The sequence below is a fragment of the Marmota monax genome, unplaced genomic scaffold (genome assembly GCF_021218885.2).
Source record: "Marmota monax isolate L192 unplaced genomic scaffold, Marmota_monax_Labrador192_F-V1.1 WCK01_AAM20220418_F8-fsc00120, whole genome shotgun sequence".
In the NCBI taxonomy this organism is placed as follows: Eukaryota; Metazoa; Chordata; class Mammalia; order Rodentia; family Sciuridae; genus Marmota; species Marmota monax.
In genome coordinates, this window is record NW_026694424.1 from 4,337,432 (window position 1) to 4,409,520 (window position 72,089).

The following is a 72,089-nucleotide window of genomic DNA, read 5'->3' on the forward strand; positions in this document are numbered from 1 at the left end:
ATTCTATAAATATTTTCTATGGTAATGTTTAACCATAAATAATTTCAGGGGGTATTAGAATAATGCTTTTATTTTTACTAAAATAATGGTCATTATTATGACTTTTATTTCCAACTACATATCAAAACACATTTCTAGATGGAAGCTCTAAGCTTTCCTACAGAATACCCTTACTCTTTGAAGAAAATGCCAGTACACTCATCCAAACTCTTTTTTTTTTCATGATTGACTGAATCAAACATTTTTATTTATTTATTTATTTTTAATAATCATAAATCTAAAAAATTTCTGATTTATTTATCACAAAGAAATGATATAACATTAGTTCTTCTAATCAAGGCTGAATTCACAATGTTTTTGGATAAATATTTTTGAAAATATTCCTTTATAAAGCATCTAGAAGGGGGGTTGGGATTTTATCTCAATGATAGAGTATTTGAGTAGCATGTATGAGGCCCTGGGTTCAGTCATCCAAACTCTTAAGGATCAAAATGAAGTGGAAGCTTTTCCATCTACGAAAATGGCTCCTTCCAGTAAATGGCTCCATTATTTGTGACAGGCCATGATTCTCTCTACCTGTGGTAAGAAGCATCAATGTTCTCTGCGAAAGCCTTCCAAATATCTCACTTCTAATAATAACACATTCTCTAGAGATTAAAAAGTAAAATAAAAGCCATACTGAAAATTAAATTGATTTATACTGAATGTGGTAAGCATAGTAGTTTGATAGTCAATGGGTTGTTCATCATTGTCCCAGCTCCCCCTTCTGGGAACATGTAGAACTGCACCAACTCAGGAATCTGGAAACCTGAGCAGGTGAACTAATGGCTTCACCATTTCCCTCCTGCCCTCAGCCATGACCACCTCCAAGTGCACCTGGGTTGCCCAGGAAGGACAATGACCAGGTGGGGCCAGAAGCCCCCGACAGCCCTCAAGGGGGCAGGAAATGAACCTTTGTTGCTTTAAGTCACTGAGATACAGGGGTGGCTTTTCTGTCTCAGCACAATCTGAAAATATCTCTTGTTTCTCTCCAGATCCTCAAATAAATTTTCTCTTTTTTTCTGAAGTGTTGGAAGCCATAAGAATTTAATCCAGGAGCTTTAAGAATAATTTCACTTAGACCATCCCAAAATGCCCAGGAACTCTCTTGAATAGGACTTATCTCTCTTACCATCCAGTTGCCACTGAGAAAGAAAATGCTACAGGACACTTCATTTGTGTGTCATAAATCAAGACTTTGCAATTCTTTGGCCACCAGGCCAACCACCTTTTAGCAGCCCAGCACCGAGGAAGAAAGCTTAGATCAATGTGATCGCCTTGGGCAGTCTAGTCGTTTCTGAGCCTCACCCACTGATCAGCCATGAGATGCCAGAGTGAACCCACACTTTGCGTTTCTGATCAGGCAACAATGGATTGCTTGTTAGGAGTTCCACCAAATTAACAATGTATATGCTATATGATAATCAAAGAAGGGTTTTTTAATGCGTTCTTTAAATGGTTCCACTCCAAACCAAATATCATCTTGCAAGCAAAGTTTACAGAGCTAGAGCAACTGCTAAGTACCACCACATTAAAAGTTTCATTTAGGAGAATGATCTCATCCTAATGTTAGAACATGTAATCAGCATTTTCCCTCTCTCTCTAGGGAAGAAACTACTCTCTAGATTCAAAGATAATAAAATCTCTAATGATTAACCTGTGTATGCTGGACAAGTCTTCCCACCAACTCAAAGATACTAAGAATGCTATAAAAATGTGATTATTTCCATAAGTGGTTGGGTACACTTGATAGTAACAAAATGCTATTTATCTAATTAATCTATCATTTGGGTTGGCCATTCTTCTCATTTCTTAATTTAAGGCATATTATCACAGTCAAAGCTGAGCCACTGTATGATTCAGCCACATTAACTCCAAATTCATCTCAATACCTTACAGGTATCCTACTGAGTAAAATATAAATTCAGGATCAAAGAGGTGGTACAGGGCCCCTGGGCAAACAGAACACTTGATACACATTTTCACTTCAAGACAGAAAAGTGTAAATGGTGTAACAATGCACACATCATCTAAACTGGTGACACACGTCACCTGTACATACTAAAAGTTACAATTTACATACTAAAATCTTTATGTAATCTTTACATACTAAAAGTCACAATTTTATTATGCTTATAACATCAAAGATTAAGCCCTATCATCTTTGAGATAAAAGGCAATGAGTGTGTCTGTTAATGTCTTCATAAAAGGGAAGCACATTATCTTTATTATAAATCATGTCACACACCTTGGTCTCTACAAAGCTGGTACAACCTGTATGGAATATTGCAAGCGGCATATACCACGCATCCTTTGTAATTGTGAGGAGCTCACTCTGAATTGGAGAACCTGGTCGGATCTGAAGATACAGAAAACCATCTCAATGCCTTTCTGGGGATCTTGGCTCCCACAAAACCTCAAGTGCAATTGTCCAACCACTTTCACCCTTAACTTTTAAGCTCATGTGTATTTTAAGGGAAATTCAATCCGTATGTTTTTGAATCATGGACACTGAAGCCATTAAGATTTTTGTTTGGTAAGAGCTTTCTAAATCCTAAGATGACTTATGGGACTTTTTATAGCCTGTTTACTTTGAAGCAAAGTAGTCACGTTTTGTTGAAAGTAAACAAGATTTAAAAGTAAGAAACTTTGAGGCTTGGAGAAAACTAGAGTTCAAGAAAGTTTATGCACATTGAACCTATGCGAAACTCATTAGTTGGTTTCTCCAATTTACTTCATCCAAAGCAGAAATAATGGCACCTTGAGCTAATAAATAGATACTTTTATAAACACACTCCACACTACTTAGAATAGCATAGTTCTTTAACTTGAGGCAATAGTTAGTCATTTAATGGTATTGCATATTTATTCCTTTTTCATGGAAACATTTTCAAAAGTGAGTGTGGCTGATTTTGAGTTATGGTGTGTGACTTGCATGTATGTAAACTCTGAAGTGCTCTTGGCAAAATCCTCATTGAATCACATGCTGTTATTTTGGAATTTATGATTTGGAGCAAAGTTTACTCATAACTATGAAAAAGGGTTTGGAAACAAATGTACACAATAAGCAAGAGTCAGTAAAAATTTGATTATTCATTATTTCCCCATTTATGATGATAAATTTATTTCAAGTTATTTACTGAGTACCCCTTCTCATGTAAACAATATACCCTCTTTATAAATATTGCTTGTATTGAAGAAAGTCACTAAAGTTCTTTAGTTGTCAAATTTTAATATACATTCATATAGTAGTTGGGTACACTTGACAGAAACAAAATGTAATTTATTTAATTAATCTATCATTTGGGTTGACCCTTTCTTTCATTACCGACGTGTGCTTCCTACTGTTGGAAATTTCTGAATTTAAGACAAATTATCATAGTCCAAGCTGTGCCACGGTGTGATTTAGCCACATTAACTACAGCATACTCTGGTTTAGGATTCCTTAACACACTTCCTGAAAGCCTTTTCAATCATAATTTTTTCCATATGATTTTGAAAATATTAATGGCATGCAAACCTTATTAATTTAAATGTTCTGAAATAAATCAGTAAGTGATTAAAATAAATGAGCTTTAGGTACCTGTTACATAAAAAGCACTGCTTCAGTCAGCTTTGTGTTCCTATGACCAAAAGACCTGACAAAATCAGTTTAGAGGGGGAAAAGTTTATTTTGAGGTTCAGCCCACCTATTGGTCAACTCCACACCTCTGGGCCTCAGAGCCAGCAAAACATCATGGCAGAGGGAAGCAGCTCAGGGTATGGCAACCAGGAAGAAAGGAGAGCGCTCCAATCAGCAGGAACAAAATATATGCTCCAAAAGCATGCCCCAGTGATGTACCTCCTCCAGTCACAACCTACTGCCCCCAGTTACCACCCAGTTAATCTGTATCAGTGGATTAATGCATTAATTACAGTTCTCATGATATGATCATTTCACCTCTGAACATTCTTGAGTTGTTTTACATGCGAATTTAGGAGGGGCATCTCATATTCAAACCCTAACAGGCACCACAGTAAACATTAGGGAACTAACAACATCAATAAAAGACTTTTTTGTTGGAGAAATGGACACATATGTAATAAATCCAAACACATGTGAAGGGGGAAATGTTTTAGAAATGCACTAAAATATGCTGGAGCAGAACTGGGAAAAAGACCCTGGAGAAGCGTCTAAGAACGTGACAGATGGGGCTGGGGTTGTGGCTCAGCAGTAGAGCACTCGCCCACCAAGGGCAAGGCCCTGGGTTCGATCCTCAGCACCACATAAAATTAAATAAAAATATTGTGTCCAACTACAACTAAAAAATAAATATTTTAAAAAAAGAATGTAACAGAAGAAAGAATCTACCTGTGGGGGAAGTGGAATCAGGGTTGGTGCTTCTCAGTAAAGAAGTTTCGTCTTTTTACAATTGTAGAAAAGATGGGAAATCAGAACAGTGTCTACCATTTGATAAGTTTGAACATATGCATACATCAGTGGAACCATCCTCATAATCAAGTAATGATCTTATCCATCACCTCCAAGTTCTTGAATACCTGTTGTTGGTGGTGGTGGTAGTGGTGGTATTTTGTGGTAAATACGCACAACATGAGATATCTAAATTTTCGTTGTTGTTGTTGTTTTTCTCCCATGTTAGAGATCAAGTCCAGGCCTCATGCATTGCTAGGCAAGCACTCTACCTCTGAGCTAAACCCCCAGGTCCAAGATCCAATCTTTTAACCAAAATTTTAAGGGCATAATACAATGTCATTAACCTTAGGAACAATATTGCGCAGCACATCTCTATAACTTGTTCATTTTGCACAACTGAAAATTTATTCCCATTGATCAGCTTTGCATTTCCCCATCCCCAGTACCTATTCCTTCTGTTATCTGCTTTATCTGCTTCTGTGAGTGACCATTGTGGATGCCTCACTTGAGTGGGTTTGTGCTACATTTGCCATTGTGCCACTGTATTCTTTCATTCAATGTATCATCCTCCAGGTTCACTCATCCTGTTGCAAATACTAGTACTTCTTTCTCTTTTAAGGCTAAATAATATTCTGGCTTTTGTGTATGCCACATTTTTCCACTGTCAGCCAAGGATGCTTGGGTTATTTCCATACAATGACTTTTATGAAAAAGGAGAGCAGATATTTCTTCAAATCCTGATTTCCACTGCTGGTGGGACTGCAAATTGGTGCAGCCAATATGGAAAGCAGTATAGAGATTTCTTGGAAAATTGGGAATGGAACCACCATTTGACCCAGCTGTCCCTCTTCTTGGTCTATACCCAAAGAACTTAAAAACAGCATACTACAGGGACACAGCCACATCAATGTTTATAGCAGCACAATTCACAATAGCTAAACTGTGGAGCCAACCTAGATGGCCTTCAACAGATGAATGGATAAAAAAAAGTGGCATATATACACAATGCAATATTACTCAGCAATAAAAGAGAATAAAATCATGCCATTTACAGGTAAATGGATGGCATTGGAGAAGATAATGCTAAGTGAAGTTAGCCAACCCCCCAAAACCAAATGCCAAATGTTTTCTCTGATATAAGGAGGCTGATTCATATTGAGATAGGAAGGGGGAGTAAAGGAAGAATAGACAAAGACTAGATAGGGCAGAGGGGTGGGAGGGGAAAGGAGGGGGCAGGGGGTAATTAATGATGGTGGAATGTGATGATCATTACTAACCAAAGTACATGTGTGAAGATACGAATTGGTGTGAATATACTATGTATACAACCAAAATATGAAAAAATGTGCTCTATATATGTAATAAGAATTGTAATGCATTCTGCTGTCATAAATAAATTTTTAAAATTTACATTAAAAAATATCCTGATTTCAAGAATCTCAGAATTAATTTTTCATGAAATACCATACTGTCTTTTATAGCAGCTATGCCCCTGTGCTTTCCCACCAACAATATATGAGGTGGGAATTTCTCCACATCCTCACCAAGATGTGCTATCTTTTGGTTTTTGGTAATAGTCACCTTAAGCATGTGAAGAAATGTTATGATCTGGGTCTTAAATGCCCCCCTAAAAGCCCATGTCTTAGTCAATGCAGGAGTGTTCAGAGATGAAATGATTAGATTATAAGAGCCAAAAGTCTATCTGTAGATTGATCAATTTCATGGATTTGAATGGACTACTGGGTGGTAACTGTAGTCAGATGGGGAGTGGCTGGAGGAAGTGGGTCACTGGGGATGAGGCCAGTACTGTATCTGTCGATGACCCCTTCTGCTCTCTCTGCTTCCTGGTTGCTGTGAGCTGATGTTCTACCTCACCTCAGGCCCAGAACAATGGAGCTAGCCAACCGTGGATGAACCTCGAAAACTATGAGCCTAAAATAAACTTCTTCTCCTCTAAGTTATTCTTACAGGGATTTCAGATGAAGTAATGAAAAGCTCTATAACAGAGACTATCTCATTGTGGTTATGATTTGCATTTCCGGTCAATTAGTCACATTATGCACCTTTCACCTAATTGGTGGTTTCTGTGTGTCTTGGAGACATACCTATTCAAGTCCTTTCCCCATTTTTAATCAACTTATCAGAGGGGGGCTGTTATTGAATTGTGTGAGTTCCCTATATTTTTGATAGATGAATGGTTTACATCCATTTTCTCCCATGCTGGTTAATTTGTAAACTGCTTCCTATGCTGTGTAGAAGATTTTAGTATGAGGTAATCCCATTTGTCTAATTTCACTATTATTGTCTGAGCTTTTGGTGTTAAATTCAAGAAGTCATTGCCAGGAAAATATCTGGAAGACGAGGCTTATATAAAACAATTTATAGCTATTGATGTCATGCATTACACCTGTTTTAGGGAATATGTGTTCTGTCCATACCCATAGTTGTTTTGATACATTTGTCTTTTAGCTCTCGAACTAGAGTTAAGAGTGATTCACACACCACCTGCACATCATTAAAGTAGTCTATATTTTACTATCTATTTACCTTCATCAGTAAAATCTTTTAAGTAAATGGGTTCATATTATAGGAACCTATAGCACCTTCCTTTGTGAATGGCTTCTGGATTGTAGCCTAGGAATACAGAAACTTTCCGCATGGAACATTTCATGTTTATGTAACATTTCAGTTATACGTATGATCTCAATGTCATTTCAGAGATAATAAACAGAGGAGAATAAAACTTTTGTTTTCTTTTTTATAACACGTGTGATGAGAAAGCACTCTTTTTTTAATTTTTTATTGTTGGTTGTTCAAAACATTACATAGTTCTTGATATATCATATTTCACACTTTGATTCAAGTGGGTTATGAACTCCCATTTTTACCCCATATACAGAATCACATCAGTTACACATCCATTGATTTACATATTGCCATACTAGTGTCTGTTGTGTTCTGCTGCCTTTCCTATCCTCTACTATCCCCCCTCCCCTCCCCACTTCTCTCTCTACCCCCTCTACTGTCATTCATTTCTCCCCCTTGTATTATTTTTCCCTTTCCCCTCACTTCCTCTTGTATGTACTTTTGTATAACCCTGAGGGTCTCCTTCCATTTCCATGAAATTTCCCTTCTCTCTCCCTTTCCCTCCCACCTCTCATCCCTGTTTAATGTTAATCTTCTTCTCATGCTCTTCGTCCCTACTCTGATCTTAGTTACTCTCCTTATATCAAAGAAGACATTTGGCATTTGTTTTTTAGGGATTGGCTAGCTTCACTTAGCATAATCTGCTCTAATGCCATCCATTTCCCTGCAAATTCTATGATTTTGTCATTTTTTAATGCAGAGTAATACTCCATTGTGTATAAATGCCACATTTTTTTTATCCATTCGTCTATTGAAGGGCATCTGGGTTGGTTCCACAGTCTTGCTATTGTGAATTGTGCTGCTATGAACATCGATGTAGCAGTGTCCCTGTAGCATGCTCTTTTTAGGTCTTTAGGGAATAGACCAAGAAGGGGAATAGCTGGGTCAAATGATGGCTCCATTCCCAGCTTTCCAAGAAATCTCCATACTGCTTTCCAAATTGGCTGCACCAATTTGCAGTCCCACCAGCAATGTACAAGTGTACCCTTTTCCCCACATCCTCGCCAGCACTTGTTGTTGTTTGACTTCATGATGGCTGCCAATCTTACTGGAGTGAGATGGTATCTTAGGGTGGTTTTGATTTGCATTTCTCTGACAGCTAGAGATGTTGAGCATTTTTTCATGTACTTGTTGATTGACTGTATGTCCTCCTCTGAGAAGTGTCTGTTCAGGTCCTTGGCCCATTTGTTGATTGGGTTGTTTGTTCTCTTATTGTCTAATTTTTGGAGTTCTTTGTATACTCTGGATATTAGGGCTCTATCTGAAGTGTGAGGAGTAAAGATTTGTTCCCAGGATGTAGGCTCCCTATTTACCTCTCTTATTGTTTCTTTTGCTGAGAAAAACTTTTAAGTTTGAGTAAGTCCCATTTATTGATTCTAGTTATTAACTTTTGTGCTATGGGTGTCCTATTGAGGAATTTGGAGCCCGACCCCACAGAATGTAGAAAGCACTCTTTATTGGAATCCATACCCTCTATGTACATTTCAGTTCAAAATGCTAAATGGAGGAATGTGTTTTCCTTAAAGCAATGGAAGAACCAAACATTGACATTATTCAAAAGTTAGTTTCTGCCAGAGATTTAAAGTTGACAAAATAATCTGTCTTATCTCCTTTGTTTAGATCAATGACACATTAATTTGATATTTTATTCTCTTAATCTCCACATCAAAGATATTTCTTATAAAATAATGTTATGTGGACGACTGGAATTCTTTGTAAGAAATATTCTTTTTGTTTTCCTTGCTCCCTCTCTTTCCCTTTTCTGTTTCCTCTCCCCCCCTCCTTTATTTTGGGGTATGTGTGGGGTACTGGAGACTGAACCCAGGGGTCTCCACCTCTGGGCTCTATTCCTAGCCCTCTTTATTTTCTGTTTTGACACAGGGTCTCACTAAGCTGCCCAGGCTGGTCTCAAACTTGGGATCCTCTAGCCTCAGCCTCCTGAGTAGCGGGGATTACAGGTGTGCACTACCATGTCTGCTGCTTCTTCTTTTCTTAATCTCCCATGATTGGAGCAAGAATACTAATCTCATATGTACCCTATCCAGAAGATTTACCTCTCATTAGAATTCTCACCCTTCTCTTTACTTTTATTCTTTAACAGAAAAAAGAATAACATCAGTAAGATGGTGGAAGAGGAAGTCCCAGCTCTTGTGTCTCCACAGCAACTTTATTTAACAAAGATACATAGTCTTGAAATACCTTTATGAGAAGCTAATAATTCCAGTGAAGAAGTTGCAATTCCCTAGATGAGCAAAAAACTGAGAACAACCACATAGAAAATGGTAACAACAGCTCAATGGGACACCCTCCCTGAGTCCAGCAGAGCTCTGAGACTTTACCTGCAGGAGAGAGTGGGGCATGCACCCTGTGTCCAGGGTCTTCAGAACACTGCTGGAGGCACCAGTTTCTCTCGTGTTTCACCCAGAGCCTTAAGGGAATTGGCCTAGTTTGAATGGATAAGGGCTGCAGAGAACAAAGAAAGGGAGTGGGAAGTTTGTGGGAGGTGGCAGTGCTCTGAAAGCTTTGAAGAAATCGCACAACCCTGAGACTCTTCCTCTGGGAGGGAGGGAGAGAACAGAGCACACTCAACCTGGCATTTCAGTGCACTGCTCTCGAGAAAAGAGGTAGGTGGCTTACTGCAGGTAGCACAGTTCTGCAAAACAGAGAAGGCTTACACCCTGAGAATCCTCCTCACAAGGGACGGAGAAGAGTGGAACACGTGCATCCAAAGAAAAGATCTGAGAAACTCCTCCAAATTTCTCTCCAGCTGCTAGTGAAGGTTTCCCTGTCAAAGCTAGTCTGCAAAGACTGGGAGGAGTGACTGCTCTTCAAATGCACAGACATCTAAACAAAGCTGCAAGGAACATGAAGAATAATGGAACCATGATGCTACCAGAGGAACAGAACAACTTTCCAGTGACCAGCCTAGAGAAATGGAGATCTGTGAGCCGCCTCCAGAGAACTCAAAAATGGAGAAGCAGAGGCTTCTCAACTTACAATGGGGTTACCTCTTGATAAACCCATTGTGAGTCAAAAAGGAGTGTAAAAAAGAGTGTACCCCAAGAAAACCATTGGAAAGACAAACAATGGTAAGTTGAACAATCACAAGTTGAGGACTTTCTATTATCAAAATATCACATTGTACCCAGTAAATATTAAATATGTACAATTAATACATGCCAAATAAAACTAAAAAAAAATACTAAGAATATTTTCCTAGTTCTTTTTAACCATTTTATGAAGTAACTCTCTGGCTGGCTGGACTCTGTCTCTCCTCTGCTTCTTCCCACTTGCCCTCTGTTATTAAAAACAGTAAAAATTTAGAAGGTAAAAGGGGGAGGGGAGACCAAAGCTGTCAAAAGGATCCTCAGAGTGAACTATCCTGAAACCAGCAAAGAGGGTGTGTGTGATATTAATGTCCCTGGGGAACAGCAACATCTACAGAAGTTCTTTTTCTACAGTTTTTATTGCATCGTGTGCATTGCACCTAAGTATATAGTTCCATGAATTTTCATGGAAGGAATGCAGCCCTATAACCAGCACCCAGGACAGAGAATGTACTATGCTCCCTGCTGGTCACTCACTACACTCAAGGGAACCACTGTGCAGCTAATGGTTTTGTCTGTGTGGTACTTCATGTATTTTTGTGTCTGGATTCTTTTATTCAACAGGGCCCTTGTGAACTCATCCGTACTCCCCATGTGTTTATATATTACTTGCTCTTGTTATGCAGTATTCCATTCTGTGACTATGCCACAGTTCATTCAGTCTGCAGTGGAAAGGCCTTCTGGTAGCGCCTACCTACTTGGAATCATGCTGCTATGAATTCTCTTGGACATAACTGGTAAATGTATTTACGCCTATTCATTGAGGGTATGCAAATGTTGGATTTCATAGATGTTGACAAACTGCTTTCCAAGGTCTTGTCACCCCTGGATTAGCCAACACTTGACATTTTTATTCTTCGTTCATTTGAGGTGCTTCTGTATGTCATAGGATCCCGCTGTGATTTTATTTTGCATTTCCCCAGTGACTGAGGAGGCTAAACTCTTTTCATAACCATTCAGAGATCCTTTTGTGTGAAGTCTGCTCTGGTCTCCTATCCATTTTTCTACCAAGTGTTTTTGTTTTTATTACTTCTTATTTGCTTTTATATGTTCAGGTACTGTGGTCTGTGTGTTTGTCCCCTGGAATTCATATGTTGGAAACTTGTTTCCGATGCACTGTCTTGGGAGGAGCCTCTAGGTGTCCTGTCAGGGTTGGAGCCTCCTGAATAGGTGAATGTCCTTACCATGGGGTGGCTTAGCTACCTGGAGAGTGGGTGCTTGCAGAACATGTCTGCCACTTGAGCTTTGTGTCTTCCACACACACTGGCTCTTCACTTTTCTGCCCTAAGACACAGGATCTGGAACTTTCTGAATATATGCACTGTGAATATGTTTTCCCAGATACGGGTTAAATACCCTCTCTTTCAATTATGACCTTTATAATCTGAAGTTTCTGGTTTTAATGTGGTCCAATTTATCAATTTTTTAAAAGTACATATTTGGATTTTTTTTTCTGAAGGTATGTATACCTATGCCAAATCATGACAACTTTTCCTTTTTTCCTTTGAAAGATACCATTTTTATCTTTCACACCTAGATCTACAATCCATTCAGAACTTACCTTTTTCACGGTGCAAGGCAGGACGCCAGCACATACTTTTCCTTGTGGACATCCAGGGGACTCTCCTTTCCTTGCTGGACTTGAGGTTACCTTGGCCACACAGGGTCTAACAAGAATACCACAGCTCTAAGTAGCATGGTCTAGGTTAAGTACTCCAGATTTGCTTTTGTTCCTCAAAATTGTCTTGTGTATTCTTGTTCTTCTGTAGTTCCAAATAACTTTTGCAATCATTTTGTTAACTTCTTCAAAAAAAAAACTGTACTTGGTTTGAAATAGGATTGCATTAATTTAAGAATCAATTTGGGGATAATTAGTGTCTTAGTAATACTGAGTCTTTCGGACCATTAAATTGATATGCCCTTCCATTTACAAAGTCTTCTTTAATTTTTTCTGTAATGCTTTGTAATTTTCAATGAAGAGATCTTGGACAAGTTTTCTCAGATTTTATCCAGTTCCTTGTTGGTTCAGATGCTGTTTTAATGGCATGTTTTATTATAAATTGAATTTTCTGTTTTTTTTTTCTGCTGACATATAGAAATATAATTTATTTTTGTGCACACACTGCATTCAATCAGCTTGTGAATTCACTTATGAGTAACTATAGTTTGTGCATTTGGGTGATTTTCTGCAAAAATAATCATATCTGGGAATAACAGGAGCTTTTCTTCCTTCCTTCCAATCCCAGAATTAGAATAAATAAGAAGTAAAGACAATGGGAAAAAATATAACCAGTAACAGAAAATTACAGACATATTCAAAAGAAAAATGTCTTCGTGTTCCTTATAGTGCTAGCTTCCTGGGGTGACTGACAGTGTCCTGCTTCCTGAAAGCAAAGTGCTCTTCTTGACTGGTCAAGCTTCACCCATGTCAGGATTCCAGGGTTCCCCTCATATTGTTGTAGCTTCCTGCAAGGGCATAGGTTTGAGATAGTGGGATTTAGCTTAGAAACTGTTGCTGTTAGCCAATCTGCAGTGAATATGGTCAGTAGACCAAGAAGTGAGTTTAAGCAAAGCCATGAATATCTGCCCAGGGAGAGCTGAGGAGCAGCCACAGGTATGCATTGGGTGAGCACATCACAGCCTTGGAGAGGTCTCTCCCGCATCTGAACATGCTCCTGTGCTATCCCTCATTGAGGGAAATGTCCTTCCACATGGCAAACACCAATCCTAAGCAAGTAGGGAGCTGAAAAGTGGAGAATTTGAACAAGGTGATACAACTTCCTTAACAAGTAGACTGCTTTAGTTTTTTGAAAAATATCTTTCTTTGAATATGCAATATCCATTTCTCTTTCATTGTCTTTTTACTTCCCTTTAAAAAACAAATCTGACCTACAACAAAAGCCCAAGGGCATAGATAATTTGATTTCTATGGATTTCAGCGATAATAAAATAAGAATCGGAAGGAAAAAATAGAATTATTTCCTTTGTATTTCCTCCATAGTGCACACAGAATTTCAGAAGGTGGCCTTTGAGAATATGAACAAACACTTTAGGCTTGTTTTTGCTCATCACAGCCTTGTGTTTATGCCTCTGCTGTGCATGGAGAAGTCTCCCATTGACACCCTGGTACATTCAAACCCCCAGGGTGCAAGGTTAGAGACACCAGCAGGCAGACAGAGTGGGACTAGAAGAGGCTGAGTACAAAGGATTCTTAAGTCGGGATCCTCTCAAAGCAGAATCTGAGAAATGTATCTTGAAGACCACAATTTATCTGGAAGGTAATCATGGGAAGTACAGAGGAAGCAGAGAGGGAGGCACTGCGGAAGGAAAGCCAGTGAGAGGTGTAATAGCAAGGGGGTGACCACAGCAGGCAATAGATGGTGCAGCCTTACTGGGGACCCTCTGGGAGGCTGTGTATGTGCACTGTCCAGCCTGGAAGCCTCTAGCCACATGTGGCTGTTGAAATTTGAATTTAACTAAAATTTAAAATGTCATGTCTCATTTACATTAGCCGCATTTCAAGTTCTCCATAGCTACATGTGGCCAGTGGCTACCATATTGGACTGGGAATATGATAAAGCATTTTCACTATTACGGAAAGTTCTACTGAACTGTGCTGATATCTATCCTGGTTCTGAATTGTTCCACCTGAGGGGCAAGACAGCTGGGGTGATTATCCAGTGACCAAAAGGGGCCTTGCCTTTTGGCTTGCTCCCTCTGCCAGAGGCCTCCTTCAGAGAATGAGAAGCACAGAGCCAAGTATACAGGTATTTCCAGCAGGTGGCCTCTGAAATGGTTTCAGGGGTATGTATGAGGCACCAAGCATCCACTAGAGTTGCAAGCAGAGCCTAAATCATGAGAGACACAAAGAAGTTTAGAAAAGAAAACCGACTAATTGGAGAAGGCGGGAGAGAAGCCAGAAAGCAAGCAACCATCTCAGACAACAGTCACGTGCACAACACACTGCCTGGCCAGAACAACAGGAACTATCCCAACACCAAAGAAAGATGCTTGGTAAACATCTGCTTTACATAATTTTCCTGCTGGGAAACCCAATCCTGCACCCACACATCCCAGCCTGTTCCTCTGTCAAATGGAAAGCTGACCTCACTTAGACCTAGCCCCAGGCCATGGCTTACTACTTTTTTTAAAAGGAGAATTAAAAATGGGATAGGAGGCCCAGAGAAGAACTCTGCTTAGAAGAGAAGCAGCAGATTAACTAGAATTGTGTAAAAATTCTGGAAAGAGAACCCAGTTCTCCCGACTTCTCTGCTCTCTCCCTGAGCCTGCCTCACAGCCCAGCAAAAGGTTAAACCCTTGCCAAGCTGCCTGTCTTACTTCTCAATGGCTGAAATAACTTCCACAATCCCATCAGTAGAGATAGGATGGTACTATGGTTTGAATGTGTCCCCCAGAACCCATGTGTTGGAGACAACCCCAATGCAACTGTTTGGGGAGTTTAAGAGATCACCTTTAAGAGAGGTGATTAACCCATGACTGCTCTGACTTCATAAACAAGTTAATGCCATATCATAGGAATGGGTTAGTTATTGCAAGAGTGGCTTCCTGATAGAAGGATGAGCTTGGCTCCCTTTCTTCTCTCCTCTCAGGGAGCTCTCTTGCCCTTCTGCCTTCCACCATGGAAGGCGCAGCAAGAATGCCCTCACCATATGCAGGTCCATCAACCTTGGACTTCCAGCCTCCAGAACTGTAAGAAATAAATTTGTGTTCATTATAAATTACCCAGTCTCAGTTATTCTGTTACAGGAGCACGGAATGGATGAGACAGCTGGGGATCTAAATATCTCTGGAGAAAACAATGTTGAAATGCTTTCTTGGTTGTATATAGTTCTCTCAAAAATTTTCCTGATACGGGTGGACCAATGGTACAGAATAGAGGACACAGAAACCAATCCACAAAACTACAACTATCTTATATTTGATAAAGGGGCTAAAAGCATGCAATGGAGGAAGGATAGCATCTTCAACAAACGGTGCTGGGAAAACTGGAAATCCATATGCAACAAAATGAAACTGAATCCCTTTCTCTTGCCATGCACAAAAGTGAGTTCAAAATGGATCAAGGAGCTTGATATCAAATCAGAGACACGCCGTCTGATAGAAGAAAAAGTTGGCTACGATCTACATTCGGTGGGGTCGGGCTCCAAATTCCTCAATAGGACACCCATAGCACAAAAGTTAATAACTAGAATCAACAAATGGGACTTACTCAAACTAAAAAGTTTTTTCTCAGCAAAAGAAACAATAAGAGAGGTAAATAGGGAGCCTACACCCTGGGAACAAATCTTTACTCCTCACACTTCAGATAGAGCCCTAATATCCAGAGTATACAAAGAACTCCAAAAGTTAGACAATAAGAGAACAAACAACCCAATCAACAAATGGGCCAAGGACCTGAACAGACACTTCTCAGAGGAGGACATACAGTCAATCAACAAGTACATGAAAAAATGCTCAACATCTCTAGCAGTCAGAGAAATGCAAATCAAAACCACCCTAAGATACCATCTCACTCCAGTAAGATTGGCAGCCATTATGAAGTCAAACAACAACAAGTGCTGGCGAGGATGTGGGGAAAAGGGTACACTTGTACATTGCTGGTGGGACTGCAGATTGGTGCAGCCAATTTGGAAAGCAGTATGGAGATTTCTTGGAAAGCTGGGAATGGAGCCACCATTTGACCCAGCTATTCCCCTTCTTGGTCTATTCCCTAAAGACCTAAAAAGAGCATGCTACAGGGACACTGCTACATCGATGTTCATAGCAGCACAATTCACAAGAGCAAGACTGTGGAACCAACCTAGATGCCCTTCAATAGACGAATGGATAAAAAAAAATGTGGCATTTATACACAATGGAGTATTACTCTGCATTAAAAAATGACAAAATCATAGAATTTGCAGGGAAATGGATGGCATTAGAGCAGATTATGCTAAGTGAAGCTAGCCAATCCCTAAAAAACAAATGCCAAATGTCTTCTTTGATATAAGGAGAGTAACTAAGATCAGAGTAGGGACGAAGAGCAGGAGAAGAAGATTAACATTTAACAGGGATGAGAGGTGGGAGGGAAAGGGAGAGAGAAGGGAAATTGCATGGTAATGGAAGGAGACCCTCAGGGTTATACAGTGGAGGGGGTAGAGAGAGAGGAGGGGAGGGGAGGGGAGAGGTGGGGAGGGGGGAGGGTGGAGGATGGGAAAGGCAGCGGAGCACAACAGACACTAGTATGGCAATATGTAAATCAATGGATGTGTAACTGAGGTGATTCTGCAATCTGTGTATGGGGTGAAGGTGGGAGTTCATAACCCACTTGAATCAAAGTGTGGAATATGATATGTCAAGAAATTTGTAATGTTTTGAACAACCAACAATAAAAAATTAAAAAAAAAATTTTCCTGATAGACTTACATTAAAGGTGAGAAAGAAGATCATTCTCCACACTAAATAAGAAGAACGGGGCCAAGGCATGGAGAGGGGCTGTAGGGAGCAAAGATTTAAAACGGAAGGCAGATACAGGCTTAAGCAATAGGGCAAGGTGGCCCTCCAATGCTGAGTAGAGTTGGGGTTAGTCACCCTGTCAGAGGCAATATTCAGGGCACCTCTTCTTTGTCATATTCCTCTCAACATTCATGATCCTCATCTAACCACTAAAAAGAGCATCACAAACACCCAAGTTGACAGACAGCTGACAGAATCCCCGGATGCACAAGGCCATGATAAACAAGGAAAATCCCTGAAACTGGCCAGAGACAAAAGAAACTAAGGAGGGATAAAAACTAAATGCAGCGGGGTCCCCTGGATGGGATCCTGGAAAAGAAAAGAGAAGTTCGTGGAAAACCAGTAAAACCCCAATCAAGCATGGGCTTGGGTTATAGTAATGAACCAATGTCCGTATCCTAGTTGCAATAAATGTACCACAATTATGCCAAATGTTAACAGTAGGAAAAATTGGGTGAAGGGTATGTGGGAAGTCTCCACCACTGTTCTGTAAATCTAAAATAAAATCCCAAAATGAAAAGGCTTATTTTTAAAAAGAAAAAGACTGAATTACAAAAGACCAATTGCATAGTTCTGCTCCAGGCTAGTCCTGCAATAAGAGACAGTGAGGAAAACAAAATGAAAATTATGATACTTAAATGTTAGAGACACATTTCAGTGGGTGTCTAACAAGAATACGCAAAGAAAGGAAGTCCTTCATGTTTGCTTACCTTAAACATCCCAAACTACTAAACATTGCAAGGTAAAGGGATTGTTTGTTGTTGTTGATGTTGTTTTGGTTTGGGGTTTTCTTTTTTGGCCAGAAGGAGGAGAAGTTAATATACTGGAATAAGTTTAACTTGACAAATTGTAATATAAACAGTTGCATTCATATGAGTGATGGGGACATTAACTGTGCTCTATGTGCCCGAGCCAAATAGAATGGTCTAAACTCCAGTGGTAACAGATGGCGTGCAGAAATTAAGTCCAGCCCAAAGCTTTTCAGATAAGTCGGTTAAAATTAAAGGAAACAAAAATGTTGAAATGTATATGTTTCTAATGGGCAAGTAGTGAACACTGCTGGCCCACTGACAGAACAACAAATTGCAGTATTATTTAGCTTCAACCAACAGAGATTCTAATTCAGGGAATTTCTTTGTAATTATTTTAATTCACTCTCATTGCACACCACACACACACACACACACACACACACACACCCTATTTCTATGACAAATAACTGAATAGTCAACAGTTCCAAGACTCAACAACTTCCACAAGCGTTCTATAAATGGAAAAAATGCTCCAAACCCACTAACAATATAACTGGAACTTTGGAAAAGTTTACCAAGTTTACAAAAAGAAATCCCTGAATCATAGGAACTAAACAAAGAACCCAAACTGCTGACTTAGCACCAGAGGGTGAAGACCAAGACATGGTAGGAAAAGGAATTAAGGGAAGATGGAGAAAAAGAAGGGCCAGCGAGACTCAACATGAGAAATAAGCTGAAACTAAGACCCCCACGTGTGCCGGGGGTGGCATCAGAGACAGAGCCTGCCAGTCGTCCACGTCTGAGGTTCCCCACCTCGTCTTTTCCTTCATGTTCCTCCATTTCCTGTTTCAGCATTTCATTGCCTTATGGTGCATATACAAGGAAGAGCCTGCTGAAGGGTGTGGCTTTTCTGGGTCTCAGCAGAGGCTCAGGCACATTTCATAGGTGCCATCCGTTCTAAGTCCTCCATCAATGCCTCTGAATTTTAATATGAATAAGAATCAGTATTTGATCTGGTTACAACAATGTTTGCATAACTAACAAGCTGGAGAGGTGAAGCCTGCACTCGAGATCCAAGGACTACACTTCAAAAAGCAAGCGCCTGGAGAGACCAGCCTAGAGACAGTGAACTAGCTCTGCAGGGGTGGCCACTTCACCTCCCTCCAGCCTGAAGAGCAGCCAGCAGGTGTCCCTGGGATTTTGAAGAGTCCAGTCCAGAGGGTCCCCTTTGCAGACTGCACTCTGAGTTGCTCCTGTCGTTTTCGCTTTCCTGGAAGCCGGTTGAAGCAGGTGCAGAGAGAACTCCCTGGGTAGCCTGGAAGATTCAGAGACAAGAGAACAATGCATGTAGGTGTCTTAGGTGATTGTCTAAAGGTGATTGTCTAAAAGACTCGATTATTTGGGTAATGACCTGAACTTCCAGAGCCTGCAGGGATAAGACACATGTGACAAAAGGAAGAACCAACATTTGGAAATTATCACACCAGATGGAACCAGATTAGAACTGTAGAAAGAAAGTGAGAGCGTCCCCACCTTTCCTTCCACTCCCTCTTTTCCTAACAGCAGCCAGTGAGTCAGGAGAGAGGAACTGTTCCTCTCACAGGGAGAGAAACCGCCAGTGACAATGACGGCCTTTTCTCCTGCCACATGGCTATGACTGGAGGCTGGCCTGAGCCAGAGAGGAGGACAGGCTCTGAGAGTAGAGTTGACTATATGACAGCATGTGATTTTCCAGCCAGAGTGGACTTCTGATTACCTAGAAGAGATCAGACCTGGTGGGCAGCTCAAGGCTTCATCCAGAGTTGGAAAGAGCCATCCACAGATTTTGTTTAAGAGAGAGCAGTGGCAAAGAAAAAAGATGCTTTCTCGCCAGGTGCTGTAGTGCACACCTGTAATCCCAGTGGCTGAGGCAGGAGGATTGCGAATTCAAAGCCAGCCTCAGCAAAAGTGAGGCACTAAGCAACTCAGTGAGATCCTGTCTCTAAATAAAATACGAAATAGGACTGAGGATGTGGCTCAGTGGTCAAGTGCCCCTGAGTTCAATCCCTGGTACTAAAAAAAAAAAAAGATACTTTCTCTTTGCAGTTTAGAAACCTAGTTGGTTCCATGTTTGAGATTTTCCAACATGCTTTTTAAAGGATCTAATAGATCACAGATACATGTACACGGAGGTTGTTGCACATGCCTTATAATAAACCAATAGGTTAAAGACCAAGGACATTGTATCCAGAGGAACGATCCTTTATCGAATATCTGAATGCTGATCTGCTGATTTGTCAGAAAACACAGTTGCTTTTTGGTGGCAGACCCAGGCCTGGAAGCCATGCGCCATGACTCCCAAGGCAGCGTTCGAGTTCATAAGCCATGAGAATGTGCAGATAATTTTAAAGAAGCATTTAAAATTATTAACCAATGACTAAAAGAGTCATTGGTTGATAGCTACTTATAGCCAGAAAAAGTGATTATTTCAGTGGGAAAATACCTCAGGCAAATAGGGCAGAAAAAAAAACATCATGATATAAACACCGTTAATTTAATATAAATATGTTGCATTAATGATAAGGTGAAATAATCTTTAAAAAGAATAAAGTTGGAGGTTTCACATTTCCTGATTTCAAAACTTAATATAAAACTACAGTAATCAAAACAGTGTGGTACTGATATAAGGCAGACACATAGGCCAATGGAAACAAACATAGAGCCCAGATTTAAACCGCCACATTTCTGATTAATTGCTTTTTGACAAGAATATCAAGACTATTCAATGATGAAAGGACAGTCTTTTCAGTAAACAGTGCTAGGAAAACTGATGTCTACATGCAAAATAAGCTGGACCTTACTTTATACCATATACGAAAATTAACTCAAAATTTATTGAGAACTTAGATATTAAGAATTAAAACAGGGGCTGGGGTTATGGCTCAGTGGTAGAGCACTCGCCTATCATGTGCAAGGCCCTGGGTTCAACCCTCAGTGCCACATAAAACTAAAATAAAGATATTGTGTCCAACTACAACTGAAAAATATATACATATTTAAAAAAACTATTAAAAAAGAATTAAAACTATTTCTTGACTTTTAGAATAAAACATAAGGAGAATAACATTGAATTTGGCACTGATTTCTTAGATATAATACCAAAAGCACACACAATGAAGGCAAACAAATGGGACTATATTAAACTAAAAAACTGTCAAGTTTCAGGGGTGCAGACCTTTAATCCCAGCAGCTCAGGAGGCTGAGGCAAGAGGATCACAAGTTCAAAGCCAGCATCAGCAACTTAGTGAGGCCCAAAGCAACTCAGTGAGACCGTGTCTTTAAATAAAATATAGAAAAGGGCTAGGGTTGTGACTCTGTGGTTAAGTGCCCCAGGCTCAATTCCTAGTACAAAAAATCAAAATTAACTAATAAACTTGTGTGCATCAAAGAAAAATAATCAATATCCAGGCACAGTGATACATACTTGTAATCCCAGAGACTCAGGAGGCTGAGGTAGGAGTATCCCCAGTTGAAGGCTAACCTCAACAATTAGTAAGACTGGTCTCAAAATAAAAAGTAAAAAGGGCTGGGGATGTAGCAGTGGTAAAGTGCCCTTGGATCCAATCACCAGTATTTTTTAAAAAATACAAAATGGGAGAAAATATTTGCAAATCACATAAATGATAAGGGGTTAATATTCAGAATACACAAGAACTCCTACAACTCAACAATTTAAAAATTCAAAAATGAGCAAAGAACCTTATAGACATTTCTTCAAAGAAGATATCAAAATGGTCAATGAGCACTGAAAATAATATTGGACATCACTGATCATTAAGGAGACACAAATCAAAGCCATGAAGAGATATCACTTGACACCTATTAGAAAGGTCACTATCAAAACAAAACAAAACAAAAATAACAAGTGTTGTAGAAACTGGAATGCTTGTGCACTGTTGGTGGGAATGTAACTTGTGCAGCCTCCGCAGAAAACAGTATGGCTGTTCCTCAAAAGATTAAAAAGAGAATTACCATACGATACAGCAGGTCCTGGTCTACACACTGCATGCCCAATAGAATTGAAAGCAAGGTCTGAAGAGACATCTGCACACCCACATTCATGGCAACAGCCTTCAGATTCACTGAAAGGTAGAAGCCACAAATGGATGTGACCATAGACAGATGAATGCATAAACAAAATGTGTCCTGTAAGTACCCAGACAAATTATTTATTCTTTAAAAATAAAAGGTTTTAACATGTACTACAATACCAAGGAAGCTTGAAGACATTAAAGTGAAATAAGCCCATCACAAAAGACAAATATTGTTTGATTTCACTTATATGAGGGCCCACAGTAGTAAAATTTTAAAGACAGAAATTAGAATGACAGGTGCCAGGGCCTAGGGAAAGGAAGGAATGAAGAGCTGTTTATGGGTATAGAATTTTGGTTTTCTGAGATGAAAAGAATCCTGGGGATTGGTTGTATTTGAGACTACTAAATGGTTGGGAAAGTAAACTTATGTTCTGTGTAGTTACCCCAACTAAAAAGGTTTTAACTTAAAACTTTAAAAATAACATTAATGTGGTTGAAAACCATCAGCAAAGGCTTATGTGTCCACACCTTTTTCTCCAAAGCTGTATTCATGGTTTAAGGCAACAATGGCAAACGGGTTCCAGTTCGTGGGGTGGGTCTGATCCCTGCTCATTGATCGATTGTTCGGGCATCCTCAGGAATGGAAGGCAGAGAATCACTGTGATGCCTGCCCTGGCGTCAGGAGGTGGTGATGGTGTGCGTGCCAATTATTTACCACCTCTGCTTTACAGAAACCATTTTCCCCACAGTGTGTCCTTATCACCAACATATACTCTTGCCACCACCAGGAACTTCTCACTTCTCTGCTTTAATGATCCAGAAGGCCCTAACTGGTGATGGAATAACATCTAGACTATGTATTGCTTGCTGGTAACTGTGATGAGCAAACCTTCCAAGAAAATACACACACACACACAAAAAAAAAAAAAAAAAAAAAACATTGACTCCATTTTTCCCTGGTTATGCCTAATTGTGCCGACCTTCTAACACTAACCAAATGAGGATATTTTTATGGAGTCTTGTTTTCATCTCAGAGGATACTTGGGGCATTGGACTGAAACAATCCTGAAACCTGGAGAGGCCAATTCCCAGACTCTTGACTTTTGGTTGCTGAAACATTAATGTTAGCACAGAGATCAAAACATAGTTAGAGAATTTTATGTTTTACTCTGATGGAAAGAATAAACTACAGTAATTTTTCAAATTTTCTGTAAGATAAAACTTTGTAAATGGGTTGTCTCTCAGCTTTTATGATCACTGTAAATGAAAAAGCATTTGAGGGCTGGGGATGTGGCTCAAACGGTAGCGCACTCGCCTGGCATGTATGCGGCCCTGGTTCGATCCTCAGCACCACATGCAAACAAAGATGTTGTGTCTGCCGAAAACTAAAAAATAAATATTAAAAAAAATCTCTCTCTCTCTCTCTCTCTCTCTCTCTCTCTCTCTCTCTAAAAAAACAAAAAAAAAAAGAAAGAAAAAAAAAGAAAAAGCATTTGATGCTTTGTTTGTGTGTTTGTACATATAGTCCTGAGGCCGGGGAAACTTTAAAGCAACAAGAGTCCTATGACAACATAAAAACCAGGGGCCACAGTGATGAGCTTTCAAAAGACACCTAGATCAAAAGACTTGGATAATTTATCATAGAATATAAAAGCTTGGGAAAATCAATTGGAATAATTACCATGAGACCAAATATTAGGTAGACCATTTTGCTCTGTGACACTGTAGCTAAGAAAATAAAGTTTTAATAAGAGATTTACATTCAAAGAGGTTCTTCACAGCATTATTTATAATCCAAACAACATAAACATCTACCAAAATAGAACTCAAAGTATGAGGAAACAAAACACCTCATTAAAATTCATTTTTAAAGGAAATATTTAAGAATCAAGAAAAATGTTCATCTCATAATCAGAAATGAGAAAAAAACCTATTAGAGAGAAGATGTTACTGAACGGTTAGGTAAAGGGAACAGAGGAAAGCCAAAGAAAACCAGATGCAGGAAAAGGTCAGAGAGAGACAGCCCAAGAGAAACACAGCGAATGGTTCATAGTCGTCCTCTCTGAAAGGATTTTAGTCTTTTTTTTTTTTTTTTTTTGGTACCAGGGATTGAACTCAGGGGCAGTTTACCACGGAGCCACATCCCCAGCTCTTTTTTTTATATTTTACTTAGAGACAAGGTCTCACTGAGTTGTTTAAGGCCTCGCTGAATTGCTAAGGCTGGCTTTGAACTCATGATCCTCCCGTCTCTGTCTCTCGAGATCCTGGGATTACAGGCATGCACCACTGCTCCTGCAGTCTGTCATATTTTAAAATACTTTTCCTCTTCCAACAGCAGCTCTAACTTATATAATCAGAAAAAGACACAGTATGTGAGCATGAGGAAAGGGTCGATAGTGTGATTTGCAGTTGGTGTCATTAACCTCTGAAACAACGGGGACTGCACTGTGCCAGGGAGCCACAAAGAAGACTGAGACACTGTCCCTCCCCATGCCGAAACATGTTACTGCCCCACACATCACACAGGTGTTAAAGTCATCCTGAAGTTTTACCACAGTCCCCAACCGTGAGACTCGGGAAAGTAAAATGGATCACAAACCAACAATCTGATCAGAGCAAAAAATAAATAAAACTGTTTTGTTCCGGTTTTGTGAACCAGGGATATGGAAAAGAAATGAGAGTTCTAATGAAAATCAGGCACAATAACTTCCCAGGCCAAATTATGAGTTATGGAGTATAAGCACTGCATCTAATAGATAACAAATTGTCAGTTTCTTTACTGATTTAAAAAGACAGGAGCACGCCCAGTTACTTCACCCAAATCCATCTGATGAGTCAGGCAGTAAGGGCCAGGAATGGAACTCTAACAGAAGTCCCTCAAGTGAAAGCAAAGTAAAAAGGAGTCTCCACCTCTTCTTTGATATATGAGAACCATTTCCCAGTAGTAATAAAATTTTAAAAACAGCAGCTATGATGAGAGCAAAGAATAATGCACAAGGTACTAGACTTGAAGAGTTTATTCAAATTCTGCTTCATGAATTTAGAAACTCTGCAACTACCAAGTGAATGAAGGTGTGGCCTCTTAACCTTTGGGAACCTTATTTGCACAATTATTATAAAGAAATGGTCCCCACTCAGCTAGTCTCAGAGTGCGGTATTGAGGGCTCAGAACTTGTGCACGAAAGACTTTTACAAATACCCTAGTGCTATGCAAATTGCATTTTTCCAAATCTGCTAAGTCCATTGTCTAAAAGAATATCATGACATTTCAGTTCTCTTATTCCAACAGAGTAAGCCACTAATGTGCTATTAAATCCTCATGCTTGAAACTGCTTGTATTACAGAATCTGCCTTTACAAGGACATTTCCTTCTGGAAGAGCTGCCAGGAAACTTCCAAGCAAATGGGATGGTCCACATCCAGGTGACCTGAAAATTAGGACATCAAGAAACAGGGCAAGTGTGAGTCACAATCCACAGCCTGCCCTCGTCTTCTGGGGAGTGCTACCGTGGCTTACTGATAAATCATCAACTGGAGAAATGTAAACACTGGCTACACAAACAAATCCAATTTAAGAGTCTCTTAATGAACATTTAACAAGTTACATGTGGGCTGTAAATGCCCTGCAGGCTGCTCAATGTGTTTGTTTTGGGTGGTGGGGGCTGGAGGGGATTAAAAAAGTGTCAGTTCCCCTCATCTTCTGGCTCATCTTATTAGCAAAATACAGTTGAAAACCACTGATTTTTGAATTAAAATTCTATTTGCAAAGGTGGGGGGGGAGGACGCATCTGTCATTGATAAAGAAATGAATAAACTGAGAAAATGTAATTCCTCAATTAGGGCAGAAAGGAACAAAAGAACAGTGATAGGTTTGTTTTTTTTTAAAGAGTGATGATTTCTGAAAGAAAAATTCAGAATTTTCCACTCACCCCATACGGAATCATAATCAAACTGACCCTTTTTCCTTCCTCATGGTTAGGACTTTAAAATTATAGGGTTTTCCTCCTGAACCCCTTTCTCTGTTGGCCGAGAGTTAAAACTCACCACACATGCACACATGCACACACACACAGCGTTTTACTTGGGAGGAAAAATGATAAAGGTTTAGATTTGCATAATGAAAGCCTGAATAGCAAAAGGCAGTGGAACCTAGGATTTTTCCACTATAGCTCAAATCTACAGGAAGCACAGAGGTCAAGTGGAGAGGGCTTGATAGCATGAATCGATGGCATCCAAACACACCCAGAAGGTGCCATTTCCATTCCTGTAAGGGACTTCTCACCAGCAGTAAGGGACTTATGTTGTCTGTGTATGACGTTGCACAGGATTTTATTTTGCTCTTTGCATACCAAGATTTTGACCTCAGAGAAATGCAGCTCAAGGCCAGCTTCACCTGGACAGGGCCAAGTGGCCAGTCAATGGCCCTCACTGAGTCACAATCAAAGGGCTGCCAGGGGGCTGGGATTGTGGCTCAGCAGTAGAGTGCTCGCCTAGCATGTGTGGGGTGCTGGGTTCAATCCTCAGCACCACATAAAAATAAAATAAAGGTATTGTGTCCAACTACAACTAAAACAAAATATTTTTTATAAAGGGCTGCCAGGATGGCAGCCACCAGCCAGCAAAGGTCATGGTCCTAGAGAAAGCTCTACAAGCCACATGGAGGGCACATTCATGCCAGGTGTTGCAAAAATTCGGTGGCTTGCTGATTTGCCTTCACACTCGGGAAGGCCTAACTATGTGTGTGAGAAGGAAAAAGAAAAAGAAAAAACTCCATAGAAAGTCTAGAAGACGCTTGGAACAAAATTGTCAAGAACAGGTGGTTTGAACCACACTTTCCACCCACCTACCTGCCCCTTTTCTCTACATCCTGGTTTGCATCCCCATAAGGAGCTCTCATGCTGTTTGTCTCAGTTGGGATGAAATCACCCAGGATAGCAGAGGTCTTTCCTTGGTGAAAACTACTTGAGTCCTTGCTACCCAGTATCACCTTCTATAAAACACCTCCTTCATGTTGCCTGCGCCTTAGGGCCATGAAGATTGCATTAGTTCACAGGGTTTGCTCTAAAGTGCCTAGCATAGAATATGCCTTATGGATTAGACCCGAAGGTACAGGCATTTACTCATTCATCAGAAAAGACACGTTCAGCTTCTCTTATGTGCTAGTCATTGCTTTTGATGCAAAAACACAATGATAGCTGACATTTTTTGAGCATCTATTATGAACCAGGGGTGTGTGTACTAAACATATCACCTTTGTCTCACTTAATGTTAGAGGGAAAAATCAAATGGCTTGTCTTGCCTACCATGTGCCAAGCAGGTTTTTATCTCATGTTAGAGGTCACACGGCTGGTAAATGAACCAATCAAGGAATGAAATCAGGTGTACAGAACCATCCTGTTTAGGTCCTACCACTTTCCTTCATACACACACAAAGAATTACTTTTCTACAGCATGAAACCCTTAGCAGACCAACACTTTTCTGGAAAAATAGTGTGTGATGTAGAATAGAACTTTTTTTTTTCCTCCTTTTGGAAAGAGAAAATCTGCCTGTTGGTCTGAGGCATAGAACTCCCATCAGTCAGCTGCTGGCATTTGCCTCAGCTAAGGAACTCCCTCAGCTGTTTTTGAAATAGCCTAGACAGTATTTTAAAAGACAAAGCACCTATGTGACCACAGTTGGGTCACAGTTCCAGAACTTTAGCACCTGAGGGTAGGTCTGTCCCTAACATGTGCGTTACCACACAACTGCCACACATTCTAATCCAGTCCCCTGAGAGTCTCAGAAAACCAATGGGGAAAGTTTGCAGTCACATGTGGTTAAATGCTTCACTGGTTTCCAGAATAGTTTGTGTGTGTGTTCTTTGTTGTATTCTTTGCTGCAGAGAAGAGAGAAGATTTTAAATCATGGAAGCAAGCAACGAGTCAACTCGAACTTCCTCCTTTGGAAGTATGCCCCCTCAGCTACCAAGCCTGGGATAGAAGTAAATCATTCCAGCTGCCTTTGATTATCAGCTTCTCTCTGACTTTATGCATCTTTAGGGTACAGAGTTCAGAAATTATCACAGCTGTAGGAAAGAAGTTGGAGGATCTGAAATGAAGAAATACGACTTAATTTCTCCATCTATTTCTCATTTAAAGCAGGGATGGATTCCCCATTATGGCTGTCTAACAGGCAGTATTTGCCAGGAAATGGCACCCTTACTAGTAACTCTCCATTTTTCTTGTCCTTTAGAATCTTCTGTCCTTGTCCCCATCAAACAGAGGTTAAACAGATTTCTATTGAAAGAAAACTAATAAAGGTACCAACCTACAGTAGTCCCTGGTCAAACTGTAATAGCTTCATAAGATACCTAAGGTCATACACCAGAATCACCCACAGAACTTTGTAAAGATACAAATGTCCAACAACCCCTCCCTCCAAGAGACTTGATTTCATGGGTCTAGGGAGACATCTGGGCATTTGTGTGTTCTAAAACTCCCCAGGTGTTCCTCATATACAGTGGTGAAAGACCATTGCCTGACTTGAAGGTGACGGTTTCTTGCATGAGTGCCTTGTCAATCTGCCCCTCTACCTTGATGCTAAACTCCACCCGGGTTTCCTTCTGCTGCTCATCACCCATGGCTTTGCTACTCTGAATGAGTGGTATTGAGGTTGAGTATTTCTTAATCCTGGCTTGGCACAGTTGTTTTCTCCCAATATGAGACCCATGAAGAGGAATAAGGGGCCAGAGAGTCACTTGCCTGAGGCTCTGCATAAATAGAGGGTCTGAAATATAGACCCTTGACTTTACAACAAATAAGTGGATATGTTCAGCCAGAAAGGTACATTGTCAGGTAAAGCCTGATGACTTTCAACATACACACCATTAATAAAGTGTATCACCTAGAGTACCCAATATTTAAGGAGGTTCTCTCTCCCAGGTGCCAATCCTGTACTTGTACCACCCTGAGAGTAAGGGTCTCTTTAAGTATTGGAGTCTGGATGTTCAGGTATTTTCCAAGTCAGCACACTCAAGCACTTATCATGCATTCCCTGCCCCACCCCCACGCGCTCACACGTGCACACGTGCACCCCCCCACACACACACTGCTCTAGCCATCTCAAGACCAGTGTAATAGTGAAAATTCACTACAGCCAGTTGTGTTAGTCAGCTTTTTCATTGCTGTAACCAAAATACTTAAAGTGGGGAAAGGCTTTTTTATTGGCTCACAGTTTCAGAGGTGCAGTCCATGGTGGTCCAACTCTATGGCTCTGGCTCCAAGGTGAGGCAGAACTTCATGGTAGAAGAGCAAAGTGGAGGAGCACTGTTCCATTCATGGTGACCAGGAGGCAGAGGTGGGGGAAAAGCCTCAGGGAAGATACATCCTTCCAGGGCAAGCCCCCAGTGACCCAACCACACCCCACCTGCCCTCAGTTACCACCCACTTGGTCCTTTTGGACTAGGATGGACAATTATGTTATAGCTCTCATAATCCAATCGTTTCACCTCTGAACACTCATTAATACCAGAGCTTTGGGGGACACCTCATATACAAACAATAATACCATTGAAATACCTTTTAAATGTGTATTTTGCATTTAAGAGACCAATTGAATTATCAATTTTCTAGCATAATAATGAGAAAAATGTCTTACCATTGATATTGAATATGAGTAATCCTGAGTGGTTATAAGGCACATGGAGAACAAGATCAAGTGGGAACACATCCAAAAGGCTTGTTGGTGTGCAACACCTGTTCTTGTAGATATATATGCAGGGAAGAGCCGTGGGGAATTTTGGCAGCTAGGCTGCTGAGACTGTTCACCATTGCTTTTGCTTTCATTAAGGGAAATTTTCACAAAAGTTAAAATGTTTGGTTTCTTTGGATGATAGAGACAATGTAGAAAAAGGCCAAATCTAAACCAGCCAAGTTGGAAACTATGTTTGTGAAGACCTCAGTGATATGCCTGCGATTAATTCCTGATGTTTTTTTAAGTGAAAAGTAAACTATAAGAGAGCACCATTCTGTCCTTCCTAAAAAATCAAGCCAACAAGGTTAATGTTATTTACATCAGTTGATCTTTATCATTTTTGTTTCCAATTCAAGTTACTCATCCACATATGGAGGCATTGTATTGTGTGTACATGTGCATGGGGGTGTGCATTTATACACATAGACAAACACACCCTTCCCAACACAGCCCTCTTGAACTCGAGAACACTTGCTTTTCACAGAACAAAGAGGTACTGTTCCTTCAGAGGACAGTGTGTCTCTCTGCTAAACCCCACACTCAAATCTCTTCCAGGAGGCATCCTCCTTACTCACCAGCTCTTGAATGTTTCACTATTAAGTGATCCTTGTCCAACAAATAGTTTAAAGGATGATTCTGCAAAAGAGAGGGTAGGAAGCAAGTGAGAGAATTCTGAATCTCGAGGCTGGCTAGTGTCATCTCCTGTCCTACAACACCATATGCTGAGGATTCGGATGATCGAAGATTCCATGAAAACAAAAGATATTCTAGTGCTCACTCTGCCTTTGCATGAAGAATGGCCAAGAACATATCAGATTCTAATTTATTTTGAAAGTTTAACATAGTGCCATACTTTGGATCAATTATGTCTACCAAAGACACATGTGTTAAAGGTACAGTCCCCAGTTTGGCACTATTGGGAGATAGAAAATTTTAAGAGGTGGGGCCTAATGAGAGATCTTTAGGTCACTGGGGACATGACCTTGAAGAGGATTGTGAGACCCCAGCCTGTTCCTCTTTCTCTCTTTTGCTTCCTGGCCATGGGGTGAGCAGTTTTGCTCTGTCACATGCTCCAGCCATGATATACTGCCTCACCCAAGTAAAGGAGTCAACCAATCATGAGAAGAAACCATAGGGTTGGGGTTTGTTGGCCTCCAAGCTATAAGTTTATCTCTGTATAAACTATTATCTCAGATATTTGTTATAGTAACAGAAAGCTGACTAATACATACAGTGAGAAAAAGAGTCCATTGTGGGAAAATTATACTTAAGCAATGGAATTTCTCACTCGCAAGTTCTTTTATAAATTTTTTTAATTTGGCTTTTATAAGTAAACCACAAATGAGATCAAGATTAGTAAGGAGGATAGCTCAACACTGATGAAGTCCATCATCAATAAAATCAGACTGCCCAAGTTTAGGTCACTGCTCTGCCACTTTACTGCCTATATTTCCTTGGGTGAGCTAGTTAACCTCTCTGCTATGCCAAGAACTTCATCTATAAAGTGCACACAATACAAGCACCTGCTGTAGTAATGATCCAACCTGTCAATGCTGGCCGAGAGCTTGGCACAGTGCCAAGCAAGGGCTCAAAGATGAAGCTATCTATAATCATGGTTGTTAATATTATTAATATCCTTTAAATAACTTGTTGCAATGCGAGATTCTTTTAAAAGGTCTTTTTACAAAATCTCTTTCAAAATTATCAGCCTAAGTTAGAAGGCTAATAGGACCCCTTTGGGAAGAAATTGAGACAACTCAATTTATTAATACAGAAATTGTCAGCCAAAGTTATTGTTCATGCATATTTGCAGGTTCCAAATACAATAAAAGCTGGTCTATTTACCTCTGAGTCTTTAATTAATGTTAACTGTGAAGTTCTATGTTTCCCTAGCAACTGACCTATGTTGATACAAGCAGAACAGTGTGGACTCATCCTTTGGGGCTTAGTTACAAAAGTCACTGTTTTCAAAAGGAGGATACCCCTTCCAAAATAGAAGGAAAAACAAATTCTTCTGAAAAAAAAAATGCTCTTTTATGTAAATATTCCTAAGGAAAGGAAAAAAATGGGGAGATGACATGGAGGAAATTTGCTCTCTGTGATTAGCATACTGTGTAAGCACAAGGAAGATGGCAGTCCCTGACCATAACTGGTACAATCTCTCCCACCGCTAACAAACCTGTAGTAGTACTAAGGGTGACGGTTGCTTCCAGTCACTTGAGGCAAAGGCTGATCTACAGGGTCAGGCAGACCTGGATCTTGAGCTCTGCTCCATCACTTCCTGTTTCTGTGAGACCATGGACAATTGCCCTGCATCTCTGCTAAAAATATATGTGTAGGTTTGCCACCTCTGAAATAGGCACAATAAACAAAAATCTCCTTTTACCAGAATCAGCCATGTGGAGGTTTGTCTAGTGCCACATGTCAACAAACCCCAACCCTCTGGTTTCTTTTCAACTTTCTGTGACAAGATGCCCATCAAGGAATTCTTCAAATCATGCACAGACTCTTGCTTCTACCTGCTTGTTGAACCCCAGCCTTTTTCCTATGCATTGTGCAATGACTGCATTAATGTCATGGCACTTTCTATTGATGTCAAATTTATTTGCATTATCAGGCTGTTTTCCCTTGATAGTTCCGGATGAGTTAGTAGGTAGAAAAGTCCTTTGTAAATCTGAGATATGTCATCATCAGTATTATTATAATGATATCAATTTCCTTAACAAGGTAGACTTAATAAACTGAAAGGCTGAACTAGCACCTCCATTCAATATTTCTAGCAGGAATTTCTGTCATAAAACTTCCTTGAGAGATGACTTTTCTAGTGAAGGTTATCTCGTGAGGCAAGAGTTGGCAAACTGGGTTGTCCAGGTGATTAATAAACCACATGTGGCAAACTGACAGTCTGAAGTCGAGAATGTAAAGTCCCCCCACTGAAGGAGAGGGCATCTTCATTCTATTCTCTTCAGGTCTTTTCTAAAAACTTTTAATCTTGAGATAAGTGTAAATTTCTTTCATTTGGATTTTAAAGATGACAAGCATAGGGAAGAAAGTCAAGAGGGACACAGTTACCCAGGGAAGCAGACCTAGTAACTGCAGTAAGCAGAGTGATGCAGCATCCATAACACTGATAGGACGATATAACGTCGTGTTTAGAATGAGAGAACCAGCATCTTCCCTTGACCCTGCCCAGGTGAGGCCTCACCTAGAACGTGGCATGAAATAGCAGAGCACAGGTGACAGTCTGAGAGGGTGGTAAGAGAACAGCAGAGGGACTGGAACCTGACAGGTCAACATGTGGCTTCCCCCTCCCTGTCAAGTCCGTCCTGATTCCTCCACAGGGCCCTCTGCATCTGCCCCTGGCCCTTCCCCGTCTCGCTTGAGTCCTTCTCGCTATTCAGTTATGGCCACACTCTTCTTCTTCCCTCAGGGCCCTCTCTGTGCCCCTCTTGCCCCATATTTGGGGTTTTAAAGCCCAGTCTTGGGGAGCCAGCTGCGTGGGTGCTAGTCTTACTCTGCTCCTTCTGTGTTGTGTGACCTTCAGCAAGTTGCTCCAATTCTCTGTGCTTCCATCCAAGCGGGAGCGGTAATTATGCTTATTCCAAGAAAACAAAATGGAATCTGTCCTAGTCAGCCTTTTGCCACTGTGACCAAAATACATGACATAAATAACTGCAAGGAGGAAAGATCCATTCTGGCCCACAGTTCCAGAGGTCTCAGTCCCTGGTCCGCTGGCTCCGTGGTTTGGGCTAGGAAGACAGAACACCCTGGAAGCCGGCCGTGGGAGAAAGCTGCTGAGCTCATGGCCGCAGGGGAGCAAATGGAAAGAATGTGAGAAAGAGCTGGGGATAGTCCCCTCCAGAGCATGCCACCCAATGGCCTACTTCCTCCAACGAGGCCCCACTGCCTACAGTTTCCACTGCATAATAAGATGACATCAGATATGAATTCCTCGGTATATTAATCTGTGAATCAGGTCAGAACCCTCAAGATCCAATCACTTCCCCAAGTCCCACCTCTGAACATTGCTGCTTGGGGACCAAGGGTCAAACACATGAGTCTTTAGGGGACAGCAAATATCCAAAGCATAACAGAATAATATATGGAAATACTAGAACAATACCTGCAACACAGCGAGAGCCTCTCATCAAAGGATATTCAAGTAGGTTCCATGCCAGTCCCATTTCAAATGCCGACGATGGCTCCTACTGTTTTCAGAGTGGAGAGGAAGCCCCTCCACGTGGCACTCCTGGCCATCCTTGCTCAAGCCCCAAGCTTTCTGATTTCCTCATACCCTACACTTCAAGCACATGCACGGTATGATCCGTGCACATCGGGACACCTGACATGAATCAAAACTGGCCATGGATTTCCCCACGTCCTTGTTTAGCTCTTCCAGCTTCCCCAGACTAAAAGGCTCACCTCCCCAAAGTGCCTTTTGAACACAGTGCACCCTTCAAGTCCTGAATCAAACGACATGTCATCCAGAAATATACCCCTGGTAACCCCATTTGGATAAAGTATCTCACACAGCGTTTTTCTGGTTCTTTCTTACTCTCTTAAAAACATAGTCACATTCGCGCTTCTCTTATCAGAGTTGGGATGAGAGGCAATATGTACATGGGCATGAGTCACCAAATGTTGCCCCAAATCATACTCTAGAGTGCTTCTGTAGAGTTGATGGGAATGTACCAATGATTTACCTCTTTAGGTACCACGACTGAAAGAAGGAAACATTCGATGACTCCTGGACTTGCTCTATGTGCTAAAATATGAAATAGCAAACATCCTAAAAAGAAAAAGAGAAGGTGACCCACCAGGCAGCAGTAGGAACCCCAGTCTCCAACATTTGAGAGAAGGAAGAGTGAGTTTGGAAACATTCAAGTTTCCAACACTGAGTTCACAGGAGTTGAGAGATTCAGTGTTGATTTTCCACTCAAATGAAAGCAACTCTGTTTCACTGAATATATACGCTATCTTCTATCTGACGTTCTTTGGACCATTAAAAAAGTATGTCTTCTCACTCAATCTGTTGTCTTGAGATCTTTATTTCTGACAGCAGAGTCACCACCAGCTATGCTTGATGTTGGAATTCCTAAATTGTGCAGGACACTGGAACCACTTCAAAGGCCAAATGGGATGCCCTCGCTGGTCTCTATCCTCATGATCTCCAATGGCACAATTTGCTAATATATTGAAAGGAACAGATGTTGGAAACTGTGGCAACTTCATGCAACCAGGAAGGAAACAGCTGCCTTAATGCATTTCTAGACTATTCCAGTCATTTTCTGATTTTAAAGTTTAAAAACAACTGGAAAACATAGGATCTCCTATTAAAAAAAAAAAAGCAACACCTTAGTTCTAGTCATTACTTTATAGGGTAATAAACTATGTTTCAATCTGGTGGGGAGAACTAATCTATAATACATGCAAATCTTAATAATCGGGTCTTTTTAAAAAAAAAAAATAAATTTTTTTATTTTTTTTTATGTGGTGCTGAGAATCAAACCTAGGGCCTCGCATGTGCTTTGCAAGTGCTCTACCACTGAGCCACAACCCCAGCCCAATAATCAGGTCTTAATTACGATAGTGTATATTGATGGTGGAAGAAAAGTATGGACTTTGATGTTTTTACACAAAACAATAAGCTTTGCAATAATTTTTCTGCAATCCACAATTAATCCCCAGAGTATTAAGAAAATTGGAAAAAAAGGTTGTCCGTAATTTTGAAATAGCAAACCATGCTCTAACCTCTTTGGCAGACTCTGATCATTCGGGTTCACAGGTGCCAGTATGGCCATGAATACCACTGCATTTTTACACAGTGGGAAGCTGTAAATTGATCTGATAAATGAGCAAGGGATTCATTCAGGTTGTGGGTTCACCAAGTGGAAGACAAACATTTGCAATTCATTCAACCCAGGATAATCCAAAGGATATACTGTTCTACAAAGCTAATCCATTAAGCACAGTTGCTCAAGCCTCTGTCCATTTGAGAAGCATTTATCAGGAGGCTGTCAGAAGAAAGAACCCAAATGATGCTTCTCCCGACATCAAACTCACCCTCAAGATTTGAAAAGGACCTCTCCCAAAGAACCCACACTGGAGATGAGGGTCCAGCAGATTTATGGAACAAGGAGACCACACTTAAGAGAAGGTCCCTTAGCAGCCTCCTAACCTCTTCTTGAGCTTTGGGTTTGGCTTCTCCGACACTGAGCTGTCCCAGACATTCACAGTGATCTATGGCCTCCGTTTGAAGCCCATCCAAAGATAACTGCAGACTCATCAAGTTTTAGTTCAGCTAGACTCCTCCGGATTTTACTAAGTCTGGACTTTAAACGAAAATGTCTCTGGCTTATTTGGCCATGGGGACATCAGAATCCTACGCTTCAGTCACTCCTCACGGACAATGAAAGCCCAAGGTTGCACCTATCAGAATCAGAACCTATTTAATGATTCTAAACGAGGAACATTTTCTTCTGTGACTTTTAAGGTTGCCTCAAGTATAGTGGAAACACCCACAAATCCATAACTCTGTGGATATACATGGAAGGAAAGAACACTCCTTGCTAGTAGTGTTTAAATTTCATGCCACAAATAGAAAGTAGAATGAAGCTTGAATCTCTTGTGTAATACATTTAATGGTCATTGGATAACAGAGAGAAATGCCAGGTAAAGTCTCTGCATTAATACAATCCAACACAGACAGTGGAGGGAAATCACAACCTCAGTGATAGGATGCATAAGGAAATACTTCACGGAGTTCCCAGGATTGGTGACTTGTAAAAACAGGTTGAGCTCTAGACAAGGGATATAACAAGCACAATTCCTAGCCTTTTTCCCAATACCACTTCCAAGTTTTTCTCTCCAACCTTTTAGACGATGAACACAGTCTCAGCTCTGCCAGCCATCGACACCCTCTTGGTCAGCCATTCAGTCAATCTCCTTCCCAGTAGAACAAGGCTCTGAAACACTGCCATCTTGTGGCACACCAGCACTAAGCGCTTCCAAACACAACCACCTACAGGAGGAATTGGGAGTTTTCACAAGAGGAAGTTCTGCGAATAAGGATGTTCACAGGATCTAAAATGCAAAGTGACTTGTCTCAGGTAGATCATCTAACAAGAGGCGATCATTTTAAAATAGAATGCGCTTCTTAAAAAATATCATAACAGTATTTCCAAAATGCAAGTGTCTACAAAGCTAAGGTATCATTCTTGGAATGACAAAACAGAATTAAGGAAAAAATAAAACTTGTATCAAAAAGACCTCTGCACCTGATACAGAGAAATGCCAGGTAAAGTCCCTGCGTGGATACATGACAACACAGAGAGCCAGAGGAAAGATGGCTGCTGACCGTCACCCTTCAGACCAGAAGCGCGGTCTTAGGGCTATCTTGCTCCCCCAATAGTTTATTGGAAAATTTACAAGTCATTAATAAAGTTGAATTAATAGTATCATGGATATATGTTTTTTCTTCCACTAGACTTATTAGCTATGAATTTTTCACTGTATTCTTTCTTTTTTTGTTCACTATTTCAAAAGTCTATTTTTAATTCTTCCTTCTGAAAAAGTCAAGACCATCATATGACCTCATTCTGAATATCTTAGCATCTATTTCTAAAGAATAAGGGTATTTCTCTTAATAATCACAATATTAATATTACCCTTAAAATAATATAAAGCCCTAGCCAGGAGCAGTGGCACACACCTGTAATCCCAGCAGTTTGGGAGGCTGAGGCAGGAGGATTTCAGTTCAAAGCCAGTCTCAGCAACTTAGTGAGGCCCTAAGCAACCTAGCAATACCCTGTCTCAAATAAAATATAAAAAGGCCTGAAAATGTGGCTCAGTCGCTAAGTACCCCTGGGTTCGATCCTCAGTACCAAAATAAAATAATGATAATAATAACATGGAGCCCTAACATTATGTAATACAGGTTGAGTATCCCTAATTTGGAAATTCAAAATGCTTCAAAAATCCAAAACTTTTTGAACACTGACATAATGCCTCAAGAAAATTCCAAACCATGAAACTTCATTTCATGAAAAAAGAATTATGTAAAATATTCTGTAAAATTATCTGCAGGCTATGTGCATAAGATGCATAAGAAACATAAATGAAAGTTGTGTTGAGATTTGAGTGCTATCCCCCAGATGTCTTGTGAGGTATACCCAAATACTTCAAATATGTGTGTGTGTGTGTGTGTATTTCAAATATATATATTTATATGTATACAAAATATACATTTGTAAATATATATTTGTATATACATAAAACATATATGTGTGTATTCACATACAAATATATATTTATATTTGTTTATTTTTTATATATGAAAGACTTGTAGTCCAAGCATTTCAGATAAGAGGTATTCAACCTGTATAGAGTCCATATTTAAATCGTGTTCAACTGTCCCCTAACATGTCTTTTACAGCTTTTCTCTTTTCTGATTCAAGTTCTACTTGAGCGTCTCACTTTGCCTTTGGCTCTTCTGTTTCTTTAAATCCAGGAGAGCACTTCCCTGCTACCATTTTCATTTTTCATGACATTGATATGTCTGGAGAACCCAGGGGGGGATTCAGCTATTCCCCACATCCTAGGTTCATTCACACATTCAGAAGACAACGTCAGCTCTGCCCACCCCTCGTTTGCTAGCTCTCGTTTCCATTTAACACAGAACGATTCTTGTGGGCTTTTAGGATGAGCACTAAAAACTAACTACAATATGTCTCTTTAAGCCACTTGCCTATGTAAAATCTCATGGGAGAGACACAGAGAAGTCTTGGGACCTTCTGGGGAAGGGGTGTCAGAAAAGACCAGTTCTGCTCATGATTGTCCATTACCATCAGAGGCTGCATCCTCCTGCACATCCACACAAGAAAAAATTCAAAGCTTTTAATTTTCCATTCCTATGTTCACAGATATTTTTGTCAAAACTTGCCTTTAAGTAAGGAAAAGAACAATAAAATGGTGAAAGAATGAAAAAAATCTTCTGAAATATATCAGATGTCAAAGCCAGCCAGCCTGCCTCATTCCCTGTCCACCTTATCAGGGCCACTTGGATGTGGGAGGGAGGGCTCACAGCACAGAGCCGCCCATTTCATTATTGATGAGCTGTGCGCTCACTGTCACCAGGATCCAGTCCATCTGGACCGGGCTCTTTTAGGGTCTGCTCTGTGCTCACGTGTGCAGTTGTTTAAGGTCTTACAGAAGATGGGAACCTGGTGGGTCTCTTCAGTTATTTTATTAACCCATTAATTGGGAAGACAGAACCTACCACTGTCAAGAGACCCCAGATGGTATTGCATTCCTGACACCTCATCTTCACCGTGGTCCTTCGACTGTGCAGCCAACATCAGACACCTAGATCTGGGGAAAGGATATGCTGTCCTCAGAGGCCTCCTGCTTAACCAGGAAGGACAACATCTGCTAGGACAGCAGAGAGACCCGGGTCGAGAGTTGAGCTCTCCCAGCCCCAGTGTTCTGTCAACTCCTATGTAATGTTCAATTGCAGATAAACACAATCTGGCCATTCTGATTGCTTCTTTTCTATGGAATTAAGTTTCAGAGTGGTACTAAACTATTCCCCTCACCAAAAGAAATAGTGCCTGCAAACTAGTCAGAAAACAAGCCAACAAAAAATGAGCTCTAATTCTGGAACTAAATATACTAAAAGTCCAGTTCTAGGTAGGTAGTCTCGAGAACATTTCTTATTTCTCTGTGTCAGTTTTCTCCTGCAGAAATGGGGAAAATATGTACCTTACAGGATACTCACAAAGCTTGGTGAGATAATGCATACAAAATGCTTTCTATATGCTTTAATTTTCCATCCCTTTCAAAATCTCAACATTCTTGATATGCTGACTTGACTGCATATCAGCCATTTCATGATTATAAGACTCTACAGATTTCATTGATTAGTAAGTTACCATTAGGGAAACAAACAATAGGATTAGGCTTGGTCCTTTAGAGATCTGAAGCTGGTGGTGAAAAATTCTTCATGCATGATAAAAATTGTTGCTTCATATAAAAAAATAAAACCCTATAGTAAAGGGTTTGCAGACACATTGTTCAAAAGCGTTTAGTGGAGGCCTTTGCCAAGGAAGGTGAAATCCTACTTAAGCTCATTCCCCCTCACAGGATAAGAGACCATTTGGACAGCAGCTGCAGGATTTCCTGCCCATGCTTTTCAGAGCATTTGGCCTGATAGAAGCATGGAGATCTATGTGCCGGCCAACACGTCAGAGGTGAGCTGTCTCTCCCCCACCGGCCCCTCTCTGAACTCTTGCAGAAGTGAATGTGGCCCTACGAGTAGGCCCGGGGAATAGGAACTTGCACTGGGAAGGGAAGGCAAGTTGGGGGTGGGGTATAGGCCGTATGCACAGGGCCCCGGCACTTGGCAGGCATCACTTGGCCTGGGTCCACACGGTGCCTCATGCCTCGCCATCACTGTCACCTAACTGGGGTGAACACCAAGGTGACGTTTAGTCTTCTGCTCTAGTCATGCTACTTCTAGATATTAATCCATTGGGATGGGACCCCTTTATTCTTGAGACGAGTGTGTGTTTTACCTCATATCAGTGAAGAGCTGCCCTGATATCATTAACTTCACCTTCGTTTCATTCCTCCAAGAAGAATGAGAATGAAAAGCAGTGATGTAACGAGAACTAACACAAACAAGCCTACTGTGCATCGGAACCGTGGCGATGCCCTGCATGCCAAAGCACTCAGTCTTCACAGCAATGCTACGTACAAGGTAGGTTCTACCATTATTCATATTGCACACGTAAGGAGAAGCCCAGAGAAACAGGCAGCTTGCTCAACATCACACAGCTAGGATGCAGCAGCACTTGGGTGAAGGCAGTAAAGTCCATGTAATTCCATGCAACCCTGCCCTGTCGGAGATGTATTCATTCACTCCACATACATGTGATATTTAAGACTTGCACACAGGGCTGCTCTAAGTACATAAATTCCATTTCTACAACTTCATGGGCTTGATTTATAATACTTACCATGGCACTTTATTATAAGAAGGTACATACATGAATACATTTCACATGATGATGCTTTGATATTATAAAAACTCCACTATGGTTCCAAGTCCTTTGGATTTTAATTACCTGTGCTGAGATGCAATGAGCAGTTTTATTCTTCATCTATTTCCAGAACTGGTAGACTGAGGCCTTTTTTTACTACTTTGCTGTAAATTTATCAAAACTGAAATGTGGGGAATTGTCCATACTTATTTTCCACGCAAGCTGAGACAGTCGTTTTCAAAAATATAAAAATATTCATTTCAGATATCTTCAAAACATCCAAATGTCATCACCTTTGGTCTTCTCAAAGGGAAATGCCATTGGCATGTTTGCCATTGTATCTAGAAATGATAAACATCAACACATCTGCAGTACACAAAGAGGAGAGAGAATCGGCACATTATGCTTGCTTTTCTCTTTACAAAGGGTAAGTCAAGATTTTAGGATAATATACTGTTCACACATGCCCTTAGAGGTCCTTTGAGCAGAAGTTTCAGAAATTGAAATAAACCAAGTGTTTTTGTGCCATTGAAGACAGAATCAAATGATGAAAATGTGGTATTTATTTTAAATTCCTCCACATTTCACTTACAATAGCATGGAGAGGATGCTGCAGGCCATAGTTATACATCACACTTTTAAAAAGAAAATGTAGAGAACATTTTTCCACATGCAGCTGTTAAGATAAAAATTGATCAAAAATAGCAATAAATCTGAGCCAGGCACAGTGGTGCATGCCTTAATCTCAGCTATTCATGAGGCAAAAGCAGGAGGATCACAAGTTCAAGGCCACACTAGGCTATATACCAAGACCCCGTATTTAAAAAAAAAAAAAAAGAAACAAAAAGGAAAAAAAAGGCAGTAAATTTAGCGTAGCAGCTTCTATGACCACTTTGAGAGAGGAACATTTTCAATTTTTATTGGAAAATTTTACATTTTATTTTCTATTTTTTTCTAGAAATATACCTTCAGCAATCTGTCTTCTATGTAACACACACACACACACACACACACACAGACACCCGATAGTCACTTGTCATAAGTACACTTCTCTCAGTTAAACAATCATGTCAGATATTCTAAACATTTAACATAATTGGCCAGTATTTTAAAGTCACATTCATGTGTACCCCACTTGGTAATGCATGAATTATAAGTCAACAAACTAGGCAATGATCCTCTAACAGTAACACAGTCACCAAAATAACTTCCAGAAACTAAAAATCCACCATATTAGCTATATAAGAGTTTCTCCCTGCCTTAGAGTTCCAAACCCAGATCCACAAGTCATTTCTGAGAGTCTCAGAGACCTCCTCTGCATAGTAGAGATGGAAAACCCATCTTGCTTCATAGTATGAAGATAGTTCCCCCCAAGCACTCAGGGACAGTGTTGGCAATGCTCCCAGAGATGCCCAAACCCTGCCAAGGGAAAACTTCTTTCCGCATAGGGAACAATTTCCTTACACAAGTGACCTGGTGCTGTACCATGTGCACCTGGCACTCTGATCTCATCTAGCTTTCTTTGATCAGGGGAAACAGTCATCTAAGTCTGTCCAACAGGAGCATGGACAGAGGCAGCACGGCGACTGGACGACAGGATCAACCTTCCTTGGAGAATCTTTTGGAGGCTTTTTTGTTTGTTTTGTTTTGTTTTTAATTTACTTTCAACTAATTACACAAAAGCATAAAAAATATACATATTAATGAGGCACCATGCAATGTTTTGACACATATATACATTGCATAATGTTTGTGTCAGCTTAAATGTATCTATTTCTTCAAACATTTATCACTTCTTTTGGTTAAAACTTTCAAAATTCTTTCTTCAAGCTTTCTGAAATGTACAGTGCATTGTTGTTATCTGCAGTTGCCCTACTGTGAGCCGGCACATCAGAACCTCTAACTCCCAGCTAACTGAACTATATGCATTACTCAATCTCTCCCCATCTCCTCCTCCCCTACGCCATCCACCAGCCTCTGGTAACTACTATTCTCTTTTCAACTTCCATGAGATCAGCTTTTTTTAGATTCCACTTGCACACTACTACTGGGAATCTAAATTAATAGAGCAACTTTGGAAAACAGCAGGGAGGATCAAAAAAAATTGAAAGTAGAACTACCATATGATCCTCCAATCCACTACTGGGCATGCATCCAAAGAAAATGAAATCAGTATGTAAGAGAGACTTCTGTTCACCATGTTCATTGCAGCACTGTGCAGAATAGCCAAGAAATGAAAACAACCTAAGTGTCCATCAACTAATGAATGAGTAAAGAAAAATGTGGTATGTCTATACAATGGAATACTATTCAACCATAAGAAAGAGTGAAATCCTGTCATTTCAACAACATGGATGGAACATTATGTGAAGTAAAATAAGCCATGCACAGAAAGGCAACCATAACATTACCTCAATATATGTGAACTCTAAGAAAGTTAATCTCATAGAAGTCAAGAGCAGAATAATGGTTACCAGAGGCGGGGGAGAGGGGATATGAGGAGTGGGAAAATGTTGGTCAAGCCAGGCACAGTGGCACAAGCCTGGAATCCCAGCAGCTCAGGAGGATGAGGCAGGAGAATGGCAAATTCAAAATCAACCTCAGCAAATTAGTGAGACCCTGTCTCTAAATAAAATATAAAAAAGGCTGAAGATATTGCTCAGTGGTTAAGTGCCCCTAGGTTCAATCCCTGGTACCAAAAAAAAAAAAGTGATCAGTAAGTACAAAATTACAGTTAAGAGAAATAAATTCTAGTTTTGTATTGCACTTAGATAACTGTAGATAATGATAATGTTCTGTGTATGTTTTAAATGTAAAAAGCTAAAAAAGAGGATTATAGAAAATTATGTTAAAAGTTATTATGTGATTAACTTAAGTATTTGTAAAACGTTTTTAAAAATATTGAACCACAAAGAAATGATAAGTGTTTAAAAAGAAGAATGAACACAGCAGGAGAAATCGAAGGAGAGACTGTGCCTTAGGAGAACGAGTTGTCAGAAGCCGGGGAGGATCGTCCAGGGCGATGGAGAGTGAGTGGGCCCAACATTTGCAGAGAGGACAGGCAAGGAGCCCTTGGACTTTGACACCATAGAACCATCTGGGTCTTGAGGCAGGAGTCTCCATGGAGCAGAGAGGGAGGCCAAAAGGGTTAGGGTTGAGGAATGAATGAGAGGTAAGCTGTGAACTGAGAGCTGGAGACAAGGTTCAGGAAGCTTCAATTCCCACTTCCCTCTAGCTACCTGTCTGTCCCATCCAGAGTGTTTGGACAAAAGGACAAGTTTAAATGCTGGAGGAAAAAGCCTTTCTGGATAGGAAGGATCCAGGCAGAACCCAGTACACAGAGGTGGGAGGGCACAGGCCCAGCCCTCGGCACACACCCTTCCCTGGGATGGAGAGCAGAATGGTCACAGTGCAGGACTGAGAACCCCCCTTTTATACTGACACTTTTATTTAAACATAATTCAGATGCCATAAAAGCCAGCTTTTCAAGTGCACAACTTGGTGGTTTCCAGTACACTCACATAGCTGCAGAACCAGACCACCATCATCACCCCAAGGAGGGACTTCCTATCAGTGAGCAGCCGCCACTCCTCAGCTCTCCTTCCTCCCAGCCCACAGCAACCACTAACCTTGCTGTTTCTATGGACTTGACTGTTCTGGATGCTTCGTAGAAATGGAATCATGCCCTGTAGGTGTTTCGGCTTTTTCACTCTGTATGTTGCCCAGGTGAGCTATGATCATGACAGGCAATGTGGTAATTCTAAGTTAGGAATAAACACAGCGCCCAGAAACCTGAAACATCCTCCAAAGGGAAGGAAAGTTTGTTTCAAAAGAGAAGAAAGGGAAAGAAATATCAAGGTGTAGTTTTGTTATTCTTCTAAACTCCTTTCTCAAGACTGTAAAGCCTCTTAAGCTGATGTTCTTCTTTAACTAATCTTCTTCCACATCGTCCTCAATGCCAGCAAGACTCGGATTTGCAAAGAGTTTCAGCAGATTTATTCAGCTACTGTCACTGACTGGTGTTTTGGTGTTTTTCTTTTTCAATTGCCTTTACAACCAACATTTTTTTCCCCAGAGCAACTGCTGAGTAGACAATGTACTCAAGAGTAGTCTTTCTCACCATGAGAAGAGTTAATTTCTGGATCTGTTTTTAAATCATTTTTTATTGGTCCTTTATAATCATACATAATAGGATTGATTTTTATGCACTGTTGTGTCCATGCACATAACATAATTTGGTCAATTTCATTCCTCAGTATTTCCCATTCTCCTCTCCTCCTCTTTCTTCCTGGTTACTAAAATTTCTGGATATCGAAAGCTGAATGGCACTATTCTACACTTAACTCACCATCCATTGGCCTCATCAAGACTGGTTTCTCTCAAAAGAAAGACTCTATGTAAGTATATAGAGAGAGACAGAAAGAGGATGCAGATATAAAAGGTTCTTTATATTTCTATATATGCACGCTATATCTATACCTTTTAATATGTAGCTTTTTATGTATTGAATGTACATATATGATGTATGCATGTAAATGTGTGCATATAGACACACAGTGTATTAGACATCAGGTATGATACTTAGACTAAACTTTTAAAAGAAACCTACATAAAATTCGTTGCAATAGACATCAGTATGATAACACCCAGATTCTATTCCAGGAGTTTCAGCTTTAAATATCACCAGCCCATGCTTTTTGATCCTATGGCTCTCCCCATGTAAAATTGTCATTTAGATAAGCTTTGATAAGTTCTCATCGCCTCCCTGACTCTCAGAGAATTATAGGAGCTTGTTCTATTTGCACTTCTGTTCCAGATAGCACGGAAGATTGTAGAGCTGCACGACTGCTAATCAGATGCGTTTCTGTTCAGAGATTGTCAATGGGGCTTCGGGGGACAAACTGCATGAATCTGTGTTACAGGAGGGTGAGGCCAGGCTGGTCGATTTCCTTCAAATTCTGAGCACACGCCAGCGTGCTGCACAGTCCTTGACTTAGCTAAGACGTATGCCAAGGCTAAGAAAATGGTCTCTTTGTTGAATATCAAGGCAGGGGTTGGCACTTTAAATACACCATAAGGCCACTGCATTTGAGGTGGCACTGGGAGAAACAGTCTTCAACCAGGAACATGTCCTCATCCCTAATTAGTATCCTGGAAACTCAAGTCATCCATTGTAGAAAATAATGTTTCAGTTCCTACATTATTCCTGGTGTCAGGGACACAGGGAAGTGGAAAGTGCTCAACAGTCAATGTCCAGTGCAACTTCGTAGATGCCTGAGCTGCTTGGATATAGCACTAGGTACATGCTTTCCTCAAATCTAACACTCGGCGCTCTCCATTTTCCTAGGGTGGCAAGATTTTGAAGTTAGAATGCAAAGGCAGAAACAAGAGTCAAAATGGAAATACAATAATTGAAGAAGTACTGGAATACTAAGAGGCCAAAAGAATCGCTGTCTCATATCCACACTCTGTCGTTGTAACCATGCTACGTATGCTCAGCAGAAAGCCATCCCTCCAAATCAGACCCACTCTCTCAAGAGTTGAAAGCAAAAAAACAAACAAAAAGACCACCACTACTACTCAAGGTACCCTAATTTCTTGATTCCAAAGGAATTGCACTTTTCACAATGACCCAGTGTTGCATTGATTTTGCAACCAATATAACTTGGAGCCATCTACCTTGGAGGTTCCTCGCTTCTTAATTGCTGTGGAGATTATTCGTTGGCACCAGCTCCTTTGTTTCTCAGCCTCATTTTCTGTCATCTAGACTCATTGCCATTTTCATTCCTGACAAGAACAACTTAGAAGAGGGAAAGTTTATTTGGTTCATGGTTTCAGAAATATCAATACCTGGTCAACTGGTTCCATTGCTCTGGGCAAGGCAGAATATCATGGCAGAGGAAAGCTACTCAACTCATGGTAGCAGGGAAGCAGAGAGAGAAGGGAAGGGGCTAGGGACAAGAGATAGTCTCCAAGGGCACATCCCCAGTGACCTACTTCTTCCAACATGCCCCACCTGCCTACAGTTTCACCTCCTCTCAGTAGCCCATTCAAATCATTAATCAAGCAAATGGATTAATCCACTGAGGAGATTTACAGTTCTCACAATCCATTCACTTCCCAAATGTCCTATCCCTCAACACCACTGCATTGGGAACCAAGTCTTTAGCACATAAGCTTTGGGAGGCATTCCAGATAAAGATAACATTTATCTTCCTTCTATCTCCATGGTCTAAATGCACCTAGTAAGTCCTGTCTTCTAACAGGATTTCCATAACTCAGTTTGAGCACATGCTTTGGAGATCTCATACATCTGAAAGCTACCTTTCAGAGAGAGGGGACTTATAGTCTATTATTTTGGGGTTACACAAAAGCCTTAAGGAGTCCCAGTGCTCCAGCTGCACCTGAGATGAATAACATCAGAATCACTGTGGGTGAGTTGCAGGCATTATTATATCTCTGCAAAGTTCAGTGTGCAGGCAGGACCAAGACCTCCTGCAAGAGATCACCTAGAGATTTTGTCTTTCAGCCTCAGGTACTCTCTACATGGGTTTCCTAAATCCTCATGCCCCAGGAAAAAGTAAAGGGACAAGTTCAGTTGTTACCCCAGGAAGACACCAATGGGAAGAATGTTCTAGATCTGCAGCTGTTGAGCTTATTTATTTATTTTTTTTTGGTCTTCATTTATGCACGTTCTTTTTTTAAAATTTATTTTATAGTAGAATGCATTTTAACGAATTGTACACGAATGGAGCACAACTTCTCATTCCTCTAGCTGTACATGGTGCAGAGTCACTCCAGTAGTGTAATCATATATGTATATAGGGTAATAATATCTGACGCATTCGTCCTTCCCATCCCCACAACCCCACCCCTCTCCTCACTCCCCTCTACACAAACCAAAATGTATTCATTCTTCCTATCCTGCCCCCCACCCCACTATGCATTAGCATCTGCTTATCAAAGAAGACATTTGGCTTTTGGGTTTGGGGATTGGTTTATTTCACTTAACATGATATTATCTAGTTCCATCCATTTACCTGCAAATGCCATAATTCCATTGTTCTTTAAGGCTGAGTAACCTTCCATTGTATATAAGTACCACATTTTCTTTATTCATCTGTTGAAGGGCATCTTGGTTGGTTCCATAGTTCAGCTATTGTGAATTGAGCTGCTATAAATATTGATGTGGCTGCATCACTGTAGTATATGCTCTTTTCTATACAAGCATGTGGAACAGGGCTTCTCTTCAGATGAATGATTTGCTTCTGGGAAATTCAAAAGTCCTCTTACAAAATTTGAGTTTGATGTCAGGAGTGGGTACCATGCCTACATTACCAGTTATTAGTTCAAGATGTATAAATCTTCTAATTATTCATCTCTGAGCAAAAAAATAGCAAAAAGCAAGAAAAGGGGTTTCCTCTTATTGTTCTCTTCACCCTGAAAGCTTTCTGATGATTAGGATTCAGAGCATCACAGGAAGTTCCCAGGTTCTGGAGCTTGCAAAAATCTGTCCCGTGGCCACTAAAGCTGCAGGAGCCCAGGTGACTAGGGCAGAACAGAGAAAAAATGGTGGACTCCTTGTGATTGAAAAAAAAGACCAGTTTCTGAGCACTCCTCAAAACCCTCATGGGCTTCATGGAGGAGTGAGTGAAACCATGGGAGGCTGGGGACAGAGGTTGCAGTGGGGGGCGGGGTTAAGAAAGACACTATGAGCTCCCTCAACCTTGTTTCCCCAGGCTGATGCCTAGGAGGTAGAAGTTATATCAGGAACCAAGGGTGTTGTGGACACAAACTCTTCCTGTGTGGTCTAAGTGTCGGAGGGAAAGAAAGGAGACCTTATTTCCTCTTGAACAGCCAGGTTTCCTAGTATTGCCCACAGCCCTCTTCTCTCTCAGTCTCTCTCTCTCTCTCTCTCTCTCTCTCTCTCTCTCTCTCTCTCTTCTCTCTCTCTCTCCCCCTCTCTCTCTCTCCTCTCTCTCTCTCTCTCCCTCTCTCTCTCTCCCTCTCTCTCTCTCCCTCTCTCTCTCTCCTCTCTCTCTCTCTCTCCCTCTCTCTCTCTCTTTTCTCTCTCTCTTCTCTCTCTCTCTCTCTCTCTCTCTCTCCTCTCTCGTCTCCCCTCCTCTCCTCTCCAAGGGATCTCGTCCTTTCTCAGAGCTTCACTATTGTGACAACCCCCAAGCATATAGATTTATCTCAGAACCTCCCCTCTGAGCCACAGAATCCTGTACCTGTACATCTACCTCATAACTCTGCTAGAAAATCCCACGGGCATTTCTGAGTCCATGTGGGCAACAGGCGCACTCTTGCAGGACCCAGGGACTGAGTATTACCTCCTGCCACCTGCCCCACCTGTCTCATCCGTCCACTGCAAAGCAGAAATGTTTGTGGTTCCTGTTTGTGGTCTGGAGCTGCCGGTTGGGGCCTCCTAAGTGTGGGATAGGAGCTTAAGAAGGATGGGTTATGGGTAGAGGTGAGTGAAGACAGGGCCAGACCTAGGAATGGGATTTCCAGGGTGAGGAGAAAGACTGAGGCTTGGTGATGAAAAGCTGGTTGTCAAGGCCAGGAGGTACAGCGCAAGGTGTTGTGGGGCCTGTTGAGGGACACCCTGTGGACCTGTCCTCTCTCAGTTCTCCACTCTCTGGGTCACTATAGAAGATAAAATATTCTTATAATTTCCCCCTCATGCTTCTGATAGTTTCTCCCCCAAATCAAGCCTGTGATTCTCTTGGGGTCTTCTAAGGGCTTGGCATTTGTTCATTTACCTTGGCACCTCCTATGTGCCAAGAACATAAGGGTGAATAACAGAACAGACATGGGTCATGCCTTGTGGGGCTTAGAAAATACTGTAGAGGGTTCTACAATAAATATTCAAATGTAGAACATTCGAGTGACTTGCAAACTCTACTATCCCTACCGTAAAATTTCACACTTTGAGTTTCCCCTTCTACTGACTACATAGTAGACTGAATTCTTCCAGATCCAGATTGAAGCTGGGATTGTTTTCTTACTGGGTCCACATTTAAACCACATTCTAAATTGTGAGCTTTTCCTTTGCAGTTACACTAGTAAACTAAAAACTGAAAGAAAGGACATAATTGCCCAGAACTTTTTCTCGGAAGGACAGCAAAAAAGTCAACACTGAAATCATGAGACATTGGATAGGGAAGGCAAAAGCCATTTTCCAAACATCTACGTTACTTACCACCAAACAGGAATCTTATTCAGACTCAATTCCCAGCTTGAGTTGCAAAATAATCCCTACAAGTGGTTTCACAGATATAACAGTGTCTAGCTGTCTTCTTCCCCCACCATCTTTTACCAATATCTGGTTTCTGAAATTGGCATTCTTTCTTTATGTGCTTGTTCTTCTCCAAACCACCTCTTCAAAAACAAGAACCAAAGCCATCCAGTATTTTTGCTCTTTTAGAGGGTCTTTTAATTCTTTTTAATGAAATTCCAAATTAAGATGTTCTAACGGTCTTCCTAGGCAGCCATTGGAATTTAATTGAAATAGTTGTGCACATAATTATATCCAGGATATGTTTGGGTTATTGACAATGTAGCACTTGATTGTATAAACTTTTTTAGAATTAGCATTTTTTCATAGTGAACTTGTGGCCCTGGTCCTAATGATTCCTTGGGAAATGTATCGCACCATTTCTATAGATTTTTTGTTGTTGTTGTTGTACCAGGGATTGAACCCAGGGGCATTCAACCACTGAGCCACATCCTCGATCCTTTTTTATATTTTATTTATGGACAGGGTCTCAGCAAGTTGCTTAGGGCCTCACTAAATTGCTGAGGCTGGCTTTGAACTCACAGTCCTCCTGTCTCAGCCTCCCGAGCTACTGGGATATAGGTGTGTGCTCTATAGATTTTTATTCCAAAGAAACTTTAAATGATTCATTGACTGGAGTGTCAATTTTTTTCTTTTCATATATTGTCAAAGCACCAAATTCTATGAAGTTAAATAGTGAGTGGAGAGATTGCATTTCAGGAACAATAGGGCATATAGAGACCCTAAGAACTAACTTGAAGTGACTCCCTCCTGTAGCTTCCATGGTCCTCCTCCAACCAGGGAAACTGGTGTTGTGGATGAAACATCCTTGGAAAGGATCAAAGTGCTATCAGTCATAACTAGGGAGCTATTAAGACACATTACCATTTTTTAAATAAGAAAAATATTTTTATTTTAAAGGGAGTTAGAACAAAACAACTTTGACATTCTTTCAGTTTGTGAAAGAAAATATTTTAAATCATCTGAACTTTTGAAATGTCAAAATTTCACCAGCATCAATATTGCTCAAAATTAGACATACAATGGATGTTTATTGAGTCTTCTAGCATTCTGTAGAAGATGGATAACACATGTCTGAATAACTTCCATGCCAAATTATCATGGTCATACTCTCTAGAAGAAATCACAAATTAGATGGCCACAGGCCAAAGCCAGCCCTCCAGTATGTTTTGCTTGACCCATACCATACTAAAACTAGTTGAGAAGTTTCCTTAAAAGTTATTCTGCAGATATTTACTGAGTGCCCTTATGCATGCCAAGCTCAATACTAAAGTCTAGAAATAATATAGTGAAGAAGGCACAGGATGCCTATTCCTATGAGACTTATAGTCAAGAAAGGAGGGTTCACAAGAGAATTAACAAGTGATTACATGAAGCTTGGTTAATGTTATGATAGGGTAAATGTCACTGCTGTGTGTGTATAGCAGCTAGTATACATTGGCCATTCAGTAAGCACCAGGAATCCCATACACACTTTCCCATACATACTCACCCTATGCAGTGAGTGCTGTCATCATTTTATGGTTTGAATGTTTAGCATCCCAAAAAAAACTCACATGTGAGACAATGCAAAAGGGTTTAAAAAGGTGAAACAATTGGGTTATGAGAGTCTTACCCTCATCATTGTATTAATCCCTTGATAGGGATTAACTGGGTAGTAAGTGTAGGCAATTGGATATGGTGGGTCACTGGGGTGTGCCTTTGGGGTTTATATTTTGTCTGTCCAAGTAGAACCCTCTTTGCTTCCTGATCATCATATCCTGAGCCTCCTTCCTCCACCACACACTTCCACCATGAGGTTCTGCCTCACCTCAGGCCTTGAGAAATAAAGTCAGCCATCTATGGACTGAGACGGCTGAAATCTTGAGCTCCAAAATAAACTTTTCCTCCTGCAATTCTTCTTGTCAAGTCTTTTTATTACAGTGGTAAAAAAGCTGCCTAAAAACACCTCAGTGTCCCTGTATTTCAGATGAGCATTCTGAAGCCCAGAAAGTCTCAATAATTTGCCCAATATCATAAAATATTTACCTTTTGAATTCAATGTTTTGATTTATCTGTTCTAGATTATATTCTAGTCCATGGAGTTGGCAATTATTCATATTCTATTTATGATGCTAAGCTATTTTCTAATATATTTTTTCTTGATTTACCATAGGCACAGTGTATCTATAGTATTTATATACAGGCTTTGAATCTGGTTAGACCTCAGTTAACATCTTGAATTTTCTGCTTTCTAGTTTTGCAGTGGCAGTAGGTAGAATTTTGGCCCTAATGACTTCATGCCATAGTGTTACTCTTTAATTATGTTATGCTACTTGGACAAAAGAAGTTTTCAGGCATAATTATGAAGCCATTTGTCCTTAAGATATCAAGATTTTCCTGGTGGGCTTGCCCCAGTAATATAAGATCCCTTAAAAGCAGACAGCTTTCTCTGACCGGGGGGACAAAGCGATGCTACAGAAGAAGACAGAGAAATCAAAAGTATTGCTCAACGTGCTTTGTGGGCTGATTGGCACCTAATTTATGTTTAAATGTCCTAGGCATCCAGGAAATCATGGGTTTTGTTAATCAAACATTAATGAAAAGCACTTTTACAATGTAAAATTACAGGCAAATAATACTATCAAAATCAAGTCTCTGGCTGTTATGAATTAGATGTGAAGTATCCTCTGAAAAATTCATCTGTTGGAAACATGATCCCCGACGTAGCTATGCTCAGAGGTGAAAAGACTGGATTATGAGAGTCGCCCTTTCACCATGATGTTCTGCGTCATCTCAGGCCCAGAGTCAGCCAACCATGGATCGAGACTTCTGAAACCGTGAGCCAAAATAAACTTTTCCTCCTCTAAGTTGTTCTTCTCAGGTATTTTGGTCTCAGTGATGAAAAGCCTACTAAAATACTAGCCATGATTCTCTGTTTACTGGCCAAAACCTGGTTGGATCCAGCCAAAGTCTGTTTACCTTCATTCTGTAGGTAATTACTGGGTTTTCATGGTCACCATCTGTTGTATTTTAGATATGAAAGCTCATGTGTGAGACAATGCAAGAATGTTTAAAGGTGAAATGATTGGGTTATGAGAGCCTTAACTTGATCAGTGCATGAATCCAGCTGAATGGATTAACTGGCTGGTAACTGCAGCAGGTAATATGTGGACGGAGGAGGTGAGTCACTGGGGCATCCCTTTGGGGTTTGTATTTTCTCCCTGGTGATCGAGAGCTCTCTCTTCTTCCTTGTTGCCAGGTCATGAACTGCTTTCCTTCACCACACATTTCCACCATGATGTTATGCCTCACCCCAGATCCAGAACAATGGAGTTGGCCATCTATGGACTAAGACAAAGTTTTCCTCTTCTAACATTGTTCTTATCATGTCTTTTAGTCACAGAAACAAAACTGCTGACTAAAACCAGCCCTAACCCAATTTTTTGTTGTTGTTGTTATAGAAAAGTTTCTTTTACTTCAGATTCTCACTCTGACTACATTCATTTGTGCATTTTTAATCTGATGCATTCTAACGTAGTCTACAGTGTTGGAGAACAACATTTTGAGCACCAAGAAAGCAGCTCACCATTACCAGCAATATATTTTACCTACGGCTTAGCAGTAAACAACTTCTCATCCTTGGACAGAAGGCAAAATATAAACCAATCATCAACTTTCCCTTCCCAGACCCTTCCAAAAATGATTTATATATGTGGAAATAGATCATTACAATACTATAGATTTATTAAAACAAAACATCTGCAAAGGTAGAAAAATAGACTCTTCTTTAAATTATATGTTATTTTGAATAAACCAATAGGTAATTATGTTGACTGTAAAACTTTATTAATAGATCGAATACTGAAAAGTTGTTTATCACAGGGATTTTTTACACTGAACTTTATTCTCCAGATAATTTTTTTGAGAGAGAATTTTTTAATATTTATTTTTTTATTTTTCGGTGGACTCAACATCTTATTTTATTTTTATGTGGTGCTGAGGATCGAACCCAGCACCCCGCTCATGCCAGGCGAGCACGCTACCGCTTGAGCCACATCCCCAGCCCCTCCAGGTAATTTTTATTTGAAATAAAATATAATTTGAATGTACATGTTTTATGAATTTAAAATGCACATTAGATTCTATTATCTTACAGCAAAGATGACAAGGAAACTGGCAGGAAAGCTCAACATGCTGTATGGTTCTATTCTCCATCTTTCCATCCTCCTATCCATCTGTCCTTCACTGATACTTATCAATAGCATGAGTATATATTGAGCTATGGTCTTAGGAAGGTGCTGTTCCATTTTTTTGGAAATCATTATGGAAATAAGAGAACCAAATCACCATGATACAAGCATCCAATAGATGTTGCCCAGGCTACCCGCAAGACCAAGTAAGAATCATCCACCTTAAAAAGGGTTGGAATCAGACTACACACAGCAGTGCAGGTACAAAGATAACCACTCTGGATGGCCCGGTCATTCATTCTTTGAATGACTTCAGGCATTGTCTCTCTTTCCCTGGGCTCTTTAGAAAATGAGGAGAATCTCCATGTAAAACAGGAGTGGTCACATGTTGCCCATGACCTCACAGACAGTCCTTGTGGCCCTCACCCAACTGGGGGGTCAGAAATAAGAAAGTAAGGAAACCTGGTGTGCTCAGGGGGAAGCAGGCTTCAGACCTTTATCTCTCCAACCACCAAGTAGAAAACTGCAAGATTCGCAAATAAGAAAGGAAAAACATGATATGGGAACCTTACCAGAATGAATTAACAATGACACAGGAATCAAAACCCAGGGCTTTCTTGAATTTCAAATCATCTGTCACATGAATTCAGAACAAAAGCAACATAATCGAGTCTGACTTAGAATGTTGACATAAATCTCCCAACACCTGACCCCGCAGAGCCATGCTTAACAGCAGGCATGAAGTTGTATACTTCAAATGTGTGACTCTGTGTTTGCCACGCCTTCAGTGACTAGAAACCGTATCTACATAGAATTCCAATTCAAATTCTCCCTGTATGTGGATGGACGGTCAGTGACTGCCTTATCCTTCCAAAAGCTAGGAGCTGTCTCTCACATCTGTGTTCTATGCACGGACTATAAGACACAAACGCAGGTAAAATGTAAACATCACTTTTAACTAAAAATTAATTACTAAGAAGACTTTAACATTGTATTGATTTTTTCATCATGATCCACCAGAAGTTATGATAACCCACCAACACAGAAAATACTAAGGACTCCAGTCAGATAAACTAGGCAGTACACAGATCTCTGTGACTCACAAGTATGTATGTACAAGAGGGACTAAGAATGAGCTCAGAGGTCACACTGTGTGGGTCCGCACCCTGCCTTCACAGCTCCCTAACCTAGGGCAAGCCACTCCACCTTCCTTGGTTTTAATTTGTTCAGCTATAAAACAAACACAGAAGCAGCAATTACCTGTAAGTTATCCATTGCTCTGTAAAAATTATGCAGATTTTAGCAGCGTAAAACAAGGAACATTTATCATCTCACATTGTTTCTAAGGATCCAGAATCCCAGAGTCAGCCAGCTGGGTGGTTCTGGCTCAAGGTCCCTTGTGAGGCATCAGTCAAGCAGGGCTACAGTCACCCCCTGTCTTGGCTGGTGTGGGGAATCTGCCACCAAGACAATCTCGTAGTGGTTGTCAGGCCTCAGGACAACAGGCTAGAGAGGTCAGTTCTTCTCCAAGTGAGCCTTTCCTTAGGGCCGACAGACCTCCAGGATGTGGCAGCTAGCTTGTGCCAGAATGAGTGGGGAGGAAAAGGTGGGGACAGAGAGAGAGAAAAAACAATATGGAAGCCTCGCCTTTTTATCACCAAGGTCACATGTGGTCACTTTAACTGTCTTCTACCCACAGAAACAAGTCCAGCTCAAGTTCAAGAGGAAGGGAATTAGACCCCACATCTTAAAGGGTGGTGTTTTTAGAAGCACCACACTCCCTACCAGGACTGAAGTAAAGAGTAAATCAAATGTATGAAATATGATATGTCAAGAGCTTTGTAATGTTTTGAACAACTAATAAAAAAATAAAATAAAAAATTTTTAAAAAGAAAAGAAAAAATTGGAAATTGAATTTTAAAATTTTAAAAATTGGTGAATTTTTAAAACACGCACTGAGGAATTTTAAACTTCACACATAATGGCTCCTCAAGAAGCATATTGCTATTCTTACACAAAGATAAACCACTTAAGGAGTAAAATAATAATGTCAATAAAATAGGATTTTTAGCACCTTAAAAAAAAAAAAAAGAGTAAACCAATCTCAGTGCCCAGAAAGCACTTAGAACACGTGGCCAAGCCTCATGCACACCAGCAGATCTCATGCTTTCTATTCTGTTGTGTTTTTGCCATGTTGCTGGGACCAAGATCTGTGCTCCAGAATGGAACATAGGAGAGTCTGAAACTCGGAAGTCAGAGTCCAAAATGAGGATGGAATTGCTCGTGAGGGAGCAGAAAGAATAACAGAGCAAAGCCAGAGGTCTCGGTTGCGTAGTCCCTGAATCCTGCCCTTCCCAGACTTGCTTTACTCCTCAAGTCACCCTTATTCCTTAAGTTCACCTTTGTGGTTGTTGTTTACATGCCAAAAGCATCCTGCTTGGTGAATTTTTAAAACACGCACTGCAGTATTTAACACATTTGTTCCGTCTAGAATCTAAACAAGTACAGCTAAGTAGTCATTTTGGTTATGTAAAGGCCTCAGGAAAATCTATGTAGTTTGTCCAAGGTATTTAAGGCGTACATTCCAAGTGTCTAATGGTTCATTTTCTCCTTGGAAAGTAAACAGAAAGTACAAACTGAGGGTCGGCACGTAGCAGTGTGTTATTACCACTTTGTAACATTAGTTTCATCAGTTAAGAGTTAGACAATATTAGTAGGAAAATACAATCCAGTAGCTGCTAGCTAAGTACACTCCTTAAGCATATTTTCATTTCTTTGAGACTGTTTGGTTTGGAAAAGGAAAGGAAACACAGAATTTTTTAATAAATTAAAAAGGATTCCTATGTGGAGTTTAAGTTAATTGTGGGAACTCACACAATGCTAATTCCTAGCCATTTATCTTTAGGCAGACTCTTTAAATTTCTTATTGGAGTCAGGATATTTTCTTTGGTTTGACATTAGTGATAGCTAAAAATTAATTTTTTTGCCCACAGGAAATATTAGTCTCTCATTTGAGAGTCAATAATATTATTTTTCTCGGATAAATCATCAGTGAGTCAGCCAGCTCTGAAACCCAAGCTTCATAAATCATAAAAATCATGAAGTTGAAGGCATTTTTGGATCTTAAAGCCCAGACCTTATATGGATAAGGAAACTGAATCCTGGAGAAGTGGAAAGAATTGCCTACAGTCATAGCAGCTGAAGTTAGGCAAGTGGAAACCCAAGGCTTCTGAGTCCCTGGCCTTGATTTCCTCTCTATTACTTGCTGGAATTAGAAATTAATTCCAATTATTTCAATAAAATTATGAATTAAAATTTAACCACTAATCAGAGTAGAAAGGGGGCAAGGGCCACTATGCTCTTGGCTCATGTCTGTGACTCTGGACTGTTCATCTGACCTGCCACGGTGGCCCTTCCTAGGTTTACAGGTCTCTGGAAGGAGGTCTCTGGAGGTTGGAGCTCAGTGATGGGCCACTTGCGTACGGTACGTCTGTGGCCCCGAGTTCAATCCCCAGCTCTGTCAAAAGAAAAAAATGAAAGAGGTCTGACTTTTTTACCTTCCTAACAGATGCCAGTCTTTCAAAAAAGTGAGATATCCTCAAGAAAGGTCTTTCACTAACAACGTAGTCATTTGATTAGCCACCAGATCTGACTAGAAATGATTTATGATTTACAATGCGACCCTACTCAATTTGTTTCCTTACCACAAAAGACACCCAGCGTTCCTCCTGGGGCAGGCTGCAACTCCAGCTCATCTGAAGGCTGCAGAGGATTTTGCAGCCGCATTCGCTGTTCTTCACGCTGCTGGTCTGCCCCAGGAATGCCACGAATAGCACGTATTAATCTTGTTGAAAGAATTTTGGCTTTGCATGTATAATGCGTACTTCGGGGAAAATCAGCTTTCACCTCTGTGTGTCCTTCTCAGCATTTCATCACAGCATCTTAAAAAGAGGGTTTTCTCTTACAAAGGAGGGTGATTTTCTTCTTTTCCATCAGCTTATTGAGTTCCTTTCTGGAAATTGTTGCCCAAATGTTTCTCGCTCGTTCATTCCCATTTCTCAGTTAACCATTCAGTAGACAGAGCTTCTAGTACGATTTTCATATTTTAGTGCATTGCAGAATTTGTAGAGAAAAGACCCAAGTCAATATCTTGGAGATAATTTTTGTAATTAAAGAACATTGCATTTCCATGAAGCCATTGTCAAACCGCATAGATGCAGACAGGAGGCTATGTCTGTGTCTTGTGACTATTAAATATTTAACTGATCAGGACCTATTTTAAAAAGTCACTTTGGCGTGATTAGGAAGCATGCACCAGGAAATTCTTCAAGGAGCGATGAGAGGACGCTTAGAAATCAAACATTGGCTTGGAAACATAAAATATAAGGTTATGGGGAAAACAAAAGAAATGCCATCCAATTGCAAAACTCATGTGTATGGAAGTATCATTCAGAAGTGAAGACATGAGAATTGTTTTGTCTTCAGGTGACCTCTATTCCTGCACGCCCCCAACATAAGAAGTTGGGGAAATCAGGATATCTCACTCTCAAACAAGGTGATGAGGATGTCCTCATGACAAGTGTGACGTGGAAATCCTTCTCCATGCTTCCTAAGGTGACACTTATCCCCCATGAAACTGCCTCACTCATCACCCATGTGCTACATAGCAAGTGCATCTCCTCCCTAGGAAACCCCTGGTCCCTACCACAATTTTCTAACACCTTTCATATAGCACAATTCACCCATTTAGTGTAAAAGTCAGTGGTTTATGGCATATTTGCAGAATTGTGCAATCATCACCACAATTGTCTTTGAAACATGTTCATCACTTTAAGGAAACCCTATACCCATGATGTTGAAAACCAACAAGGCAACCAACAAGTATCCACCAACACTGGAAGTCACTCCCTCCCTCACCCCAAACACAATCAACTTCCCGACTCTATACATTTGCCTATTCCAGTCATTTCACATAAATGGAATTATACCATATATTCTTTAATAACTGATTTCTTTCACTAACTATACTATTTTCAGGATTTCCGAGCAAAAGATAATTCCCATAATTTCCAGCAAAAGTCCTCCAATTCACACCAATTACAGGACACATACAGAACTCTGAATTAATTCCTTAATGAAAGGTACAAATGGACTTTGTCCAGGTCACATATGAATCCCTAGAGTTGAGACTGATGACAGCTTCTTCCAAAATTCCCTTTACACCCAATAGATATTGGGGAAATTAAAACCAAGAAGGCTTTCCCCAACATCATAAAATATTTATAAATTCTCTACTATTATGCAATCTATAAATAATTTTCCCAGCACAAAATATGCTTACATTCCTGTGTATACAGTAAAGTGACCACCATGAATACACTTTCTCCTGTATCCAAAAAAAAAAAAAGCTACTTTTTATTTTTTTATTTATTTTTTTATTTTTTATTGTCGGTTGTTCAAAAAGCTACTTTTTAAATGAAAGCTACTTTCTTTTTATTTTAAGGAGTAAATCATCAAAGTCTATCTACTATATCTATTTCTGAGTTTTTAAAAAATTAAAGGAGAAGAAGAGAGAGAAAAGTTGTAGGTAACCCTCTTTCTTTGATTTTCAATCAAACTGAATCCAACTTTGGAAACATTAATAGTCCGTTTGAACATAATTTGAAAATCATTGATTTAACTAAACTATAATAGTCAGCTATGACTACAGGGATGCTGTGTAACAAACCACCCCTTAAATCATTAGTTCACTAAACTGAGCATTTATTCTCACATTCAGAGCCCTTCAGGTCAACTGCAGCTCAACTAATCCAAATTGGATGGGTCTGTGTCAATGGCTGGATGGGTCTGTGTCAATGGCTAGGCTTAATTATAAGCTAGAGTTTAAGATTCAGGTCTGGTGTACAAGGGTTCATTCTTGAGGAACAGAGTACCTGGGTGTGTTAGTCAGCTTTTTGTGTGTGTGATCAAACAATGACATAAATAACTTAATGGAAGAAAGATTGACTTTGGCTCAGAGCTTCAGAGCTTTCAGTCCAAGGTCAGTCACCTCCATTGCTTTGGGCCTGAAGCAAGGCAGATTTTCTGTAAAACATCATCCTGTAAAATCCTCTGGACAGGACTTTTCTTTAGGGACTTACCTATTTCAATTAGGTTTTAAAGAAAGGTAGAAAGGCTTAGCCGAGGAAGGCTGCTCAGTTCATGACAGCCAGGAAGCATACAGAGAAAAGGGGACCAGGAACAAGGTATAGTCCCCAAGGGTAACCTCCAAAGACCCACTCCCTCCAACTAGGTTCCAATCCTGCAGCTTCCACCACCTCCAAAATTCCATCAGCTACGAATCCCTCACTGGATTTATCCATTGATGAGGTCAAGACCCTCATGGTTCATCACTTTCCAAATCCCCACCTTTGAACATTGCTGCTCTGGGGACCAAATCTTCAACCCAAGAGACTTTTGAGGGATACCCAGACCATACATTGGGCCTATATGTCTCATGGATAATCACTCAGTTACCAAACCAAGCCACACAGGGATTCAAGGCCTCCACAAGCATCATGTCCGCTAACACTCTACAGAACACAAGTCACATGTCCAAACCCAACATCAGAGAAGAGAGGAAGTACTCCTAAATGAGACAGACAGAAGAGTGAATGCTTGCTGAACTCAAACCGTCACACGAATTCAGCTGTAAATATATTTTTAACCGAGAGAGTCTGTAACTATTGTCTAATGAAGTTCTTCTTCCTGGTTTTGCAGATGTGAACATTGAGGCATAAGGAAATGTCTTTTCTAAAGTTCTACTGTGACTATCAAGTAGCTGTGTCTAGATTAGAAATCTTCTGCTTCATATGAAAGAAGGCTCCAGCAATCAAAGAATTCTTGGTCTCCAACTTCTCTAAAGATGGCAACTCAACTTTGGCTACTGACACCCCACAAAAATCAACCAGAGAACTGAGAGTATGTTAGTCATCTTTTGTCTCATGACTAATACCTGAGGATGACAACTTAGTCAGTTTTTTTGCTATTATGTCCAAGAGACCTGACAATTTTATAGGAGGGAAAGTTTATTTGAGGGATCATGGTTTCAGAGATCTCAGTCTAAAGAGGGCCAACTCCATTCCTGGGGCCTGAGGTAAGGCAAAGCATCATGGAAAAATGGTATGTTGTAGGGAAGCAACTCAGGACATGGCACCAGGAAGCAGAAAGGGCTCCTCTCAACAAGGACAAATATATATCCCAAAGGCACATCTGTAGGGACCCATCTCCTCCAGACATGGTTACCATCCAATTAATCCTATTAGGGGATTAACACACTGATTAGTTTAAAATTCTCATAACCCAATCATTTCACATCTAAACTTTCTTGCATTGTTTTATACATGTGCTTTTGGGGGACACCTAATATTTAAACCATAATAAAAAGTTTGTTTTGGGCTCACAGTTTCAGAGTTCTCAGTTCCTGTCTGACTGACTCCCTTGCTCGGCCTCAGGGGGAGGCAGGACATCATGGTGGATGGGCATGGTGGAGAAAAGCTACTCCGCTCAGATCAGCTGGGAAGCAAGGAGATAGAGCAGAGTCAGGGGGACAAGTTATAATCCCCAAAAGTTCTACTGTGACTATCAAGTAGCTGTGTCTAGATTAGAAGTCTAGACAGTAGCCCCCAGTGGCCTACTTTCTCCATCCATGCTCCACAAGCTAAAGTTACTCCACAGTAGAGTAGTTCTTTCAAATTATTAATCCATCAAATGGATTAGTTCACTGATTAGGCTACACATTTTATAATCTAAGACCATTGCACCTCTAAACATTGCAACATTGAATAACACACAAGTTTTGGTGGGGGGAATCTCATAACCAAATCATAATAGAGAGGAAGCTGTGGATTCCAGGAACTTTGGGGGTACTTAAGGCTGCCTCAACTGTGTGTAAGAGAGTGATTTGGGGGCTGGAGAGTTGAAGGTAGGTGCCTACATCCTTTTCTTTCAAGTGATTAGTAAGTTAAATAAACCTCTAACAAAAATTGACAAGGATAGAAAAAAGAAAATGAAAATAAAATACAGGAATGAAATGTAGTAATTTTCCAAGAATTGTGTAAAACTATAAATTTGAAAACCTAGTTGAAAGGAACAAATCCCTAGGGGGAAAAAATCCTGTCCAGATGATTTTACATGATTCTCAGGGAAGAGTTAATTAAATTCTCCTTCATTCAAATTGTTCTAGAAAATGAAAAAAGTGAAAGTTAAGATAATCTTGAGTCTAAAACCAAAGAAGGAAAAAAATAGATTCTTTTTAAGTATGAACGTGTATGAAAACATCCCAACTGAAGGAAGCATAAGTTAATATGTCCAATAGCACATAAACAGCACAAAATGATAAGACAGACTTTGTCCCAGGAATAATAAGCATCAGAGAAGCTAAGAAGGTAATTACCACATCAATAGACGAGAGCTGAAAATCATATTATAGGCAGAAAAGCATTTTGGTGAATGTCAACACATATTTCTGAGTTAAAACTAGGAACTGATGGATTGTTTCTTCACTTGGTATTGAACATTGCTACTGTTGGGCCCCAACTGGTGAAAACAGGAAACTTCTCATAGATGTGCAGGGGACTGACATCTCAACCCTGGTGTTACCAAGCAGCACCATGTGACCGACTCTAGCCAGTGATCTGCAAGGGAAGCATTACTTGTCCTGTACATGCAGAAGGAGTGGAAGGATCTGCACAGATCTGTGGTCACTCTTGTCCCCTCTCCACAAAGCAGAGCTTTCTTCACACGGCATGACCCAATATTCCAAACTGTCACCACTTAGAGGACAATTGCTCTCAAGTGTTTCTCATTCCACAGAGGACTAGTTTGCTATGACTAGCCACTAGTGTTTGAACATTGTTTGTTTATTTATTGGTTGGTTGGTTAGTTGATTGGTTGATTTTTATCACAGCATAGCTGGGTATACCATTATGAATCTACTTGGTAAAAGTTACATTCAAAACACCTATAAAATAAAGGGTTTTTTTTTAAAGAGAGAGAGAGAGAGAGAGAGAATTTTAATATTTATTTTTTAGTTTTCGGAGGACACAACATCTTTGTTTGTATGTGGTGCTAAGGATCGAACCCAGGCCGCACGCATACCAGGTGAGCGCGCTACCGCTTGAGCCACATCCCCAGCCCCTAAAGGTTGTTTTTTGCAGTATTAGGGCTTCTTACATGCTAGGCAAGTGCTATACCACTGAGCTATACTCCCAAACCTTTTTATCTTATTTTTGAGACAAGCTCTCCCTAAGTTTTCCAGTTTAACCTCAAACTTGTGATTCTCCTGCCCTAGACTCTGAAGTAGAAGGAATTACAGCATCATCACATCTGCTTACAAAGTTATTAAAGAATAACTTCGTTTGTTGGTTGGTTGATTGGTTGCAGTGCTGGGTATTGAATCTAGGGCCTTACACTTATTAGGCAAATCTCTACTGCTGAGGTACATCCCCAGCCCTACAAAGTTATTCCTAATAGAGAAATTTTACGCATCTATGTCTTTAAGATCAGGAATAAAAAAATAATAATTATTATGCTCAGGGTTTCCATCATACTTAAAATAACACTTTCTTCATGACCACAACAGAAAAAGAAATGAAGAAAAGATCTGCACGTTGGCATGGAAGATAGAACCATCTGATTCTTTGAAAATCATAGGTCATCAGATAAAAGATCCACTTACAAAAATAATGATCTTTTCCAAAAATGTTTTAATATTATCATTGGAAATATCTATCAGAGTATCAAAAAACTTTGGTTTTGGAAAATACTCAAGAAAAACCTTTTAATGTTCTCTAAAATATAAAGCCATGATGACCTGAGTAAAGGGACAAACATTTAATGTTCTAGAATAAGATAATTTGGGATTTTTTTTTAAAGTCAATTCTTCCCAAATTAATCCATAATATAATAGATCACACCACAATTTCAATCAAAATTTTAGGATATGTTTTATGAAACTCAATAAATTCATGCCACAATAAATATGGAAGAATTATTGTGTTTTTCCAGGAAAACCTAAACTTAGAAAAAATTATGGAGGAAAGGCTTTCTTTATCATATATGAACACATACCACACAACCACTGCGATTTTTTCAAGATGCATTATCAGCACAGGTATAGACAGAACAGAGGACTCAGAGAGAGAGACCAATAATGAAGGTAATTAGGAGAAAAAAAAAGAAAGAGGATTGTTTTAAAGGAACTGGTTTACCCTATGGCTCAAAGTAAAACTGAATCTTGTCTAAAACATACATATGAGGACTCTAGACGGATTAGACTTAAAGTTGAAAGGAAAAATTATAAAATTAACAGAAGAAAGGTAGGATATCTTTAACCTGTGACACAAAATCATAACTCGTTGGCTAAAGTTTCATTCATTTTTCACACCAATATGGAGAAATTGTATCCACTGAAGGTCGCCCTGGGCAAAGGTAACAGGGAGAAGACAGATTGGTCTGTATCCATAATACCTAAAATCAACAAGAGATAATGAAAAGATGAGCTCTAGCAAATCAGCAAAATGCCAGGAGCCAGGGAAAGAGGGGACAGGCAACAGTTATGAAGTGGCAATGCTGTGTGGAGAAGCCTTAATCATATTAGTTATTAAAGAAATGCAATTTCAAAGAAGAATACGCTAGTCTTCATAGCCAACAGCCTAGCAACAATCGGAAATCTGGATGATGCCCAGGGTGATGGGGTATGGAGATGCCGCGACTCTGGGAATAGCTGGTGTAACGTGGGTCAGTCATTCTGAGAGCTAAAATAAGTATGTGCCACCTGTATGCCATCAGGGTTCTCCAGAGAAACAGAAGCAACAGGATGGAGAAAGAGAGAGAGAGACGAAGAAATCTTAAATATCCGGTTCACACAATTATGGAGGATAGAAGTTCACAATGTGATGATCCGGGAGTCCAGTGGGCTGGAGACGGAGGAAAGAGTTAAAAAGCCATCTGCTAGCAGAATTCCTTCTCTCTCAGAAGAGGTCTGTCTTTATTTGGTTAGGGCCCTTGGTGAGGTACATGAGGTCCACCCCCATTGTGGATGGTGATCTCCTTTACTCAATGACTACCAATTTAAAAGTTCTTCTTATCCAGAAAGCATCTTCACAAAAACATCCAGAATAATGTTTTACCAAACATCTGGACACACTGAAAAGCTGACACATAAAACTAACTATCATACCACCCTACAAATCAGAAATCCCACTCTTTCATACAGATCCCACCAGAAACCTCTCAGAGCCATGCCCAAGGAGCTGTGCATGAAGATGCTCATCACAGGGCTCTCGTGGTGGCAGCAGCTTCCCCAACAGCCTCTTTCCCTCCTGTTTACCCTCCTTGGGTCCATTCTGCACAGTGGTGCTTTAAAGATGCAAAACACAAACACAACTGCATATTTTCTCTAGCCCAACCTTTAAGGACCTCCACATTGATTGCACTGGAAACCAAACCAGAGGTCTTTCCAAGTGGCTCTCTTCACAACCTGCCTTGTTTCCTGCAATTCCACACATGACTTTTAGAGACAAGGGGTGAGAACCCCATGGAGTCTCTGAACAGCCTGCTGCTGTGCCGTCAGTTCTCACCATGCTGCCCCTGCCCCCTGCCTGAGATGCCCACCCAATCCCTCTGCCTTCATTTGGCAACTCCTCTCTTCATTCTCTTCCTTGGCCTCTTCAAAATCATCAAGTCCATCAACTCCACCTCCAAAATATATTCTGCATCCACCCATTTCCGGGCCCCTCCACTGCAGATGCTCTCATCCAAGCCAGGACTTCTCCATGTGAAGATGCAGCACCTCCTGCTGGACTCCCTGCCCAAACCTAATTTCCAACAGCCAGAGAGGCTGAGTGAGAGGCAATGCCCAATACAGTTACCAGGAGCCACGTGTGGCCATTTAAATTAAAATAGCAAATTTATATTAAAAAGGAGCTCTGTGGTGGCACTAGCACATTTTGTACACTCAGGAGCTACATGCAGCTATGGCTGCTATAATGGACAAATAGATATATAGAGCATTTCCATAAATGCCAAAATGATTTCAGATGGGTCACATTCTCTGCTCATACCCCATTGGGTTTCTATTTTACCTAGAATGAAGACAGCATCCTCACATGACCTACAGGACCATTTGCCACCTAAGCTCTGCTTACCTCTCTCCCAGTCACCCACGGTTACCCCTCCTGCTCCCTCCTTCAGCCAAGTGATCTTGTCATCCCTGGAACATGCTATGGACATCCCTGCCTCCAGGTCTTCTGCTCCTGGGTGCACCACCCAGTCAGCAGGCCTGAGACCTCAACCTTTCTCTTTAGTTGGCTTTTAGTTCAGATGTCACCTCCTCAAACCCCTAATCTAAAGAAGTCTCCCCATAAAAATAATAATAATAAATTTTTAAATAATAATAAATTTTTCTTAAAAAATATGACATGAAAGCTGAAGAATTGTTAAGGAAGAGAGTGAGAACCTGGGGGAGGTAGGGAGGTAGAGAACAGAGCCATAGGGCAAGTGGACACAATCACAGAATCTTATAGACATGTATGGAAATGTCACAATGAAACCCATGAATTTATTCAGCCAGTATGTGCTAATAATTAAATTCAAAAATAAAACTAAAGAGACGTCCCTGCCTAGCAATATCTGATTATAATATGTTATTTCCATCAAAGTGTTGGTTATCATTACTGAATTTACCTTTTTCGTTGGTTTCTTTATTGAACGTAATCACCCCTGTATAAAGATCAAAACAGAGAGCTTCTCTATCTTATTCGCCTCTTCATCCCCAGAGCCTAAACAGTGCCTGACATTCAATAAACACTAAGTATTTGTTGACAGTCAGTGAAAAGACCATTGCCAGTCCTTCAGGAATCCATTCAGACATCATCCCCACAATCTTACGGCCATGTCTATTTAGATTTAGAGAAATAAAAAAGTGTAACTTCCTCCCAAAATTTCCCTATTTGGAGGTAACGGCATCTTACCTGCCCCAGAAATATCATTACATGTACTTGTTACGGGCTGAATTGTGCCACTCCAAAATTCACCAGTTGAAGTCCTAACCCCTAGCACCTAAGATAAAACTGCATCTGGAGATTAGATCTTTTAAGAGGTGATTTAGGTCAAAATGAGGTCATGTAGCTGAGCCATAATCTAATCTGACTGGTGTTCTTATAAGAAGAGATTGGGGCACACAGAGAGACACCAGCAAGGCCACACACACAGAACGGGCCATGTGAGGACAAGGGAGAAGCTGTCTCCTGCACACCAAGGAGAGAGACTGCTGAGAGCCATAGCCAAGTAGGAATGATACATGGCAATTTCCTCGTCAGCCTACCCAATGTTGCTTAGAGGGAGGACTCTCCATTGTGGAAATGGGCTTGCCTTGGACCCAGGTCATTTGCAGTGACATTGCATGAATGTTTGAGAGTTTGGGTTGAAAGGTGACCCTGCTCAGGGATTAGGGTGGATCCTGCTGGATTACGGTGGCTCTAGGTTTAGGGTGGATCCTGCTGGATTAGAGTGCCTCCAGGTTTAGGGTGGATCCTGCTGGGAATAGGGTGTATCCTGCTGCCTCAGGCGCCCGCTCCTTGAGATCCCGTTGAGTTCTCGCGGGGTTCTGAGAGAATGGTATGCAGAGCCCGGTGAAGGGAGTGTAATTTTCACAGAACATGCGTGTAGAGTGCCGGGGAGAGTTCGGGAATAAAGAATTGCTGTTTGAATCTACAAGGCGGTGTGGTGGCCCGGTTATTTTGTGCCCAGCCAGACTGCGGCATTTGGAGGCCCGTACAGGGAACATCTGAACCTTGGAGGTAAGTGAAATTGCTCGCCCCTGAGGGAAGGCAAGAGAATGGGTGACCATTTCAAAAAACAATGTGTTCTTGTTTTGATTTATTTTGTTTTTGTTTCAAGCTGCCTATCCCTAGAACTTTCTCAGGCAAACTGGGAAAAATGGTTGGCTCAAGGTTTGAAGTTTTTCGGCCCTGAGGAAGAGAAAATTGATACGATTTTTTATTCGGTTTTTGTTTCATTCAGTTTTGGTTTTGTTTTGTGTTATCTTATTGGGTTGCATTATCTTTACAGTAGATTAGAAATTAGTAAAAAACAAACTGAAAGAGTGTTAAGTAAATTGTTAGAGGTCCATCTATGGTAGAAAACATGTTAGATCAAGCAAAAGAGAAGGTCTCTCCAGCTAGTCAGACAGAGGAAGAAAATTTAAAGGAAAAAAGCTTAGAGGAGAAACAGCTATCAGGGGGGAAGCTACAACAGGAGGCTGCTACTAACTCCATTCTATCACCAAAGGGTGTAATTCAACCAACAGCTCCACCTATGGAGACAGCTGAGTGGCCCTCAACCCCCATAGTTGATAAATGGGATCCTGAGACAGGACCTCAAAGATTAGCATGCCCTGTACTTGAGCAGGCAGAAGGGCAGCGAATTCACCGTGCTTTAGATTTCAAAACAGTGAAGCAGTTAAAGGAGGCTGTAACAACCTATGGTCCCCAAGCACCCTTCACGGTAAGCATGGTTGAATCCATTACCAACTAGGACATGACGCCAGCAGATTGGGCAAGCATGTGTAAATCTGTGCTAAATGGAGGACAATATTTGTTATGGAAGGTTGCCAATGAGGAATTTTGCACGGAGACAGCTAGGCGAAATGAAGCAGTCGGTTGCCCTCAAAGAAATCTAGATATGTTGTTAGGAAAAGGACCTTATGAGGGTCAACGGCAACAAATTGAATATGATCCTGCTATATATGCACAAATTGCTGCAGACGCAGTTAGGGCATGGAAGACTTTACAAGGACATGGAGATTTACAAGGTCAGCTATCTAAGGTAATACAGAGAGCTAATGAATCTTACGCTGAATTTGTAGATAGGCTTATTCAAACAGCTGCCAGAATTTTGGGGGATACAGAACAAGCAATGCCATTAATAAAACAACTGGCTTATGACCAAGCAAATCGTTGCTGCAGAGAGGTTATTAGACCATGGAAACATGAAGATTTAAACACATATATTAAATTATGTAGAGACATTAATGAACAAGAGCAAGTCTTGGCAGCTGCAGTACAACAGGCTTTAGAGGCCAGGCCAAAAACATGCTACAATTGTGAACAAACAGGACATTTTAAAAGGAATTGCCCCATAGGAAAAGGGTTTACTAAAACTAGGTATCAAAGGAATAGAATACCGGGTATTTGCCCACGATGCCATAGAGGGAGACATTGGGCTAATGAATGCCGTTCTCAAACCACCATAGAGGGTACTCCCTTATCAAAAAACGGACAAGGACCAGGTATTTACCCACAATATCGTGGAGAAAGGCATCAGGCTCCATTGCCAAAAAATGGACTGGGGGGCCCAATGCTCTGGGGCCCACAACTACAAATATATGGGGCAGTGGAGGAACCCAACAACACCATCAGGGTAGTGCCCAGGACACATTGTCCATTAAATCCCTCATCAGACAAACCAGAGGGAGTGCAGGGTTGGACATCTGCGCCTCTGCCAGAGCAGTACTAACTCCAGAGATGGGAGTTCAAATCATTCCCACAGGAGTAAAAGGACCTCTTCCCCAAGGAACAGTAGGCTTATTATTGGGACGCAGTTCTTCTACACTAAAAGGAATTATGATAAGTCCTGGGGTAATTGATCCTGATTATGTAGGTGAAATACAAATTATAGCTAGTTCTCCAAGAGGTATATCAGTAATTTCACCAGGAGATAGAATAGCACAGTTATTAATAATACCCAGCCTGCATAATAAATTTTCCAGTCATAGTGTTGAAAGAGATTCCAGGGGATTAGGCTCCACAGGTATAGATTGGGCTATGCTGTCTTTAAATTTAGATTCTCGCCCAATGCTAAAACTAAATATTCAAGGACATGAGTTTAATGGGCTACTGGATACAGGTGCTGAACTTAGCATCATATCTCGTCAAGAATGGCCAAAACATTGGCCATTACAACAAGCCACTCAAATGCTTCGGGGCCTAGGAGTGGCAACTAATCCCCATAGAAGTGCAATGGTATTAGATTGGAAGGATCCTGAAGGATGTGAAGGAACTATACAGCCATATGTATTGAATCATCTTCCTATAAATTTATGGGGACGAGATGTCCTAGATCAATTAGGTTTGACGTTAACAAATAACATCAATCCTAATGCACCCACTACTAGGGGTAGACAAGGTTTTAGGAAAGAAAAAATATTAGGAGAACAAGAACAAGGTATAGCAGCACCAATTCAAATAGATCAAGGAATAAATAGACATGGATTGGGTTTTCAGAAGGGGCCACTGAGGCAATTAAAATTACTTGGAAATCAGAAAGACCAGTATGGGTTCCTCAGTGGCCCCTGACTAAAGAAAAGATACAAGTAGCCCATGACCTGGTCAAACAACAATTAGCAGAAGGACATATACAACCTTCCATATCTCCCCATAATACTTCCATTTTTGTCATTAAAAAGAAATCTGGTAAATGGAGATTATTGCAAGATTTAAGAGCCATTAATAATGAGATGGTTATTATGGGACCTGCTCAATCAGGGATTCCCCAATTGTCTGCTTTGCCAAAAACCTGGTATGTTTTAGCTATAGATATTAAAGATTGTTTTTTTCAATTCCAATTCATCCTGAGGATAGTCCACGTTTTGCATTTACTATCCCTGCACTAAATCATGAAGGTCCTGATCAGAGATATGAATGGAAAGTACTCCCTCAAGGGATGGCTAACAGTCCAACTATGTGTCAAATCTATGTTAACAAAGCAATCCAGCCACTTAGAAATCAAAATCCTGAACTACAAATATTTCACTATATGGATGATGTATTATTAGCACATAAAGATAAAAACACATTGCTGGAATGTTATGCCACACTTACAAACTTATTAAAAAATTATAATCTAGAGATAGCAATAGATAAAGTACAATTAAATTTTCCAATTAATTATTTAGGAATTCTATTATCCTCAACCATGGTCCGTCCACCAAAAATTCAAATACGAGTAGATCAACTCAAATCACTTAATGACATTCAAAAGTTATTAGGAGACATAAATTGGATAAGGCCTTATCTAGGCATACCAACAGGAGAGTTCGGACCTTTATTTGATATCCTAAAGGGTCCATCAGATCCAAATTCACCCCGCATGTTAACTCCTAAAGCAAGAAAGGCATTAAAAATTATTGAAACATATATGGAAAATAAGCATTTGGATAGAATTGATATAAGTTTGCCTTTATTATTTATTGTACTACCAACAAAAAATATTCCTACAGGAGTATTTTGGCAAGAAGGTCCATTATTGTGGATACATTTATCTTATTCTCCTAACACTATTCTTATTAGGTATCCTGAGGCTGTAGGACAATTAATACTCAAAGGAATAAAAGCAGCAAAGGGAGTGTTTGGAATTTCTCCCAATAAAATTATTACTCCATATACTATGGATCAAATTGATGAGTTAGCTAATGAGTTAAATACTTGGGCAATAATCATGTTTAAATCTAATGTTTCATTTGATAATCACTTACCATCTAATCCTTTGTTGTCTTTTTGGTCTAAGCATCCTGTAGTTTTTCCAAAAATGACAAGAAAAACCCCTATCATGAATGCTCCAAATATATTCACTGATGAGTCAAATAATGGTACAGCAGCAGTAGTTACCCCTGATCAAACTTTTACATTTTTAGTACCCAAACAATCAGCTCAAAAGGTAGAGCTTAATGCAGTTTTACAAGCTTTTGTGATGTTTAAGATTCTGTATTTAATTTATTTTCTGATAGTCAGTATATAGTTAACGCTATAGTATCCCTTGAAGATGCTGGTAGGATTTCCCCTTCCTCTACTGTTTTCTCTTTGTTTTCCACTATACAAAGTCTAATCTGGGACAGAAAAGATCCATTCTTTATAGGACATATCAGGGCACATACAGGATTGCCTGGAGCCCTTAGTTTGGGCAATGATTTAGCAGATAAAACTACACATGACATACATATTTTCTCTACACAAGAAGAAGCTACAAATTTTTATAAAAGGTTTCATGTCAATGCTAATACTTTACAAAAGTGTTTTAAAATAACTAAGGAACAAGCCAGACATATAATAAAACAATGTCAAAATTATGTGAACTTTTTACCACAAGTTAAACTTGGAGTCAATCCTAGAGGATTGATACCTAACCATATTTGGCAGATGGATGTCACACACTTGCCAGAATTTGGAAAATTAAAATATTTGCATGTTACAGTTGATACT